Source organism: Amblyraja radiata, chromosome 6 (assembly GCF_010909765.2).
Source record: "Amblyraja radiata isolate CabotCenter1 chromosome 6, sAmbRad1.1.pri, whole genome shotgun sequence".
NCBI lineage: Eukaryota > Metazoa > Chordata > Chondrichthyes > Rajiformes > Rajidae > Amblyraja > Amblyraja radiata.
In genome coordinates, this window is record NC_045961.1 from 43,209,968 (window position 1) to 43,282,056 (window position 72,089).

General features: G+C 40.8%; 1 protein-coding gene across 3 annotated transcripts; it reads left to right on the top strand.

Annotated features, from left to right (window-relative positions):
* Positions 1 to 16,195: 16,195 nt before the first annotated feature.
* gcc2 (GRIP and coiled-coil domain containing 2) lies at positions 16,196 to 58,972 on the top strand. Of its 3 annotated transcripts, XM_033022630.1 has the most exons (23): positions 16,198 to 16,292; positions 19,318 to 19,374; positions 19,529 to 19,613; positions 22,234 to 22,301; positions 22,614 to 22,718; positions 23,325 to 25,793; positions 27,926 to 27,998; positions 29,686 to 29,786; positions 29,880 to 29,978; positions 31,266 to 31,385; positions 31,927 to 32,091; positions 32,539 to 32,643; positions 33,628 to 33,790; positions 34,498 to 34,598; positions 35,127 to 35,204; positions 39,872 to 40,009; positions 40,453 to 40,574; positions 41,692 to 41,868; positions 44,124 to 44,341; positions 48,893 to 49,087; positions 52,265 to 52,404; positions 53,916 to 54,117; positions 57,198 to 58,972. In XM_033022630.1, the coding sequence occupies exons 1-23, from the start codon at positions 16,287 to 16,289 to the stop codon at positions 57,263 to 57,265; spliced, it is 5,055 nt and encodes a 1,684-aa protein (XP_032878521.1). In that variant the 5' UTR covers positions 16,198 to 16,286; the 3' UTR covers positions 57,266 to 58,972. The 3 variants fall into 3 exon arrangements, with proteins under 3 accessions (XP_032878522.1, XP_032878523.1, XP_032878521.1); XM_033022631.1 differs by lacking the exons at positions 52,265 to 52,404; positions 53,916 to 54,117; positions 57,198 to 58,972 and adding an exon at positions 48,574 to 48,766 and having other exon boundaries at positions 16,196 to 16,292; positions 48,893 to 49,071; XM_033022632.1 differs by lacking the exons at positions 48,893 to 49,087; positions 52,265 to 52,404; positions 53,916 to 54,117; positions 57,198 to 58,972 and adding an exon at positions 48,611 to 48,760 and having other exon boundaries at positions 16,197 to 16,292.
* Positions 58,973 to 72,089: the final 13,117 nt, after the last annotated feature.

The window sequence follows — 72,089 nt, forward strand, 5'->3', positions numbered from 1 at the left end:
AAATTTGCATCATATTCTCTGTTCAGTTTCCTCTTAATAATTTTCATATGTTCTGAGAGTAGAATTAGGCCATTCGGCCCATCAAGTCTACTCCGACATTCAATCATGGCTTATCTATCTTTCCCTCTCAACCCCATTCTCCTGTCTTCTCCCCATTACCCCTGACACCCTTATAAATCAAAAATCTGTCAATCTCCGCCTTAAAAATATCCGTTGACCTGGCCTCCACAGACTTCTGTGATAATGAATTCCACGTCCAATTCCAATTTCCCATCTGGTTTTAAGCTATTTCTTTTCACTCTTTCCCTATAGTTACACTGCAGTTATTACTTCAACTTTCCACTAACATTCCCATTTCTACCACCATAGATCCCATCACTCTTGCCCTACTGTTCCTCATTGGAATTTCCTATCTTGCAACTCCAATTTGTAAAAGTTTCAAAAGTGTCTTTCACTATCCCTTCTTTCTGTGGGTCTTTCCAAACAACTGTAACTTGTAGTGAGATTATTTAAATTTCTTTTGGTTCTTTCAACATAAATCAAATGGAAACAGACAAACAAGAATATTTCCTCATGCTTTATCTAGGAGTAATGGGAATTTATATTTCATTACTCCTCTTCTGTAGCTTTACTCATGGCAGTTAACCTAGTAGATTTGGAACATACATTTGCTAGGCACATTATTAGTGCTGGAATCAAAATGGAGTCAACAAGCCTCAAAAAAATATCTTACAGGAACTAAGGTCTTATTTTGATTGGCAGAACCTCAGGTTTTGTTGATTTCAAGAAAACCTTATATCTGGAATTTTTTGCTTCCAGTAGTAACATTTTAGAAGATCCACGGGAGCAACAAAGGTGGATGTTTAACCTCTGCCTTTCAGTTGAGATATTTAACTTTTTGGATTGAGGAAATTCAAAACCTGAATGCTTTGATGCTGTTTGATTGATCTAAACATTACCTAAACAGATTTTCAAGTTGTCTGATCAGTTATTATGTGCATTTCATTGGCCAGACTGGGTAACATATTCTACAAACCAATTAATGTTTCTGCGGAATAGTTTCCAACTGAGTTTCTTTTTCATTTCTATTTTTCTAATTAGTGTCACTAGGAAACAGAACCCTTTCCAATATAAAATATTTACTTAACTTAGCTTTGGCAATCTTTTTCACATTCTTGAAAATGCTAACAAGTTCACTCACAATCTCTTTCCAGGAAAATAAACAGATTATCCAAATTATCGTTATAATTTAAAAACCACCAGTCTGGAATAATCTTTCATTATTTCCCTTGAACCCAGTCTATCTTTCCTGGAATTGGGTGACCAGAGGTGTACTCAGTATACAAAAGCATATCTGAGGTTGTGAATCTGTGGAATTCATTGCAACAGACAGCTGTGGAGGCCATGCCATTAGGTATTTTTAAAGTGGAGCAGGTATTTGATTAGTAAGATTATCAAAGGTCATAGGGAGAAGGCAGGAGAATTGGGTTGAGAGAGAAAGATTGAACAGAGTAGTAGACTCGATGGGCCGCATGGCCTAAGTCTGCTCCTATGCTTATGAGCATGATTATTAGCTAATGTATCAACAAAGACAATTTTATATACCTTTTCCTTTGATACGCTGAGGTAATCCACTGCTGAGTAATTTGTGTGTCTTTTTTTATGAATACAACCCAATGCTGGCATCCTCTCCCTGGCCAACATCCCCAGTGCTAAGCCCCTGATTACATTCAGTTAGTTGCACTTCACAGACATTCCACTCCCTTGTATGACACCCAGTTCTCAAAACACTCTACTCAAGCTTTATCGTGGGTAGAGGATACTAGGTTTCTTGACAAAATACAATGTCCCTTAGTGATTCCTGGGAAGCTTTGGCCCATGTCTACTTAAAGTGGAGAAATGCTCAAAGTCATACATCAAGTCATCCCCCTGTGGAACAACTGGATTTCCTCACAAACAACCCACCATCAGTCACTTTCTGTTCCATCAGACTAAGAGGCTAGTTCTCATACCAGCTTCATTAACCACCACATGATCAATAAAATTGGAACAGAAGTCATATTTGCTCTTAAGGAACTGCTAAGAAATAAGTAAGTCAACAATCAAGCAATTGGCTTGAGATTTTGAAGAAACATATCATTGATTTACATTCAATGTGCTGCACAGACAGCCCTTTCTACTCAGCTACTCAGCTGATCCGATCAGTGTTCATGGCCTTCCTCAGATCATCCCTGATCTAGCTCAATCTAAATAACACTCTTCTCCCTCACCTGCTTATCCAGTCACTACAAATAAATCGACATTAGTCACCTTAACGACTCCTTGTTGTAGCAGGTTCCATGTGTTAACGCTTATAAACTGTTCTTCTTAATTCCCTATCTGATTTGTTTAATATTATCTTATTATGATAGCCTCTGCTTATTGGAAGCTGAAACATTTTCTCTGTCCACTCCATCAATTATTTAATAATTTTGAATATCTCTAACAAATTCATCCTTCAGCCTCCTCCTTTCTGTGGAGAAATCTCTATCCTGATCAACGTTTTCTGATGGGTATAATCTTGCACTTCTAATGCCAACCACATAGATCCTTACTGTAGCTTCTCCAATGTCAGTAAATATTTTGAAAATATTTTTCAAATATTTTGTATTTTTCTGCTCTAGCCCTCAAAGAATAAATCCAAATTTTTGGTTTTATATTTTATAGGCATTTTAACTCACAGCACTAATTTCTGTGTATGTATTTCTTGATTCCTTAATTCCATTTTGATTCTATTATTCCATATCTGGCTTCCAAATGCTGCTTATTAAAGATCTTCCAGTTACCTCCATTGAAATTCAATAGGAAATGATATACCCATTCTGCAATTTCATTACTGGGCTAGATCATCTTGCCATGTTACTGGGAAGTTAATGTCTCAACATGTGTATCGATCTGGGTATCAACATGTGTATCCCATTTCAGCACTCCAGATTCCATCAAGATTTGGCATATTGTGATTTTTTGGAAGCAAGAAGCATCTGACTAACTGAGACCTTGGAAATAGGGGTGGAATTACTGATGCATTTTTAAAATCAGGTAACAAAAAAAGTTAACAAAAGGAATTGTTAAAAAGATGACCACTCTGCTATTTATGTGACACCAGGTTCAACAACATGCCTGACTCTTTTTTGCCTAGGAAACCATTCAGTTATCACCACTTTCAAAAGGGGTAGTTACGGAAGCCCAAATTCTGCAACATTAATAAGACAAAATGGTCCTAGTACTGACCCTTGTAGCACCTTACTCTACACTTTCTGTCATTCTTTCCATAAAGATCTCTATGCGTTTAGGCATCATGTAATGCTGCCACACTGAATCTACATTGTTCAGCCCTGATTATAGATGCACAGCAAGCTCTTGTTAGTTACTTGTTGTTTCAGAGGCAGTGAATGTTCATCAACTTGTCAGATCTTGTCAATTTTCAGTGTGATAAACAACTTTTCACTTTGTTTGATGCATGCAGCTACAACAATGCACAATAAGCTTAGTAAGATTTAGTGCAAAGCAATCTGCCCGAACAGCATCTCATTCACAAAATTAAGCATCCATCACTTTCACCATCAGTATTCCAAGGCACTAACTACAGAATGCATAGTAACAATTTATGAAGGCTAATTTATTACAACTGCCCAAATCTGCAACCTTCGTCACCAGGAAGGATCAAGCCATCCAGTGACCAGCAACCATCCACCATTACCCTCTGCTTCCTTCCATGGAGCCAATTTGCTATCCATTCAGCTATCTCTCCTTGGATCCCATGCAATCTAACCTTCCAGAGCAGCCTCCCATGCAGAAACTTGTCAGACGCCTTACTGAAGTCCATCTACACAACATCTGCAGCTCTGCCCTCATCAACCTTTTTGGTCATGTCTTCAAAAAAATCTATCAGATTTGTGAGACACGACCTCCCATGTACAAAACCATACTGACTATCCCTAATCTGCCCTTGCCCATCCAAATGCCTCAGAATACTCTCCAGTAACTTACCAACTACAGATGTTAAGCTCACCGGCCTATAGGTCCCAGCATTTTTCCTGCAGCCCTTCTTGAAAAGCGGTACATTTGCCACCCTCCAGTCTTCCGGCGCCTCTCCTGTATTTAAGGACGACTTGTAAATTTCAACTAGGGCTCCTGCAATTTCCTCTCTAGTTTCCCACAATGTCCTCGGATATATCAGATCAGGCCCTGGAGATTTGTCTACCTTCAAACACGATTGTACCTTCAGTACTTCTTCGACAGTAACCCTGACTGCTCTCAAGACGCTTCCAGTGACTGCTCCAATTTCCTCTGTCCTACTGTCTTTCTCCTCGGTAAGGAGAAATAATTATTTAGGACCTTGCCCATCTCCTGTGGCTCCACACAGAGGTGACCGCTTTGATGCCTGAGTGGTCCCACTCTCTCTCTAGTTACCCTTTTCCCCCTTATGTATATATAAAATCTTTTGGGTTTGTCCTTAATGCTACCCGCTAGAGCTATCTCCTGGCCCCTTTTGCCCTTCTGATTTCCTTTTTTAGTTTATTCTTTAGTTCCCGAAACTCCTCCAGGGATGCACTTGATCCCAGCTGCCTATGCCTGTCTCGTGTATCCTTCTTGTTTTTGACTAACGTCACAATTTCCCTTGTCAGCCAAGCTTCCTTACTTTTGCCTGCTTTGCCCTTCACTCTAACGGGGGCATACACATCCTGAGCTTTCTTCAGTACACTTTTAAAAACATCCCACTTGGCCGATGTTCCTTTCCCCTCTAATAACCTGCTCCAGTCAACTTGAGCGAGACCTTCTCTCATACCCTCAAAGTTGGCCTTACCCCAGTTGAGAATTTTAACATGTGGACCCTCTCCGTCCCTATCCATAACTATCTTAAACCTAATCAAACTGTGGTCACTGGTCCCAAAAGGCTCCTCCACACACACTTCATTAACTTGCCCTTCCCAATACTAGATCCAGCAATGCACTCTCACATGTGGGGGCTTCCACATCCTGCTTAAGATAACGCTCCTGATCACTTTTGAGGAATTGCACCCCATCTGAACCCTTCACGCTATGATCTTCTCAGTCTATATTGGGAAAGTTAAAATCCCCTACTACAATAACCTTATTTGACCTGCAGTTGTCGGCAATCTCCCGGCACATTTGTTCTTCTAATTCCCGTTGACTATTCGGGGGTCTGTTGTACACCCCCAACAAAGTGATCATCCCTTTCTTGATCCTCAGCTCCACCCATATAGCCTCACTAGACGAACCGTCCGTAATGTCACAGCCGTGACTTCCTCCTTAACCAACAATGCAAACCCCCCTACTCTTTTTCCCTCAGCCCTGTCTCTCCTGAAGCTCCTGTACCCCGGAACATTAAGCTGCCAGTCCTGTCCCTCCCTTAACCAAGTTTCAGTCATGGCTACAACGTCCCTGTCGCTCGTACCTATCCATACCCTCAGCTCATCTGCCTAACATGATAATGGTAATAATGTGAATAATATTTAGTGCAAAATAAAGTCCAGTAAAGTCCAGCCAAAGATAGTTCAAGGGTCTCCAATGCGGTAGATAGTAGCCCAGGACTGCTGTCCAGTTGTTGGTAGGATGGTTCAGTTACCTGATAACAGCTGGGATAAACTGTCCCTGAATCTGGAGGTGCATTTTCACTCTTCTGTACATCTTGCTCGATGGGAGAAGCTATGCAAAATCATCAAATATACTCAATATATTCTAGCAGCATTTCATTACTTGACTTCATAAAGGCTAATATACAACAACATAGACTGCAGTACAGCAGGAGTAAGGGGTGAGGCAGGTGTTGTTACTGGAATGAGATGGAGGGAGAATATCAGGAAATTAATAACCATTGACTTAGTCAAGAAATTCAGTTAGATCTTAATAGCCCACAACTCAGGCACAGCACAAGGTGCATGTAATTTGTCTATATTGCTTATATACCTGCTGCCGGCTTCTCAATAAACTGTTTTGGTTTTATTTATTGTGTCTATTCTTCAAACTAAACTTTTAAGACTCGTGCTGTGTCAGACTGAAGAAGAGTCCTGACCCGAAAAGGCACCTATCTGTTCCCTTCAAAGATGCTACCTGCTCTGCTGATTTACTCCAGCTCTTTGTGTTTTGCTCAAGATTCCAGCATCTGCAGTTTCTTATCTCGCCTTTGGAGCAGATACTTTTTCTGCTACAAACAAATCATTCACTTGGCACAGAAAATACATACAAGCAACCAAATATAGTTTAGGTGAGAGATACAGTGCAGAATCAGGCCCTTCAGCCCACCGAGTCCACACCAACCAGTGATCCCCTTACATAGCGTTATCCAACACAGTAGGGACAATTTACAATTTTTACCGAAGCCAATTAACCTCTAAACCTGTATGTGTTAGGATGTAGGAGGAAACTGGAGCACCCAGAGAAAATCCACGTGGTCATGGGGAGAATGCACAAACTCCGTATAGACAGCACCCGTATTCAGGATCGACCTAGATTTCTGTCACTGTTAGGCAGCAGCTCTACCACGGCGCCACCATGGCATCTGAGTGTTCAATACAAATCAATACAAAAACCAATAGAAAAATTGAAGAATCGCTCCAAAATGCTTTTATTTAAAATGCTTCATATAATCTTCGGTAGTAAATGGACACATACCTTAAGAAGGAAACATCAGCTAATGTGATAATTTACTTGGCCAAATAGGTGCACTATTTTTGCGCTGAATTCCAGTGCACACAGCAGCAAATTGTGGGACTAGTGGAGAAAGCACAAAATGAGTTGAAGCCATTCAAAATGGTGCGAGCATATGCATTGGAACTCACTACATACTAGGGGCAATTTACAGTGACCAATTAACCTGGAAATCTACATATCCTTGGAATGAGGAAGTAAAGTCCCTGTCCCACTTAGGCGATTTTTTTGGCGACTACAGGTGACTGGGCTGTCGCCACATGGTCGCGAGGTGACGCCCGTACGGTCGTGAGTAGTCTCCTCAAGTCGCCTAAAGAGTCGTAACGTTTTTCTGGTCGCCGCTGGATTTTGAACTTTTCAGCGACTGTGGGTTTGACGTAGCTTGTCTTCTCCTGTCGTAGGTGCTGTTGTAAGTTGTCACCAGGATGACGCAGGTTGTCGCCAGGTGGCGTTGGTTGTCGCCGGGTGCTGACTTCGGTGAATTCCCTTGACGACTACCTACGTCAAGCTATGCCAACCGGCGACAGGTACTGGCGACTTAATTGTCTTCAGTCGCCAGTACCTGTAGCTTGTCGCGGGTCGATGTAGGTTCACTTTGGTTGTCATAGGTTGTCGCCTGTGTGGTCGTAGGTTGTCGTAGGTGACGTCCTAATGGGTCATCAGTTGTCGGTAGCTTGCCTTAGCTTGACGTTGACTCTGTGGTAGATTGTCGTAGCTTGTCGTAGACATTGTCGTTGGGGGGGGGGGGGGTCCAGTCGTCGCTTTATCGGCGACCTGCTACGATCCCAGGCAAGGGACAGTCGTCGGCAGTTGCCGAGAAAAATCGCAGGCCCTTAAATGGGAGCATATGAAGGAAACCTACCTAATGACAGAAAGAATGTTCAAGCTCCACATGCAGAAAGCACTAGTCAGGACTGAACCTGGGTGGCTCTGAAACAGCAGTTCTGCTAGCTGGGCCACAGCACTACCAGTGTGTCCCTAAAATGCTCCCATCAAAAGGAACATAGAAACAGGTCCTTTGGGCACTATGTCTATGCCAAACGTGATGCTAAGTTAACTAACTTCCTGTTTGCACTTGATTCATGTCGCTCAATTACTTGAATATCTATGTGCCTATTCAAAAGCCTCCTAAATGCCATTATTGTGTCTGGCAGTGTATTCCAGGCACCCACCACCCACTGCGTACAAAAACTGCACCATACATCTCTTTTAAACTTTGCTTCTTTCACCTTAAAGCTATGCATTCTATTAATTTGCTTTTAAATGCATCATTAAATCTGGAATGAGGAGATAATCCAGTAAAACATCTGTTTGGACAAATGTTGTGCATTGCATTTGTGTAATTGTGCTCAATTGCCCTGCCGGCAGTCTGTTTGTTTTTTCATCTTTTTGTTATTTTTAGCGTTTGTTAAAAGTTTGTTTTAATGTACTTCGGTTTATATAGGTGGAGAGGGGAGGGGATCGGGGGAAACTTTTTTTCAAGTTCCTACCTTCCCGGAGATGTGATCAATTTTCAGATCACATTCTCCGGGCTCTGCGGCCTACCATCGCTGGAGCTGGAGGCCTCCTCGGACTGTCGTGAGCCCCACCGCGGGGCGTGGACTTAACATCGGAGCGGATCCCTTGCCTGGGATCCCTTGCCTGCAGACTTACCGTCAAGGGCTCGCAGTCTCGGGAGAGGCTAGTCAGGAGCTCCAACGCCGCAGAAGGTTCGACCAGCCCTGACGCGAGGTTCGATCGCCCGGCGCGGGGGAGCTGGCAACCCCCCGATGCAGGAGCTGAACGCCTCGACGCGGAGGGCCCGAACGCCGACGACTACAGGAGTCAAGACCGTCCCAGTCAATGGAGGGCTCGAAGCCCCCGACCGAGGAAGAACAAAAGGAAGGACTTTATTTCATCACAGTGAGGAAAGTGTAGGAGTCACTGTGGTGGATGTTCATGTTAAAATTTGTTTTTGAGTCTTGCTTTTAATTGTATGACTGACCTGGCCAGTGAAATTCCTCATATGTTGCAAAACATACTTGGCAAATAAAATCTGATTCTGATTCTGAATTGACCTATATTACTATTGGAATAATTTATCAATAATTCAAAGAATCAAGCAGAACTCAATAACGAGGTACTGTTAATCATCACTGTCCAGTCAATAAGTAATAGAATAGAGTGGCCACATTTTATAAAATGAAATTGGTTTTGGTCTCATTCAAATCAATTCAATGAAACTCAGGAATGTTCTGCAACAGATAGAAAATAACTAGAAGCCCATGATTTTATGTACCCATAGGTTTTCTGACAGTTTGCTATTTAAAAAGAGGTGAAATCTCATTATATCCTGTCACAACAATTTATTTCTTTGCTTTGCAAACACCATTTTATGATGGAAAAACTCATGTTTGCAACCAATCTAAAATTCTAATAAGTACATTATAACATTTCACAACCTCATCTGCAACATCACCATAACAGCAACAACACTGTGCACACAACCATGACCGTTTTAATATATACTGTATTTGTTGTACAAAAAGTTACATATTACTCCCAAGATTGAGTTGGTGTTGTGACAAATTCAGCTAAGTAGATTTCAGTCACTTCATCAGATTCAACATATTACCAGTCATGAGATGGTTGATAAATGTCATTTGTGCTACCATATAATTATTTAGCTACTTTGAGTTTTGCAAGCTGCCTCCAGCAACAATTAAAACCAGGTGTTTTTATCCAATATTTGGCACTTCGTAATCATATACATTATTTATTTTATAACAAATTAGTTGTATTAATATATGTATACATTAAAGATGTACATCTGAGTCCATTTACATTAAATTGACAAATTTTCAGTTTTTGTATTGTAATCCCAAAGTTAACGTATATTTTTGACACGTCATCAAGAAATCCCATTTTTAGCAGTTAAAATGACAATAATATGATTTATTTTATCCATGTTTTTGTTGCTTTCACCCGCTCGTTCAACAGGAAAGTGCCTCCAAAATCAGTTTAAACCCTGAAATGTCAACCTGCACCTTTTGCCTCCACATATATTGCTTGACTCAGAGTTCTTCCAGTTTTGCTTTGGTTCCAAATTACAGCATCAGCAGTCTCTTTTGTCTCTGTTGTCTGCCACCGAAATCTCATGCACAGGTTTTACCTTGCGGACAGTAGCTTTGTATTAAATTTATTTGGTTCACTGATGCCAACAGCTGGAACATTTGATAAAAATGGGATTTCTGATCTGTCAAAAAAAGGCCTTAAAGGCCAGTTGTCCTGGTAGCAGCACTGGGTTGCTGTTGCAGGGATCGGACTGGTATCGTATCCTGTTTCTCTATGCATTCATTACATCCCCGATTCATCTGTGGGCTCTCTGATTTGATCTCAAATAACATCTTATCGAATCTCCATCTCTCAGAAATTCCAGCAGGTCCTTCATCCCATTGACTAAACTACAATTGTTGGACTATTGTTATCATCCCTCCCCATGTCTCTTACTATCCCCGAGTTGTTTCCCGCTCGGTAAGATTCTTAGCTTTGTGTTAGTTTTAAATTCTGTTGAAGGACACGTTGTGCATTAACCGGTTTGTTGTCCAATCCTTACTGATCTTCTATTCCTATAGCCCTTTTCCAGTTTCCTATGTTTTTGTTGGATTTTTTGGGAAATAAAGTCAATTCCCTTTGCTCCCCTCACTAATAATTTTCTTTGCATGATAATTGCCAAATTTGTTCTATGCCTTTTACTAAATATTTGATGGTTCTAAATTACAAAAACAACTTGTTTTTCTTTTTATTCTTTTAAAATCTGTTGAAAGTGGTTTATTCTTGACCCACTCTGAGTAGCTTTGCTGCAGGCTTTTCTATGATTGCTATGAATCTTCAAATTGGTCAAAAAACAAATGGTATGACTAATCCGAGATGTACATTTTTGTTTCCACTGACAGATGGAATCTATGTGCACTGCTCTATCTAGTGGCCCAACTCAGCACAAACAACACTCGCTAATAAGATATTTGAGCAACCAGCATCTTAAGGTCACATCTCCCTGCATCTGAGCTGTTTCTCAAAAGGAAACAATTTTGCACATTCCAACTTAGAAAGAAAGTATTGGCCAGGGAGAAGTATAGCACAATTTTACGGAAACAATAAAATAGCTGAGGAGTTAAAATATGCAAGCTGTTTGAAAATATTTAGTTTGCATTCCCTTAATCTTAAAGGTAATTTAATCATAGTTTTTTAAATGATAAAATCATTTAATAGGTTAAGTACATACACCTCAGGCAGGATTGAATCACCTGTTAGTTATTTTAGTGCTGTGGCCTTCTAATCCTCACAAATCTTTTTCAAAATATTTCAAGAGTCAAGTCAAGAGAGTTGTATTGTCATGTGTCCCAGATAGGACAATGAAATTCTTACTTGCTGCAGCACAACAGAATATGTAAACATAATACAAAACGGAAGATAAAAGTTCAGTGTGTCTGCAGACTATAGACCATATATACACAATAAATAAACAGATATAGTGCAATACTAATAATAGACTGTTATTGTTCAGAGCTTATTTGATGCTGTGTTTAATAGCCTGATGGCTGTGGGGAAGGAGCTGTTCCTGAACCTGGACGTTACAGATTTCATGCTCCTGTACCTTCTTCCAGTTGGCAACGGTGAGATGAGTGTGTGACCAGGATGGTGTGGGTCTTTGATGATGTTGGCAGCCTTTTTGAGGCAGCGACTGCGATAGATCCCTTCGATGGTGGGGAGGTCAGAGCCGGTGATGGACTGGGCAGTGGTCACAACTTTCTGCAGTTTTTTCCGCTCCTGGACGTTCAAGTTGCAAAACCAAGCCACGATGCAGCCAGCCAGCATGCCCTCTACTGTGCACCTGTAGAAGTTCGAGAAAGTCCTCCTTGACATACTGACTCTCCATAATCTTCTCAGGAAGTAGAGGCACTGATGTGCCTTCTTTATAATTGCATCAGATTGCTAGGACCAGGAAAGATCTTTGAAAATATGCACGCCAGGAATTTGAAGTTTCTTACCCTTTTCCACCATTGATATAAACGGGATTGTGGGACCCTATCCTACCCCATTCCAAAGTCCACAATTAGTTCCTTGGTTTTGCTGGTGTTGAGAGCCAGGCTGTTGTGCTGGCACCATTTGGTCAATCGGTCGATTTCATTTCTATACTCCAACTCATCACCATCTGTGATTCGTCCCATTTAGCAACTTTAACGATTTACAGGATAGGATTTCCATTCCCTTTGTCCTGCTTTCACACATTACACTTCCTTATCTATGTACCTTTCTCTCCCCTGACATCAGTCTGAAGAAGGGTCTCGACCCGAAACGTCACCCATTCCTTCTCTCCAGAGATGCTGCCTGTCCCACTAGGTTACTCCAACATTTTGTGTCTATCTTCGGTTTAAAGCAGCATGATAATTCATAATTATTTTAATGAATTTTGTTTATGGGGTGCTGCATTCCATTTGGTGCCATGAATAACTTTGTAAAATTAAGCTGGGGTGTTGTTGGAGTGTGCAGCGGAATAATACACCGCTGAGGTCAAATCAGTATTGCACATCCATTTATATTATAATTTACCTGCTTTGCATAGTGCAAGACACCATGATTATAAATCTGTGATTGCAGAATCTTCGTAACGAGTCCGTAGGAGTCCGTTGATATATTGTAGCGGCTCGATATGCCAGCCGTAGGTACTTGGGGCTATTTTTTTACTCGTGGACATTTTTCATCATGTTGAAAAAACGTCCCGACTTACCTGATGCCCCGAGTACCTACAGCTGGCATAACGAGCCGCTACGATATATCCACGGCCTCCTACGGACTTGTTACGAACATTCTGCGAGTTTGAAAACTCGGGAGAATTTGTGAATAATTCAGGAGAATTCATGAATAACTCGGGAAAGTGGGACAGGCCCTTCACATTGAGACAAAGTAGAGCACATTTATCACTGTGCTGTCTGAGAAACAAATTCACAAAAGCCTATTCAGGCCTTAAACATTTTGGTCTGTTTGGGCCAGTTGACCTGAGTGGGAACCAAGTAATTAGTGGCGTGGTTCTTAGCAGTGAATGTCCAATCGTGTTCCAATATTTAATTTATTTGTGTTTAAGTTTGCCTCTGGCATCAGTGTGTCAGTGTATTTAATCTCCTTTGCGATCCAAATGCTTTGAACTGAGAGATTTATTTTCTTGACAGTTTACCTGTGGATAATTGGATTACTGAGTATAATTGGATATAATCTAGGATTGTGCACTTTTATGAATACCTGAAATGTTGCCTGGCCTTTCTTATTTCACTACTTGTATAAATTTGATGTCCCAAACTCTCATGTTAGGGCATGATATATCTTTAAACTAATAAAGACTAAATTGAGCTTCCACAGCCCACTTTAATACAGAAATCCAAATGTTCACTATTCTCTGGATTGCAAAGTTTATTCTCACATCTATTCTGAAAGACTATTTTTCAGACAACATGACCTGTCATCGTCCCTGCATTTACTGTGTAAGACGCCCCCGTCCCCCCGGTTCTTCTTACCAAGCTCTTTGTCCAGCGACAGTATAAAGAGGCTAGCAGTTGATCAAACATGGAGATATCAAGGGCATGGGGATGAGGTGGGAATTTGGGATTAAGATAGGAAATCAGCCACGATTGAGACATAACAGACTGGAAGGGCCAAATTGCCTCCTCTTTCTCTTACTTCTGTTATAAGCAACACCCAGAATGTAATGTTAAAGCGGAATATGAAGTAATTCATACAGCAACTGACCAGGCCATTCAGGCTCATGTCAAGAATAAGAAGGAGGCATGGGGCAGGTATAGGCAGTTAGATTCAAGTGTATCTCTGGAGGAGTTTTGGGAACTGAGGAGCACAATAAAGAAGGAAATCAGGAGGGCAAAAAGGGAGCAGGGGTTAGCTCTTGAAGATAATAGTAAGGATAACCCAAAGAGATTTTATAAGTACTTTAATGCCCCGTCCCACTTAGGAAACCTGAACGGAAACCTCTGGAGACTTTGCGCCCCACCCAAGGTTTCCGTGCTGTTCCCGGAGGTTTTTGTCAGTCTCCCTACCTGCTTCCACTACCTGCAACCTCCGGCAACCACCTGCAACCTCCGGGAACCGCACGGAAACCTTGGGTGGGGCGCAAAGTCTCCAGAGGTTTCCGTTCAGGTTTCCTAAGTGGGACAGGGGCTTTAAGGGAAAAAGGGTAACCAGTGAGAAAAGGCTGTCTCAGGAATCAAAGCGGAGTGAATGGCTGGGCTACTGGAGCCACAGGAGATGGGCAAAGGACTCAATGAGTATTTATTCTCTGTTTTTACTGTGGAGAAAGACGTGAGGACTGGGGAACTTGGGGCAATCAATGGAACTGTCTTGAGGACAGTCAGTATACGGTCTAGGAGGTGCTGAACGACCCAACGCATATGAAGGTAGATAAATCTCACAGGCCTGATCAGATATATCCGAGAACATTGTGGGACATTAGAAAATAATTTGCAGGTGTCCTTGCTGAGATTTGAGATCATTAAGTATGAGTAAGGTGCCAGTAGACTGGAGGGTGGCAAATGTTGTGCCTCTATTTAAGAAGGACTGCAAGAAAAATCATGAGAATTATAGGCCAGTGAGTCTAACATCTGTGGTCGGAAAGTTACTAGAGATTAGTCTGAGGGATAAGATATACATGCATTGAAATAGATAAGGGCTGATTTTGGATAGTCAGTACTGTTTTGTACGTGGGAGATTGTGTCTCAAGAATCTGATTTTAGTTTATTGAAGATGTAACCAAAAGGTTGATGAGGGCAGAGCTGTAGACATTATATATATATAGATTTCAGCAAGGCATTTGACAAGGTTCTGCATGGTAGGCTGCTCTGGAAAATTAGATTGCATGGGATCCAAGGAGAGCTAGCCAACTGGATAGAAAATATGCTTCATTGAAGCTAGCAGAGGGTGATGATGGAAGGCTTTTTTTCAGACTGGAGACCATGTGACGTAGTGTGCCACGGTTCGATGCTGGGCTCATAGCTCTTAGTTATTTATATCAATGATTTGGATGAGAACGTACATGGCATGCTTAGTAAGTTTTCAGATGACACAAAAGTGGGTGGTATTATGAATACCGAAGATGTCTATCAAAGATTACATCTGGATCGGTTGGGCAGGTGGGCTGAGGAATGGCTAATGGCCTTTAATGTAATAAGTGTTGTCTTTTTGAAAATCTAAACAGGACCTACATAATGAATGGCAGAGCTCTGGGGAGTGTTATGGGGCAAAGAGATCTAGGAATGCAGGTGCATAGTACCTTGGAAGCAGTGTCACAGGTAAATAGGGTGGTCAAGAAGACCTTCGGCATATTGGGCTTCATCTGTCGGAGTACTGAGTAGACGTTATAAGGATGTTACAGTTGTAGAAGACATTGGTGAAGCCATAGTTGGAGTATTGTGTTCAGTGTGGTCACCCCGTTATAGAAAAGATATTAAGATGGAAAGGGCGCCAAAAAGATTTACAATGGCCTGAGATATAGGGTGAGGTTGAGCAGACTTGGAACTAGGGGGACTAGTGTAGCTGGGACATGTTGGCCGGTGTGGGCAAGTTGGGTGGAAGGGCCTGTTTCCACACTGATTCACTCTATGACTAGGAGTTTATTCTTTGTAGCACAGGAGGATGAGGGATGATCTTATGGGGGTGTATATGATCATGAGAGGATTAGATCGGGTAAACACAGTCTTTTACCTTGAGTATGAAATCAAGAACCAGAGGATTAAGGTGAGGGGGGAAGATTTAATAGGCACCTGAAGGGCTACTTTTTTTACAAAGGGTTGTGGGTGTATGGAACGAGCTGCCGGAGATGGTAGTTGAGGCAGGTATTATCACATTAAAATAAACATTTGGACAAGGATAGTTGCAAGGCTACGGGCCAAATGCAGGCTGGTGGAACTAGCGTAGATGGGACATGTAGGTTGGCGTGGGCAAATTGGGCCGAAGGGCCGGTTTCCACGCTGTATGACTCTAGATATGTGATCACTGATCAGTGACTTTCCACCTGAACGTTACCTTCTGAATTTGTAGTCGGCAGGGCAGTACTCTGCATATCGCCAACTTGGATGTGTTGTGCACACTAACGTGCTGTTAGTGCCCCCCTAAAACTGTCCAGTGAAGGTGATTTGACTATATTGTTGTCTCGTTTATTCTATTACTATTACATTATTATTCCAGAACATAGACACAAAAACCTGGAGTGACAGAGGGACAGGCAGCATCTCTGGCGAGAAGGAATGGGTGACGTTTCAGGCGGAGACCATTCTTGAACCTATCCTTCGGATGTTCTTGCGTGGCACCTTTATTCGTGGCAGAAGGAGCGATGACCGGGCATCGTCCCACCTCCGCTCGGCGGCGCTTGTTTATCCGGTGATGTGGGGGAGGCCTCGCCCCTCCCCCGTTGCCGTGGTTACTTGCGCTTCCGGTTTCGCTCCGGTGTGGGGACGTCAGCAGGCACGCGGCCGGAAGAGCCTGAGGCTCAGAGCCGGAGCCGGAACGCGACCGCGGGGGGGCGGCGAGCGGCCATGGAGGTAAGTGGGCGACCCAGGGCTTTATCTAACTGCCCTGCCTTCGGCGTAAAGGGGCATTCGGTTGTTTATCACTTTCGTGCCAAAACTGATAAGATCATCAATACTGCGGCAAAACCTGCTGGACTGATCTGCTTACGCATCTGCATTGAATGTGACTTGTACAACCACATGCCACTGATATACTCAGGCTAAATTAGCAAAGGTTTACATTTTAACAGTATTGACTGCACCATTTACGTGCAGGATATTTATGCAGCAGATTTTGGAGGAACTAAACTGTCAGTCATTTGAGATGCAATGAGGCCCAAAATTAAATGTACTGATGCTCTTCGAAGTAGCTCTATCTCGGACAGCAATTTAAATGTGCCATGCAAAGGTTAAAGTTCATTTTCCATCTTATGAACAAAGCATTCATCCACGCCTATAACAAGCTGTTTTTGCTTGCTGACCTGTTTGCATTTACTGAACCATTAGACTGCCTTAAACAAATAAAAGTATAAGGTTGAACTTTTTGGTTGTTGCCTTGACACAAAGCTTGCTGTTTCTAACGTTATAATTAGCCTTTTAGTGGAATTAGGGAACTTGTAGTTACATAATGCCACCCCCAACACACTACTATAAATGTATTAGTAGTTATGACCTGTAGTCAATGCCAGTTTGTTATTGCTTAAGGAAAGAATGTTGTGATGCTGAAAGAACTTCCTGCTGTACTCCAGTAAAATTATGTCCACCTGCTTTTCCAGCTAACCAGTCAAAAAACATCTTACTTATTGTGGTCTATTAATATTGCACTTGTATCAGCTAATTTTATGTAATTGTGTCCTAAATTGGGAATAATAATAATATATTTTATTGTCTTTGCACATCAGTGCAATGAGATTTAGTATGCAGCTTCCAGCCGATGTAAAGAAAAGTAAAATAAATAAATAAGCTGTGTGACGTGACCATCCAAGGGAGACAGTCCAGGGGGGATGGGGGGCACAATATCACAATTGAATCCATGTGATATTTTGGTTCGGAGGTACACAAAATTGCTGGGGAAACTCAGCGGGTGCAGCAGCATCTATGGAGCGAAGGAAATAGGCGACGTTTCGGGCCGAAACCCTTCTTCAGACTGATGGGAGGTGGGGGGGGGGAAAGAAAGAAGGAAAAGGGGAGGAGGAGGGCGGATGGGAGGGTGGGAGGAGACAGCTAGAGGGTTAAGGAAGGGGAGGAGACAGCAAGGGCTAGCCAAATTGGGAGAATTCAATGTTAATGCCATAAGGACGCAAGGTCCCCAGACGGAATATGAGGTGCTGTTCCTCCAATTTCCGCTGTTGCTCACTCTGGCAATGGAGGAGACCCAGGACAGAGAGGTTGGATTGGGAATGGGAGGGGGAGTTGAAGTGCTGAGCCACCGGGAGGTCAGGTAGGTTACTGCGGCTTGCATTATTGGTTCTATTATAAATTAGCCAAGCCATCAATAATGGTAAATACATAATTGAAAACTATTCAGAGTCCCTTTGTTTTGAATCTGAGTAATATATTAAAATAAAATATCAAGTGTATATTAATGGAATCTGATCGAAACACAAGCAGCCAATTCCTTTCCTGTAACTATTAGTTCATTCCGTCTGGAATCAGGGAAAGAAGCAGAGCAAGGTTTATTGGTGTTGTCACATTTGTATTGCAGTCAACACTTTGGGATAGCATGACAAATGGAGGTTAATCTCAAAATGAAGTACTGTGGCTTGGCTTGGCTAATTAGCTTGACTAATTTATAAAAGAACCAATAATAGAACTCAATTGAACCAAAAGATCATGAATATAAATCCCATTTTAGGGCAGCACAATGGTGCAGCTGTTGAGTTGCTGCTTTACAGCGCTTGCAGCGCCAGAGACCCCGGTTCGATCCCGACTACGGGTGCTGTCTGTACAGAGTTTGTATGTTCTCCCCGTGACCGAGAGGGTTTTCGCAGAGATCTGCGATTTCCTCCCACACTCCAAAGACGTACATGTTTGTAGGTTAATTGGCTTGGGTTTGTATACTTGGTATAATAATAATAATAATAAATTTTATTTTTGGGTGCCTTTCAGAAATCTCAAGGACACCTTACAGAGATTAACAGGAATAATAAAACATATAATCAGAATAAAATAAATAATAAAGACATCACAGAAACACAAATTAAAAACAGAATTCAGTCCAAAAACAAAAAATCAAAAACACAATGTGAAGAGAGAGCAGCGGCAGCTGGTATATACTTATACTGGTATAAGTATAAATTGTCCCGAGTGTGTGTAGGCTTGTGTTAGTGTGCGGGGATCGCTGGTTGGTGTGGACTCGGTGGGCTGAAGGGCCTGTTTCTGCGCTGTATCTCTAAACTAAACTAAATCGATGAACAAGGAGCTGGAGTAACTCAGCAGGTCAGGCAGCATTTCTGGAGAACATGTATAGGTGACATTTTGGGGTGGGACCCTTCAGTCTGAAGCAAGATTTGAAAAGATGCAAACTCCACTGTTTCACCTGGAAGGTCTGCTGAGGTCCCTGGATGGAAGTGAAAGAGGAGTTGTAGGGATAGATATTACATCTCCTGTGTTTGTTGGTGAAAATACCTGAGGAGGGTGGTGGGTTGGGTGGGAAGGGATGCAGGATTTGCAGAGGGAGTGGTCTCTATGAAGAAGTGTGGACTCGGGTGGATGCAACTAGTTGTGGATCATGTTGAAGGTTGGAGAAATGCAGTGTTGCTAACTACCTTAGTGTGGAAATAAATGTAATTTGAAAAGAATATTCCTTAGGACAGAGTCCCTGATTACAGAACAGAAGATGAATCATTTTCAAATGGTACTTGTAAAGATAGTGAATGATAAGTACGTACAAGGAACTTGATTTCAAAGGTTCAATTTAAATTGCAGTTATAGTATTTTTCAATTATTCATTACAGGCGAAATAAAATCTGTTGGCAATACTGCGAGTGTTAGTATCATGTTAAAGCGTGCTATCAATGATGCATGTTGTAAAGCTTCTATTTCTTTTGCCCCACAGGAGAATGGCTCAGATAATGTGGCATCGCCAGCAAACTCTGCATCAGGAAAATCTAAGGTTTGATAAATGGAAACAACCTCTGGAATTTCTGAAACATTAACTATGCAATTTCTCAGAGCTTCTTCCTGTACTTCTAAATATTACTTGTATTTGTGAATTGACATTGAAATATGTCATGTTCATACTAATTCATATTCTGTTGTATTTGCAGCTGGACACTCTGTCAAAGGAAGACCTTATAAAATTTGCAAAGAAGCAAATGGTCCTTTTACAGAAGACAAAGTCAAAATGCACTGGTAATATGATTTTACTGCAGATCTTGGAAAAAATTTGTATAATCATGTATTTTTAAATGATCAAAGCATGTATCATTTTCTACCTTGAATAGTGAATACTATCCAATGCTGAGATTGATTGCAGGCAAAAGATATAAATTATTTTATTGTTCATTCAGCTCAAAATAAATTAATTTTGCTGGTCTTACTTGTGCTATTATAACGTTCATGTGATAATATAGATGCATTATGTGATTAGGCAACCTAAATGAAAAACAACGACACTTGCTTCGATCCTGAAAACCTGTCCCTTTTATGTAAATTAATTTTCAGAGAATGACATTTGCATGTTGAATCCTTGAATTTCCATTACTAAAACTGTACTGTCTATCCAACTCCAAACTAACCCTACTTTCCAAATAGCAAGGTAGTTTTTACAATTGAATCCTTTATTTGTCATTGAATCCTTATCAATGTATGCATAACAGAGTGAATGCATGGATATCACTCTTCTGCAAACTGAATTCATTTTATAGGGCAATTATAATATTGCCCCAAAGTACGTCCCAGTAACATAATTACATTTACAGTTAAGGGTGCCTTACCATTTGCCATTTCAATATTTCTGAATAAATACACTGGTCTGTCAGCTCTTCACAGGGCTTTTCATAAAAGTAGGTATAATTCAAATCATAGGTAGACACAAAAAGCTGGAGTAACTCAATGGGTCAGACAGCATCTCTGGAGAAAAGGAATAGGTCTCGATTCCTTTTTAGGGTCGAACGAAAATGTCACCGATTACTTTTCTCCAGAGATGCTGTCTGACCCGCTGCGTTACTTCAGCTTTTTGTGTCTATCTTCGATTTAAACCAGCATCTGCAGCTCCTTTCTACACATAATTCAAATTATTACTATCCTGTACCACCCTTTCCAATTCCCACTCCTCTGTCTCCTACTCCAGTGTTTCAGGTCAGCTCTCACGCCACATGTTTTAGGTTTCTGGATTGGCCATATTCCCCATCCTCCGATGTTTCTTCATCTGGGTATTTTTCGACTCGCACTACTTCCTGTGTTGTTCTGGAGATTTGTTAGTTACCTCGCCCCAACACTCCTCCTCAACTATGCTCTCCAATTGCAAATGATCCTTTAATCTGGAATTTGTTCCTAAACCCACTACCTTTTCTGTCTACCTATTCACCTTCAAGGCCTAGTAAGCTCACATCAATTTGATTATAAATTTGGTGATCCAATCTGTTATCTGCTTTATCTATATTCTTTAAACTATTGATGCTTTGAAGTGCCTTGGCACAATTTTGTACATTGAATGTAATATGTGTAAGTTATTGTTTCTTACTACGTTGTTCTCAGTGTTTCTTTTTAATTTATCAGACTGGATCATAGAACTTACAAATTATTGTACCATTGATAAAAATACATCTATTGATGCTCCTGAACACATCATCAGTGATGTACCTGGGGTCATTGGGTGTTTTTGGTCTTTCAACATCAGACACCCTCACCCAGGCGACCCAGCTGTGGTTCATCAGACCACGACTTGTGTTCAGGTGGCATTTGCTCCTTCCCATGGACCTCCTCTCCTGATCCAGAGCCATCTCGAGGCTCTCTCCGCTGCCTCTGTGGTGTTCTTGATGGCTGTTCTCCATTCCATTGATGCCCAATGCACTCAAGTCTTTGTAGAGCGATTGCTCTGCAAAACCTATGCAGCGAACCTCGATGGGCAGACACCTTGCCTTCCAGCCCTGCTTCTGGCAGTCTATGACCAGCTCTTCGTAGTTGGTCTTCTTCCTCTCGTGTGCCTCCTCCAGACGGCCCTCCCACGGCACTGTCAGTTCCAACAGGATGATGTTTTTGGTCGCCTTTGAGACCAGGAGGATGTCTGGCCTCAGGGTGGTCGTGGCAAAGTGCTGTGGGAACTTTAGCTGTTTCACCAGGTCTACAGAAAGCTGCCAGTCCTGCGCAGTCGCCAAGATTCCTGACGGATTCCTGGCTGCAGTGGTTCTTGGCAGGCTCCACTCCAGCCTTCACAAAGGTGACCATCTGGGTGGTGGGCCATGCTCGTCTGCAGCTGCTGATTGATTCTCATGCTGATGGCTTCTGCAATGGGTTTAAGAACCTGGTCATGATGTCACGTATACCGGCCCTGCCCAAGAGCCTTTGGGCTGCAGTTCAGGATGTGTTCCAACGTCCCCTTGCCTGAGCATTGCGGGCAATCCGGAGATTCCGCTTTGCCCCAGATGAAGAGGTTCGATGGGCTGGGCAGGACATCGTACACTGCCTGGACCAGGAACTTGATACGTTGTGGTTCAGCCTGCCAGAGCTTAGTCCATGTGACTTTTCGGTCCATGACCTGCTCCCACCTTGTCCAGGCCCCCTGCTGCCTCAAGCCAATCGATCTGGTAGACCTCTCCTCCTCCACCGCTGCCCTCACTTCTTCATAACCATCATGATGTTATTAATTCCTTACAATTTCCACTTTTTGTAAACAATTATGTTTTATCTCAAAACTGTATGTTTTGTGTTTATTCCACATGCTTATCTCATTAATATTTACTCGTGGGTTTTTTTTACAATATATTATCGAATCAAGGTCATTCTATTAATTCTTGTTATATCATTTCAGTACTGGAAAATGAAATTGAACAGCTGAAAACAAAATCAGCTATTGAAGACAATGATGCAGTCATCCAGGTAATGTCTAAGAAGCAGATTATTTGTAATGTTAATATTACTTTTTACAAGCTGCTCAAATGCACATCATTGTAACTTGTGTGCATAAACAGAGTTCAATTAAACTTTCTGGGTAATGTCATTTTATAATTTTGTAAACTTAAGGTTCTGTCATAATTTGTAAATTTCATTTTCATAGTGATTATTAATTGACTTCTGACTAAACTAAGTATTAAAAAAGTGATTTTTTTAAAAATCATAAATTTGATGTATTGCTTGTATTGTAATGTTTTGTAATGATGTAAAATTGTAATGCTTTGCTTCTTTGATCAGGAACTTACAACCAGGCTGGACACAGTACTCTTGGAAAAAGCAGAAGCTCAACAAAGTACACTGTCTCTGAGAAAAGAAAATGAAAATTGCAAAGAAGAATTGAAGGTAGTGATTAGCCATTTATTGTGTCCCTGAAAATAACATTTAATGCAAATTTTGTGTGCATTTAAAAATACTGCATTGTATATTCTGTTCATCAGCATTTTGAATAAGAGAGGATGGATTATTTGTTCATTTGTTTTGGCCTCCATATATTAAGCTCCAGTTTTGCTTTTCAACACTACACATTTAGTTTAATCATTAGGCTCTGGGTACTTCAATAGGTCAGTTAATTTAGCTCAATAATGCACTGATATTGGTATAGCTTACGCCGTTTCAACAACTATATATTGCTGAAATTTTCTATCTGCCTTGACATTGTTCAAACAAAAATTGTATAGATGGAGAAAAATATGTATTTGTTTAGTTTTAGAACTTTACACATCAGATTGATTATTTTGTGATCAGCAATGGATATTGTAAGGCTGGTATATGCTAAGATACTCTTGGGCATAATTTTTTTTGAAGAAGGTTTCTTTAACGATGCTATGGGTAATTTCTTCATTTTACCTAAAACGTTTAGTTTAATATTAGCTCTACATCAATACAAGATGAACAGAACATGTGTCCATGATATATGAACAGTGATGACATTATTTTTTATCTTTTCAGGATGCATTGTCAAAAGAAGCAGCTCTCCAGGACGATATTGAACTGTTAAAAAAACAGCATTTAGACAAAATTGAAGCCATATATTGTGATTTAGAAACTACTCGAGCAAAATACAAAGATGAACTGACCAGGTTAGAAATTGAACTTCAGGAGTCAAATCTCAAACACATTAACCACATTGGACAACTTGAGCAACAGCTTGCAGTCTACTCATTGCAGCAGAATGAAACAAAGAGGCTGGAAGAAGAATTAAATGAAGTTAGAAAATCTTCTGATTTTCAACTGAAACGGCAGCTGGAAACAATCACCAAGGAGCAAAAGGAAGAATTGAAGAGGATGCAAGAAGTTCATAAGAACTCTGCCTCTGAGCAGGAAAGTGAAACGAAGAACATTCAGAAAACCCATCAAGAAGAAGTGGCACTATTAACGCAACAGTTTGAATCTGCTGTCATAGCACATGAACAAGAACTTAAGATGTTGGAGCAAGATTTAAAAGAGAAGCATTCAAAGAAAGAGAAACGTTTTGAGAATGAACAGATTGCTAATATTAGCAACTATGAGCTTCAGTTGAATCAACTGAAAGATCAGTTAAGAAAAATGACAGGAGAGCAAGAAAAGGTTCAACGTTTGCAACAAAAGCTTCCAAAAGAATCAACCTCTGACTCCAGTGAGCAAATAAAATATCTTGAGAACTGTGCGAAAAAATTAGAATCGCAACATAGTTTGAGGCAGAGTGAAATTGCATACTTGAAAGATGAAAAAGAGAAAGTAGAAATGGAACTGCAGCACGTGAAAGAGGAGTTGTTTCATGAGAGAGAGGATTGGGAGTTCAAGATAAATGAACTCCAGCTGTCCAAGGAAGAATATATGAGCATGGTTACAAAATTGACAGATGAACTTCATTCTGCCAATCACCGTTGTGAAAAAGCAGTCATGCAGCATACTGCTGAAATACAGATTGTAACAGAACAACATAAAAAACATATTTCGGTCTTAGAGCAAACTTTTTCTTCTGCAGCTGAAAATGAAAAACTTGAATGTCTTCGTAAGGTAAATGACTTGACCAAGCATTGCCAAACATTATTGGAAGAGAAAGAGGAGGCAGAGTGTCACTATGAAAACTTGTGCAAAACCATGGAAATACTACAGACCGAATTAAGAGAATCTGCTTCAAAGATTAGCCATGAGTTTGAGATGATGAAACAGCAGCAATCTGATGAAATTCATGACCTGCAACAGAAGCTCAGAAAAGTTTTTAATGAGAAAGATTCTCTTTTGGAGTCGATCAACCAACTGCAGGCTGAAGTTGCAGAGGCTAAAGAACTAAAGCAAATTGCAAGTAATTTTCAGGAGAAGAATGAAGAGTTGGCATTGTCAATTCAGCTGAAGGAAGCAGTTGCCATTGATTCAAAAGAGCAAGTAGATAATTTAATGAGCGAGAAGGAGGAACTAACAGCAAGAATTGTTATCTCTGAAAAGTCAATAAGTGGATTGGAACAATCTCTCAAACAAGAACAAGGTAACTGTGCAGAACATCAACAACAAATACAAGAACTCAGTAAGGACAATTATGAATTGCAGCAGAGAATGGATGAAATGACACTTTGTTTAAAAGAGGCAGTTTCAGAAAAAGATAATTCCTGTCAAAAATTAAGTGAAGTGGAAACCCGACTGGAGACTATTAAAATTGAGAAGGAGCATTTGGACTCTCAGACAAAAAGCTTAGAGGAACTGTTTACAAAGTTAGAAAAAGAAAAGGAATCTTTGCAAAACGAAATAGCAAGGCTGAGTTTGCAAAATGAAAACATGGGATCAAATGAAGAAAAATGGCACGATCTCAATAATCAACTACAAGCTTTAATTGAAGAAAAGAAGAGCTTAGAAATAGCAGATAAACTTGGAAAACAGCAACTTTTTGATGTCAGATGTGCAATAGTTAATATTGTTGAACAGGAAGCTTATAGTTTTAGAAATGATGGTCATGAGGTGGGTGTAATTGAGGCAATGCAATTACTTGAAGAATATGTGACAAAAATGAAGGATGAAAAGCAATCTGTAGTGCAACTACATGATGAGCGCATACTACATTTGCAAGAAGAATTGCAATTACAGAGAGATGCAAATAGAGATCAACAGGCTGAACTTGATTGTTTAATCGATGACCTCAGGAAAGAGAAAACCCTTTTGCAAAAGCACCTAGATGAAGCATTGTTTGATAAGGAAGGACTGCAGAGAGATCTGTTAGAGATGCAGAACCTAAGTGAAAAAAATAACCATGAGAATGAAGATCTACTGGTTCAGATTCAGAATATTACACAGAAGCTTGAACACTTGGAAACACAAAAGCAAGAACAGAGTGAGAAAACTGAAAAAGAAATGGCACAAGAAGGAGACGATAAATTGAAGCTCCAGTTGAATGAAAAAGAATCTGAGCTATTAAAATGCAGAGAGGAGCTTGAAAAATTGAAGGTATTTAACATGAAAAAATTAAATATATTGAATAAGACTAAGAATAAATAACTGGTGGCGCAGAGTGCAATGTTGAAATTTTATGTTTAAAAAATCATTCTGTTGGCTATGTGGATCCAAGTCTAAGCCAAGCTTCCAGAAATATTATTAGTCACTTAGCTGAAAAAAGTATTAAAGTATTGGTCCTTTGATAACCCAACCTTTCCAAGGTATGGTGATTTAAATTTCAAAGGAAATATTGTTGTAAATAGAAAATCACTTCAGTTTATTATTTTCTTTTGAAGGCTGCTCTTGAAAAGGAGGCGCAGTCGTCTTTCTTACAGTTTGGCTTTCTTCCCAACCAATTGTTCAAGCGCTTTTGATTGCAACATGCGCCTTAATTTAGTTCAACAAAGAAACTGACAAGTTACTAAAGAACCTTTACTAAAGGTTCTTTAGTAACTTGTCAGTTTCTTTGTTGAACTAAATTAAGGCGCATGTTGCAATCAAAAGCGCTTGAACAATTGGTGCATTGAATTTACTTGATATTAGCCAAACTGATTTTGGAATATCTTTTATAAAATTCATTCTAAACTTATTTTTCAACTGTGGAGATTTTGTTGAAGATATTTTTTTACTTTGTTGAATGTCAAAGGAAGGCTTTTAGTTTCCCTTTTTTTTGATCAATCACTACCTAGCTTTTGTGTGACACAATTGCTTTTGCCATTTTTACAGTCCCTGTCAATTTTATCCAGGTCTTGCACCATGTAGATTTGGGCTGCTTCATTTATTGAAGAGTTACGAATGGTATTAAACATTGTGAAATTATCACCAACATTCAATTGTATGATATTATCGTGGATTGAAGATTTTTCATGAAGTCTCTGAAGATGGCACTTCCCGCATTTCCTGCATCTGCAATTATTTTTGTTTTTAACTGCAGATGCAGGAAATGTGAAATAAATGCAGAAAATGCAATTCTTCAGCAGGTCAGGTACTGTCAAAGGGTTTAAGAAGGAACTGCAGATGCTGGAAAATCAAAGGTACACAAAAAAGCTGGAGAAACTCGGCGGGTGCAGCAGCATCTATGGAGCGAAGGAAATAGGCAACGTTTCGGGCCGAAACCCTTCTTCAGACTGTCAAAGGGTTCTTCAGAAAAATACCTGAATACTTATTTTGTCCTTTGTGGAATAGATAATATTTCAGGTATGTACAACTGTGAAATGTTAACTCACTTTCCAGATACTGCCTGACCTGTTGTGTTTCCAGAATTGTCTGTGTTTGTTTGTGCAGTGATCTCTTTGGATTGGGGTGATTTAATATTGAATAACAGTCACATTCATCTTGCCTCTTTGTGTAACTCCACCAGTGCTGTATTTTCCCCCAATTTCCCATTGGCTTCAGTTTTAACAGACCTCCCTGACAATGTACCAATAGGCCAGAGGACATTAGTTCAAATCCCTCTATGCTTGTGGAACTTGGTCAAGTCATTGAAATACATCTAGAATGAGAAAGCTAGTATCGGCATGGTGATTGAGAAATTTGACATTCCAAAGAAGTAAGTCTTTCAGTCTGAAGAAGGGTCCCGACCCAAAAAACGTCACTCGTCCTTCTTTTCCAGAGATTCTATATGTGAGTCCAGATCAACATCGGCAGGGTTGATCAGCAGCTACCTGAATGATCTGGATAGCAATTCAATTCCAGTAAACTGCAATGTTAGCAAGGATCCTGGCTGTAGTACTGAAGAATGGTGCTAATGAAGTAACCATGGCTTTTAAGTTTATAACCGCTTTTGATGCTCAATGTTTGTTTTATGGGATCTTTTTGAATCTCGTAAATTGAGAAATTAGACTTGATTTTATCATTTGTGTCTGTGATATGGTTGTAGTTGTCTCTCTTTATATGGATGAAATCTTGAATATGTTCAAAGTCAAATATTGGTAGCTGATGAGCTACAGTATAAAACCATTTTTGATTTTTCATATCTTAAATTGAATATTGGGCTATGAATTCAATATTTACTTTTGTTTAGGACAACGGGTAGTGTCTAGCTGTTCGATTGAAGACTGTATTTTGTTTTCTGTTTCAGGAAATTTTAGAATGCAATACCCTTCAACTTAAGGTTAACCTTTTGTTTATTGTATTCGATACAGGATTTGATGCTGAAAATCTCCAGTGAAGAGAACACCTTAAAAAACACAATTGTAGAACTGAATGAGAAAGTGGGTATGTTTCCATTTCAGTACTTTTTGTTCTTGGTTAAGTATTGGTCAATGTACCTGAACTCCTCTAAAAGAAAACGTGATGAATGTTAATAATACTCAACACGGTTAGTTTTCATTTATTTAAAATTGGGTCACTCGGGTGATGAACACCGTAGACATCGCAATCTCTTTATAAATCTGTCCAACTCTATTGATAAAAATGAATCAAGTAGTACTTCTAGATGTATTAAATAGTATTGTATTGCATTTCTTTCTCTTTTAAAAGCAAAGTATCTAAAATGACAGATTTGTTGTAGATAGACACAAAGTGCTGGAGTAACTCAGCAGGTCAGGCAGTGTCTCTGGAGAAAATGGATGGGTAACGTTTCAGGTCGGAACCCTTCAGACTGATTTGTTGTAGTTCATTTACATGTAAGTAAGTAAGTTTATTGGCCAAGTATTCACATACAAGGAATTTGCCTTGGTGCTCCTCCCACAAGTAACAACATGACATACAGTGACAGTTACGGATGACTCCGAAAACACTAAACATTAATAATAATAAAACATTAATGATAAAACACCATTGATCAAGCATGTGAATGAACAAAATACCAGATCAAAGGGAGGCTACAGATTTTTGGCTGTTGAGTAGAGCAACTACTCGTGGATAAAAACGTTTTTTATGTCTGGCTGTGGCAGCTTTGACAATCTGGAGTCGCATTCCAGAGGGAAGTGATTCAAAGAGTTTGTGGCCAGGGTCAGAGATGATCTTGCCCGCCCGCTTCCTGGCCCTTGCAGTATGCAGTTCATCAATGAAGGGAAGGTTGCAGCCAATAACCTTCTCTGCTGATCGGACGATTCGCTGCAGCCTCCAGGTGTCGTGCTTGGTGGCTGAGTCAAACCAGACCATGATGGAGAAAGTGAGAACAGACACTACGATGGCTGTGTAGAATTGGACCATCGTTGCCTGTGGCAGATTGTGCTTCCTCAGCTGCCGTAGGAAGTACATCCTCTGTTGTGCCTTTTTGACTGTGGAGTTGATGGTAGCCCCCCATTTAAGGTCCTTGGAGATGATGGTTCCCAGGAACTTAAAAGACTCGACTAATGTGACTGTGGTGTTGTTGATGGTGAGTGGGGTGAGGGGAGGTCTCCTAAAGTCTACAAACAATTCCACTGTCTTTAGAGCATTGAGCTCTAGGTTGTTGCGATGACACCAGGACGCCAACTGTGACACTTCCTGTCTGTAGGCAGATTCCTCCCCATCCTGGATCAGTCCAATCGGTTGTGTCGTCCGCAAACTTGAGAAGCTTGACAGAGGTGCCTGTGGAGGTGCAGTCGTTGGTGTAGAGGAGAGGAGAGAGTACGCAGCCTTGCGATGCTCCTATGCTGAGGGTTTGCGGGTCCGAAATGTGCTTTCCCAGCCTCACATGCTGCTTCCTGTCTGTCAGGAAGCTGGTGATCCACCGACAGAGGGGTTCAGGCACAATGCGATGTGTAAAATAATGTGAATGAAACTTGCTTCTCAAATTTCACACGATTTCAAATTAACTTGAACCTAGATTGTTGATTTGTATAATATTCCACGTTTTTAATTTGAGCATCCTCAAGAAAGCAAGGTGGGGAGGGGGGGGAGGAGATGTGTGGTTGGCTGTGGAGAACTAAAAGATAGCGGTTAGCTTATTTAGAATGTTTTGAATTCAAAACAGTTGGACTTGAAAAAGTAAGCAACGACAAGGAAAATCGAATAAACAAGATTAAAGCTGTGGCGGTGAAAGCTAAAAAAGAACTTGATGCCAGCAAAAAGCAGGTAGGTACCCAGTGATTTTTTTTTCCTCTCCTCTTGAAATTAATGTTGTTTAGGAGTGATTTTTGTATAAAGAAATACTTCCTTTTCGGCTAGGTCCTACTCTTAACAGAAGAAATGGAGATTGTAAAATCTGAGCGAGATAAACTGTCGTTTTCCATCAAGGACGTTATGCAAGGATCTGACAACTACAAGGTATTCTTTCTAACATTGTGGAGGGGAATTGTAAAAGACAAACAATGTATGATGTATGTGCTTTCGCTTGAGAAAGTGGCATATCAAGTGGGTAGTGGACAACCTTGTGTTGTTTTCAGAATATCTTCAGATGAAATGCCATTATACAGGCTTAGGAAAGTATATTAAGAAAGGGGGGGGGGGGTTGACGTCACTCACAGCGTGAGGAAGAAGACAGCGCTCTATGATCTTTGGACAGCGGTGTTTTTTTCAAATGTTTTTGGGCAGCGACGGGCGGGAGCCGAGACGGACCCGAGACCTCTAACACAGGGCCAGACTTGCTTGTTCTTCACTCGCAGAGCGTGCCACAGTCTTCAGCGATGATCTTCGGTGTTCAGTCGACGGGGCGACTTTTGAACAACGGGGGGAAGAAGGAGGGGTGGGAGGTGACTTCAGTCGCAGCGCAAGCAGATGGCACGGCAGGCAGGCAGATCTATTGGCACGTCATCAGCGAAAAAAACAGGCGGTTTGAATTCAAATTTTGATGGGATTTGTGAACATTTTAATTAATTACTCAAGAAATAAAGCAGGAAATTTTCAGGTAAGCCGATTTTTGACTCCAGGGGGTAAATCTCTATCGGAATATGTAAAAGATTTTCCCGTTAGCACGTCGTTTCTTTGAGTAGATGTGATCAACACAAATAAATACACGCGCGCGCGCACACACACACACGCGCACCCACATGCGCACATCCCCACATCCAAGATCAGAGTTTTATAGTTATAAGGAAGGATGAGGATTAAGATTTATAACTGGTGATATAAATAATCACCTGCTCAGATGTTGAATTGAGTATCCGCTCCATGAAAATAATTGACACTCAGAATTTGCTGGGTTTTTCCTCCTAATTTATTTGGTGTCAGTTCTTCATTGGATTGTTCTATAGATGCTAGATAACCTCTTTTATGTGGTCATTAGTTGTGTATTATACATGGAAGCCTCTCTTCCGATTGATCAGGCAGATATTTTCCTCGCAGAACATCAGACATCCACTTTCAATGGAATAGTGGGCAAGGGTTAAAGGGAAAGCATTTAATTTGTTTCCCAATTGAGGGATCCCAAGACATTCCACCACACACATACTAAAAAAACGGCTACACAGATTGCTCTGTTTGTGTGGCTCAGTAACCCGTGGGGGAAAACATTGATTAAGCAGTTTGTCATTTAATCTAAATAAAAACAAAATGTCATAAATGGCCTTCCTATAACTCCTATAATTTATTTAAGATCATGTTTCTTCTGCTCAGAATATTTTGGTGGAATACGAGAAGCAAGCAGAAAAGCTGGATGTGGAAAAAGAACGAGCAAATAATCGTGAAAACCAGGTGGAGGAGCTTACCCAACACCTTCAAGCATGTCTTCAACAGGTAGGGTGCTATCTGTCATCATAGTTAACAGTCCTATTTTTCTGTCTACGATGCAGCAAATCTATAATTCAGTTTATGCTGCAATTAATTAATCTGCTAATTTAAAAATCCTTATCGGGCATTGTTGCACAATTGTTCCCTAAAGTAAAACCGGCCAAACAATAAGCAAACAAAACTACATATGAGAATATGTGAAAACAATAAATTTAATCTTGTTAATAACTAATCAAAAAGGTCCCATTTTATTAATTCCACGACCCCCAGTAAACGAAATCCTTGGCAGATAATTTAATTCCTGTTTGCTCTGTGGACTCGCTGTGTGTCTTGTCTGTCTGTGTACGTGTCTTTCATCGGGCTCTGTACAGTGCAAATTAACCATCGTCGTCCCCCCCCCCAATTATGCAAAATGCCACCTGAGTTAGATAATACATGGCATGTTAAAGCCTTGTGCAAAAAAAGGCAAGAATCGTAATCTTTGAAGGAATACACTGCTTTATTTATTAATGAATCTGTTTCTGACTTTCAACTATTTTCCATTTAGCACAAACAATTGACTTCAGAGAAAGAAAATATATTGGTTCATTTAGGAACTTTGCAGTCAAATGCCAAACAGCTAGAAATACAGATATTGGAATCCGAAAAGGCCAAGATAGCTGTTGAAAAGGAGCTAGAAGCCATAAAAGTTGTCAAGGAGCAGATATCCAAGGTATGGACACTAAGAAAATAACTGGTACAATACCACAAAATATATTTAAAACTCTCAGGCATTTAGCTATATTCAATTTAGGAGGTGACAGAGTGTGGCAGATAGTAGGGCTTGTGCCTCACAGCATCAGAGATCCAAGTTTGATCCTGACCTCTGGTGCTGTCTGTGTGGAGTTAGCACATTTTGCCTGTCTCCACAAGTTTCTTTTGAGTGCTCCAGTTTCCTCCACATCCCAAAGGTGTGCGTGTTTGTAGGTTAATCGGCCTCTGTAAATTACTGCAAATGTGTAGTGAATAAATGAGAAAATTGAATAACATCGAAATTAGTGTGAATGTGTGATCGATAGTCAATGTGGGCTGAAGGGCCTGTTTCCATACTGTATCTAAACTAACAATTTCTTTTCTGAAGCAGATAATTCATATATTAAAAATGTATTTTGCACTGCAGGATAATTGTGCATTGGTAAAAGAAATTGAAGAACTTAAAAAGCAACTTCAAAATGAGAAATACCAACTGCAACAAACAATCCATGAACTGCAACTTGTGAGAAAGGTAGGAATCTCCAACAGACACAACCCCATTGCATTCAAACGCAAAGCACTACAGTTGCCTTAAATCTGAAATAAAACAAGATGCTCCTAGTTGTCTATGACTTAGGCTCTTCACTCCTTCCCCACTCTATAATCTCCAGCCTCGTATCCTGATCCAGCGAATCTCAATGTGAGGTGGATCAGCAACTTTTCTTCTGACATTGCCCCAACTTTAACCCTGTGGACAGAAGCAGGAAGATTTATCTTTAAAAGAGTTGGGGGAAAAAAAATGTTCCCTCTTAAAATTTCCCGATTTTATATATTAGATCATAAGACATAAAACATTAACACTATTTTAAAGCATTTGCTATCTAACCTGCTGCAATGTATCTACAATTTTCTGCATCAGATTTATGGCTATTTTATTTTTAATCAATGGTGGATCAAAATAGTTTTAGGAAAAACAGTAATGATTGAAAGTGGGTCCTTCAGAAATTTACCAGTATAATATTTTGGCATAGATAAATGAATGGGATTGCTGGAATATCATAGTACTTTTTACTGATTTTAAACTATTATATATCCATGAAAATGACGTTCAAGTTAGATTTAGTGTATAATATTTTGAAAGAAAAAAAAACTTGAATTTGTGTAAAGCGCTTGACATTAGAAAATCAATTCACTCTTCATAGAAATGCACCGACTACTGTGTAGATAAACAGGGCACCTTGGACACAATAAGGTACACACAGTAAATTAGACTGATAACCAGTTACTGTCCATTTTGATGGTCTTGGTTAAAGATTGTACATCAATTAGGACAACAGGATAATTATTTATACCTAATTGGGCCTTGATTTGATAACATAAGTAATATACTATTTTATATAGTACTGAAATAGCCATGTAGGCTCTGCTCCCATCTATTAAAAGGACTCTATTTCACACAAATGAAATAAATCCAGTGAGTACAGTGTAAATTACTGTTTGTACCAACTGTTGCTAGGATGCTCAGAAAAGCACATTAATGGACATGGAGATTGCAGAATATCAGCGGTTGGAAAAAGAACTGAACCAGAAAATTACTGAACGAGACCACAGGATTGGTGAAGTGGTAGAAGAAACTGCATCCTTCAGACAGAAACTGGAAAACATGGAAGTTGAAATAAGTAAGTTAAACAGTTTCGTTCAATAGAATGTTTAAAATTATATGTCTTATTTGAAGTATATGGTTTTGAACTATTCCAAGCACGGTTTCCGTGAAATGAATCAAACCACTTTGGTGAAAGGATGCAACTAACTCAGCAGGTAATGAATAGGTGATTAGTGTTTTGACATTTCAGGTTTCATTTTCACCAGAGATGCTGCCTGACCTGCTGAGTTACTCCAGCACTTTGTGTATTAACCAGCAGCTGCAGCTTTTTATTTCTACACTTTGGTAAAAGCATTTCCTTCTTGACAGTGATTTCACTGAAATTGTAAAGACAAGGAACATCATATCAGGGGTGAGATTGGACAGTGCAACGTGGGTGAATTAAACAAATAAGACACAGGCATGGAATGTAAATGGGCATGTTCATAAAATAACTAATTTTGCCACCACTATTTTAATAGCAGTGAAATAAATTGTTATCTTTTTCATTTTTGGCATCAGGACTTTGAATAATATTTCCACTGGACTTTTCTTCGGCCCTAATCTATATGATATGAACTAAGATTTTTAGAAAATGTATTCATGTACTCACTATATTCCAATATGTGTTTACCTAAAAAGGCTCATAATTGCTGTGCCATTTTTTAATTAAATTCTATATCAGTTGTTCAAACAGATGGGATGATGTCTCCTGAAAAATAATGATAATTTTTTTGTTTGCAGAAAGTCTTCAGAAAACATTGGAGGAAAACATAGAAAAAAACACCAAGATTAAACAAATGCTAGTGAAAACCAAGAAAGAACTTAGTGATTCAAAAAGAGTTGTGAGTAACAAACAATATCTCTCATATGTCCCTAATCATTCGGAAAATATTTATATTCAATATATTTTTATCCTTGATTAAACACAGTCAAGTTTTAGGATATGACTTCTGTACCTTGAGTTTTGATTGAGACTGGATGGTTGCTGCGATTTTGAATGACATAATTCTGAAGGGAATATCTTGCATCTCTGGTAATTTTCTTGTTTATTTATGGGTACTTGAGAACGGGGACTATGAGGAAGCAGGAGAGCCTTGCACAGCAAATAAAAAGATTCCCAACGAAGGGTCTGAAAGATCTACAGATAAAACAGTAAAAAGATCCAGAAAAAGATCAAAGAAATGTAACAAATATTCTATAGTACTAATTTCGGCAGTTTACAAGGGGGCCTACATTCAATTATTTTACAGGTGTGAATGTAGAATTTAATTACACGGTTAATACTCAAAATTAACTGGAAATGATATCCTGAATTTGACTTGTTGATGTTAGAAGAAAAGTATATAATTGTCGTGGTATTATGTTTTTAGGAAGCTGAGCAATTAGTTCTTCAAGCATCTATTAAGGGAGAGCTGGAATTATACCAACAGCAGGTGGAAAATTACAAGGTACTTTTTAAATGTATTTTTCAATTGAGTTCATGCAAGTGGCTATCAAGTATAGTTACTAATTTGACAACAGCTAACAAAGAGAAAGAGTTAACGTTTTAAGTTATTCTGACAAAGGACTTGCAAGCTAAAATTCTAGAGATATAGTCTTAACTGCTGATTGTTTCCAGCATTTTATGCTTTGTGTCATATTTCCAGTATCTGCAGTTTTTTAGATTTCCATTTACCAACTGCTTCATAATAGGAAGGTCATCCAAACCTCTTGTGGCTGTTCTCCCTCGCATCAACTCCCATAACTACTGTGCTCACTAACCAACCATTATAGCTTGTTTAGCAATTTTAAAATGCCTTTCTAATTCCTCCCGTGACCTTACTGATCTCTATCTGGAACTTCCTCAAACTTGGCTGCACTCCAAGATACTAACACTCCTCCAGTTCTGGCCTCCTACATTGTCCTGATGTTAATCACTGCACTTCTGGCACCCATATCTTCAGTTGCTGAGATTCTACATCCTGGCATTCTTGCACAAACTCTTGAGTATTTCAGATACTACTTAAAATCTATACATTGTTGACAAAGTTTTTGGTCACCTTTAACATAGATTACTATGAAACTGTTTGTTCACGGTCCTGTGAGTTGCTGTGGGATATTTTACTTTGCTAAAAGTTATACATAAATATATTGTTTTTTGTTGACTTGATGTAGCTTTCAAATGTGTTTTAGTTCAGAATGAAATGTTCTACAAAGGGCAAGGTTGCTTGATTTATTTGTGCAGAACAGTGATGGAAGTCTGACTTGCCTTGTTTCAATGTTTTTCTATATATGTATATGTGTGTATATATATGTATATATGTGTATGTATATGTATAGGTATATGTGTGTGTGTGTATATATATGTGTGTGTGTATATGTATATGTATATATATATGTATGTATGTATATATATATATATGTGTGTGTGTGTATATATATATATATATATATATATATATATATAAACATATATATATATATATATATATATATATATATATACCCTGCAACATAGAATTTTCTAATTTTAACACACCCCCTCCCTGCCCCCTTCCTCCACCGTAGTAATTTTACCAGTTCCACATGGAAATTATTGTATCTCTTGAAATCACACCTTCTCTAGCCAACAATGGGCCGACCAGGCATCACCCTGCCTGAGGTTACAGTTCCCTCCATAATGTTTGGGCCAAAGACCCATCATTTATTTATTTATTTGCCTCTACTCCACAATTTGAGATTTGTTATAGAAAATATCACACGTGGTTGAAGAGCACATTGTCAGATTTTATTGAAGGGTATTTTTTTATACATTTTAGTTTCACCATGAAGAAATTACAGCTGTGTTTATACATAGTCCCCCCATTTCAGGGCACCATAATGTTTGGGACACATGGCTTCAGAGGCGTTTGTAATTGCTCAGGTGTGTTTAATTGCCACCTTCATGCAGGTATAAGAGAGCTCTCAGCACCTTGTCTTTCCTCCAGTCTTTCCATCACATTTGGAAACTTTTATTGCTGCTTATCAACATGAGGACCAAAGTTGTGCCAATGAAAGTCAAATAAGCCATTATGGGACTGAGAAACAAGAATAATACTGTTAGAGACATCAGCCAAACCTTAGGCTTACCAAAATCAACTGTTTGGGATATCATTAAGAAGAAAGAGAGTACTGGTGAGCTTATTAATCGCAAAGGGGCTGGCAGGCCAAGGAAGACCACCAAGCTGATGACAGAAGTATTCTCTCTATAATAAAGAAAAATCCCCAAACACCTGTCCGACAGATCAGAAAGACTCTTCAAGAGTCAGGTGTGGATTTGTCAATGACCACTGTCCATTGGTTAGCGGCAAAAATAGATGGCCAGGTTTCCGTTTGCGAAGAAGTACTTATAAGAGCAACCACAGTTCTGGAAAAAAAGTCTTGTGGAAGATTAACATATCAGAGTGATGGAAGAGCAAAGTATGGAGGAGAGAAGGAACTACCCAAGATCAAAAGCATACCACCTCATCCGTGAAACACGGTGGTGGGGTGTTATGGCATGGGCATGTATGGCTGCTGAAGGTACTGGCTCACTTATTTTCATTGATGATATAACTGCTAATGGTAGTAGCATAATGAATTCTGAAGTCAGGGATCTCACTTAACTTTTTTTCCCTGTTGCCAACCGGGGAACATAGGCAGCTGTTTAGGTTGCCAAATGACAGTTTAGATGGTCAATTTAAGACGGCTTGCATGACGTGTGCGATAATGTGCTCGAACGAAATGCGTAGTTACCAGTTGGAATTAATGCTCAATGAAGCATTCACATATTATTTCTGCTTCAAATAAAGTCACAAACTAAACATATTAACCAATCAAGACATGATATATACCACAATGACATGCAGCAAAATTATAATACAGTATCTCAACTCTTTTTACACATTGCAATTAAAGAAATGTCTATTATTTCTTTCCACTTCCCAACAAAAATGTGGTTGGATTATTCAGCGTATGATCAACCAGTGTCAATAAATCCTGGACCATGGTAACATATATGCTTAACCATGCACACTACAAATTGATGCAAGCATGTTCTCTGTGAAGGGCCGAAAATTATCATGACATGGCCATAGCATGGGTCGTTATTGCTATTGGTACAGAAACACTCTCGCTTCCCACAACAAATATACAGGTTGCAAGGAAATTTCTAAAGGCATTTTATGATAATAGCTGTTAAAACCGACTATACCAATCTGACAGGTTAAACATTACACTAACTAACAAGAGATGGCAAAAGGACATAACTGCAGCAAATGGTCTTTTGGTAATATGTTTAAAGGTGTCAAAACGCCACATTACCGGACATTCAGATTAAATGTATGTGTGGTGAACAGCAATGAAGATACCCAGTTTGTATGCAACAGTTTTTTTTTAAATTATTGATAAATGCTGTTCCCATCATTCCCACTTCAGAATTAACATTAAAATTTCAACTGAAATATCTCCTGACCAAATTTGTGATGTATATGACCGACTGTAGAAGTAAAACCTGGATAAATCCAATGTATAGTTGTGAATGTTGCTCATTAAATAACTGTACTGATACTCCATATTAAGAGCATTGTTTTGCCGTTAAAATGAATTCTGTAATAACGTGTCAACGGTAGCAGTGACAATCGAACACTGCGGTTTTAATGTTTCACGTGTTCACAATTTAATGAATCCATCTTTATGGATTAAAACAAATAATAACATTGGGATTTAAAACACATTTGATTGCATTCCGTTATCAAACATAGTCAATTTTCGCTCTGAAGACATTTCCAGCAGGAGAATCAATGCGAAGTGGATAGGGAGATCAGTGCAGGATGAATAGATGGGATGGGGGTGGGGAGGGGGGGGGAGCACAGAGGATGTCAGTGAAGACTGAATAGAGGCGGGAATGGGGATCAGTGGAGAGGAGGGGTCCCAGGATAGGGGGTGCGTATGAGAGAGAAAGGTGGGGAGGAAGGAAGGTCAGCGCTCATCGGACAGGGACGCTAAAGGGGGAAGCAGTTGGGATCTCCTCACCACCGCCTCCCTTCCTCAGCCAGCCAACAGAAGGTGCGGGACCGAGCAGTGCAGCTGCTTCAGACGGCGGAAGGGGGCCTCCCCCTTCCTCCCGGCAGTGTGGGAGGGCTTGTTTTGAAAGCGGTGTCGCCGTTAGCGGATTGGCAAGCAGCTGCCGCTATTGGGGCGGGCGGGGTGCTGGAGGAGGAGGAGGAGGAGTCAATGCCGTGCGGGGCCCGTCATTCGCTCCGACCCTTCGTCACCCCACACCCCGTATCTTTGCTCCGCACTATGTCGTCGTCTCCAGTTTTTTGTGTCTATCTTCGTAATAAACCAATATGTGCAGTGCCAAGCCGGGCAAAATGACTCGCATTTAGTTTGCCCGGCGGCACTTTGGGTGGTCATTGGCACCCGGGCAACCGCTAATTTCGAGTCCTGGAAGTGTATAGACACATCCTATCTGCTCAAGTTCAAACAAATGCCTCAAAATTCATTGACCGGCAGTTCATTCTAAAGCAAGGCAATAATCAATGACTACTTTAATTTGCATGACATTGCTGTGTCCCAAACATTATGGTGCCATGGGGGGGGGGGGGGGCTATGTATAAACACTGCTCTCATTTCTACATGGTGAAACCAAAATGTATAAAAATGGCTGTTATTAAAATCTGACAATGTGCACTTTAACCACCTGTGATTTTTTTTTTAATTACAAATCTCAAATTGTGGAGTACAGAGGCAAATAAATAAATGATGGGTCTTTGGCCCAAACATTATGGAGGGCACAGTATTTGTGGCTGGTCCTGATTGGTCCTGGTCTTTTCTCATCTCTAGCTCTTCACCTCTCCTACCTCCTGCTTTCAGTCTGTAGAAGAATCCCGACCCAAATCATCAACCATCCTTTTTCTCCAGAGATGATGTCTGACCTGCTGAGTTACTTTGTGTCTATCATTTGGCATAAACCAGCATCTGCAGTTGGAATCAGACAGCATGGAAACGGGTCCTTCGGCCCAACTTGCCCACTGAGTTCTTTGTTTCTACAGTATAGATTGTAGTATATTACAAAAGAGGTTTGCAGAAAATCAATAAACCTATTACGTTGCAGATTCAAGGAGCAGAGTTAACTGCTGAAAACCATAACATTCATGAACAGTTGCGACAGACAAATGAACAAAACCATCGTACTTTAAGTGCACTTACACAGAAGATGGCAGCTCTGCAGGAAGAGAGTAATAATGCTAAGGTACAGTCTTGAATGTGTCTGAAATATAATCTGGTATAAAATTGTAGAAAACGAAGAATCCGGTGAAAGGGTCCCTTTTGCAGTGAAATAATGTGGATAATGATTACACAAATCATTGCAACCCAATGACATGTCATTGCAACACAATGACATGTCATCATGACAACACAAATCATTGCTAGGACTTGTGTTCATATATTATACTAAGTATTACTAAATCAAAAACACAATTTCTAAGTTTGCAAAGGATACCAAATTAAGGTCATATTGTTAATATTTGGGAGAACTGCAGCATTCTACAAAAGAAATTTGCTGAATGAATAGATTATTAGCAAAAGTAGAAAATACATTTTTGAAGTGAGGATAGAGGGACGATTTGTTACATGATAGGTACAAGTCTAGGTATGGTACTTAGTGATTTTTTAAAAAATTTTACTTTGTAGGCTGAGCAAGCTGCAACTACTGTAGATTTTGAGAATTACAAAGTTCGAGTTCACAATGTCTTAAAGCAACAGAAGAACCGAACCGCTGCCCAGAATGAAAATGAATTAACTCAACAAGAAAAGTGAGTTATGGAAGGCAAAATAATTTTGTCCATTCATTATCCCCCTTTATAAATTAATTCTGTTATTTACTGATGATTTTTGCACTGCTTCTTTCATGTGTGTAAATACACATTTTGATTTTGGAACTAACCCATGGTGCAGCTGAGCTCTTTTATGCTACTTTCTGTACCATTTTGATTTTTTAGATTCAAAAGAAATTTATGAATTGTGAAGGATGTACACAAAATTTGAGTTTCAGGGAATGTGTAGCTTGGTTTCATGCAAAAAGTAGAAGATGGGTAGAGATAGTATCATGATAAAGGAAGGTTGAAAGGAATAAATCCAAAAGCTTTCTCCCAACTACCCCCCTCCCCCACATCCAGTTTTTTTCACTCCTGGGCTGAAGGGCCGGTTTCCACAGTATCACATCTCCCAAATCAGTCCCATTTTTTTCTCTTTCACTTTGTACCCATATCCCTCCATCCATCTTTACATTTCACTCCTGCTCTTTCCTTATCTGACACTCTCTCCTTTCACCGCTAGCCTTTGTCATTTACTTCACCCATCTGCTGATCACACCTAATCTATATCCACCTACCACTTGCCAAGCTTGTCCACCTTTGCCTCTCGTTGTAAACTTTCTTCTCCTACTCCATCAATCTAAAGAAGGTCCTGACCCAAAATGTCGTCTGTCTATTTCCCTCCACAGATGCAACCTGACATGCTGAGTACCTCCAGTGTTTTGTGTTTTGCTGAAGATTCCAGCATTTTCAGGCGCTTGTCTACATTTTGTCATTTTAGACTGGAGAAAGCTTTTTTTCTCACTCCCTGATCTGTCAGTATGTTCTCACTATAAACACTAAAGAGAAGGGTGGTACGATGGCACAGTGGTAGAGTTGCTGCCTTATAGCGCCAGAGACCCAAGTTCGATCCTGACTATTGGTGTTGTCTGTACAGTTTGTACGTTCCTCCAGTGACCGCATCTTTTTCCAAACGGCCTGTTTCTACGCCCTGTTTCTAAACTAAACTAAGAAAATGGGAACATAATTCCATCCCTTCAATGGGCCAGATCATGTTCCGTATAGCTTCAAGGACCATACAGAGATCGGACTGAATAAATGTTTTTTTTTGTTGCAGAGAACATCTCCAAAAGGTGATCGACCAGTTGAAGGCCAAATTACAGGAAACTCAGTGCAATCTACAAGTCAGTGTGGGTGAGCAGCAGACTCTGCAAGTTGAGCACGACAGACTACTGGAACGACATAACAAGATACTGCAGGAAACTGTGACCAGGGAAGCTGAGATTCGAGAAAAGTATAACAATCATTATTTATGATTCTTTTAAACTTGGAGTATTTGCTGGAACATTGGCATTTGCTGTAACATTAATGAATTGGCAGAGGCTAATAAGTTTCACATTGGAGAGAATTAACCAGGTTGGCCTAAACCACACACAACTGGGTGGGTCATATCTTTCCACCGCAGATAGTCTTTGTATTAGGATAATGAAGAATTGGGCATTGTTTAGAGGAAACTCCTGGTGTTCCTATACTATTTAATTATGCTTCAAAGCTTCCTTTACCTTCCCTCAGCTGTCTGATTTCCTGAGGCATTGCAACCCCGACTACCATAGTAAATGCTGTGAAGCTGGCTAAGGCTGAGACATCCACCTGCATTAATTAACATATTAAAAATGCCATCTTGCTTGTGTAATGTCATATCCAATTTTTAGCAACCTTAACATGCCCTTCATTCATTGTTACCCCCAGCTACGTCCAAATGTATAATTCTTGGATTTTTTTCGACCTTGTAATCAAAGGATTTTACATCCTGTGCTAGTATTTTAAGAAGATCACTTCTTTGACCAAATATTAATTGGTTTTCTGGAGCATCAAAAGGAAACTTTAAACATTAAATATTTGCTGTGTTCATAAATTGTATTCCTGCAACTGAAATAAACATTTCTCTGCTCATTTTTTTAAGCACTGAAGTGCAGTGGTACAAAATCATGTCATTTTTCTTTTTAAAGAGAAATAGCTGTGCTCATTAACAAGTTAAATTGAGACATGTGCAATTTTGATATAAACAAATTATAGATAACATATTGAAATTTATGTTTCGCAAAATGACTGCTAAATGCTCCTTGGCGTAAAATTAAGTTTTACTTTTCTCTTCGTTGTGCATAGCATAAGTAGATGAACAAGTTATGTTACATAAGAATCACCTTTTTATCTGTTTGCATTTTATTTGAAATTCGATAACTTAGTTGACAATTCGTCTTTCCAAAGGTGAAATGTAGCATAATTTTACATTCGCAATGTTCCATTATATTCAGTGACACCAAGCAATTTAAAATGCAAGTAATCAGATAATCAACAAATACACATGATGAGAATTATAATTAGACTGGAAGTTAAATGACTAACACGCTTAGCAGTTTAACATAGAACATAGAAAATAGGTGCAGGAGGAGGCCATTCGGCCCTTCGAGCCAGCACCGCCATTCATTGTGATCACGGCTGATCGTCCCCAATCAATAACCTGTGCCTGCCTTCTCCCCATATCCCTCGATTCCACTAGCCCCTAGAGCTCTATCTAACTCTCTCTTAAATCCATCCAGTAATTTGGCCTCCACTGCCCTCTGTGGCAGGGAATTCCACAAATTCACAACACTCTGGGTGAAAAAGTTTTTTCTCACCTCAGTCTTAAATGGCTTCCGCTTTATTCTAAAACTGTGGCCCCTGGTTCTGGACTCGCCCAACATTGGGAACATTTTTCCTGCATCTAGCTTGTCCAGTCCTTTTATAATTTTATATGTTTCTATAAGATCCCCCTCATCCTTCTAAACTCCAGTGAATACAAGCTTAGTCTTTTCAATCTTTCCTCATATGACAGTCCCGCCATCCAAGGGATCAATCTCGTGAACCTAAGCTGCACTGCCTCAATCACAAGGATGTCCTTCCTCAAATTAGGAGACCAAAACTGTACACAATACTCCAGATGTGGTCTAACCAGAGGTTGCCTACTCAAGCGCTTATGAATTGCATTAATTAATCCCATATAATCATGTACTCTTCTATATATCGGTGAAATATTATCATTTGGTCACAGTGAATTTTAGTGTAAAGTAGCAAAATTGTGTTGAAATATGTTTGAATACTGAAGTCTCTCAAAAGCATGGAAATGTACTAATTGGCAGCATTTTTATAATCTGATTGATAATATGTATGAATGGCCCATTAATGAAGCAAAAATCCTGCACATTTGTATATCTTCATGCCTCTTTATTAAGTTTTGGCATGATATTTGTTACCAATCTTCTGCCTTGCCATGATTCAATATTTACCATTCATTATTTTAACGGTGCACTAGATTTTATTTATAATGAAGGAGCTCAATAATATAATAAAATAACATGTATAACAATAAATTCAAAATTTGCATCACAGTCCATAAATTCTTCAATTGATATTTAAACAAGGATGTGTTTGAGGGAACATGCTATTCTTAAGTGTCCCAAACATCAGTTCAGTGAGTCTTGATCTATGCATTTGTATTATAATTTACAGACTTTGCTGTGCCCAGTCAGAAAGTACAATGTTGAAATCGGAGCATGCTCAGACTGTGAGTCAGTTGACTATCCAGAATGAAGCAGCACAAAAGAGCTATCGCGAGCAAGTCCAGCTTCTTCAAGAAAATCACAGAAAGACAGTTGAAATATTACAGGAACAATTGTCTACAATGGAGCAACAAATGTTCCAGCATCAAACTGAAAATACTTTACCACGTGAGTATCAATACATGTCTGTCTGCTTTCTGCTCATTTGTTATGGTAGATAAATTCAGAAAGTACACCGTGTTGACATAAAGGGAGAAAAAAGTCATAGCTTATATTTAGAAACATAGAAAATAGGTGCAGGAGGAGGCCATTTGGCCCTTCGAGCCAGCACCGCCATTCACTGTGATCATGGCTGATCGTCCCCTATCAATAACCCGTGCCTGCCTTCTCCCCATAATCCCTTGACTCCATTAGCCCTAGAGCTCTAACTAACTCTCTCTTAAATCCATCCAGTGACTTGGCCTCCACTGCCCTCTGTGGCAGAGAATTCCATAAATTCACAACTCTCTGGGTGAAAAAGTTTTTTCTCACCTCAGTCTTAAATGACCTCCCCTTTATTCTAAGACTGTGGCCCCTGGTTCTGGACTTGCCCCACATTGGGAACATTTTTCCTGCATCTAGCTTTTATAATTTTATATGTTTCTATAAGATCCCCCCCTCATCCTTCTAAACTCCAGTGAATACAAGCCTAGTCTTTTCAATCTTTCCTCATATGACAGTCATGCCATCCCAGGGATCAATCTCGTGAACCTGCACTGCCTCAATCACAAGGATGTCCTTCCTCAAATTAGGAGACCTAAACTGTACATGATACGCAAGATGTGGTCTCACCAGAGCCCTATACAACTGCAGAAGAGCCTCTTTACTCCTATACTGAAATCCTCTTGTTATGAAGGCCAACATTCCATTAGCTTTCTTCACTGCCTGCTGTACCTGTAAGCCAACTTTCAGTGACTGGTGTACAAGGAAGCCCAGGTCTCGCTGCACCTCTCCCTTACCTAAGCTAACCCCATTGAGATAATAATCTGCCCCCTTGTTTTTGCCGTCAAAGTGGATAACCTCACATTTATCTATATTATACTGCATCTGCCACGCATCTGCCCACTCACTCAACCTGTCCAGGTCACCCTGCAACCTCCTAACATCCTCTTCACAGTTCACACTGCCACCCAGCTTTGTGTCATCTGCAAACCTGCAAGCATGATTTCCCTTTCATAAATCCATGTTGACTTGGACTAAGCCTTTTACTGCTATCCAAATGCCCCATTATTACCTCTTTAATAATTGATTCCAGCATCTTTCCCACCACCGAAGTCAGGCTAACTGGTCTGTAATTCCCTGTCTTCTCTCTCGCTCCTTTCTTGAAAAGTGGGATAACATTAGCTATCCTCCAATCCACAGGAACTGATCCTGAATCTATTGAACATTGGAAAATGATCACCAATGCGTCCACTATTTCTAGAGCCACCCCCCTGAGGACCCTGGGATGCAGACCATCAGGTCCAGAGGATTTATCATCCTTCAGTCCCATTAGCCTGCCCAATACTATTTCTCGCCAAATGAAAATTTCTTTCAGTTCCTTTACCCCCTTAGATCCTCTGTCCTCCAGTACATCTGGGAGATTGTTTGTGTCTTCCTTAATGAAGACAGATCTGAAGTACCTATTCAACTCTTCTGCCATTTCCTTGTTGCCCATAATAATTTCACCCGTGTCTGCCTTCAAGGAACCCACATTTGACTTTGCTACTCTTTTTCCCTTAACATATCAAAAAAAGCTTTTATATTCCTGGCCAGCTTCCCTTCGTACTTCATCTTTTCAGCCCGTATTGCCCGTTTTGTTTCCTTCTGTTGTCCTATGAAAGTTTCCCAATCCTCTTGCTTCCGGCTACTCTTTGCTGTGTTATACATCTTTTCTTTTAGTTTTATTCTATCCCTAACTTCTCTTGTCAGCCACGGTTGCCTCCTACTCCCCTTAGAATCTTTCTTCCTTTTTGGAATGAAATGATCCTGCGTCTTCCGGATTATGCCCAGAAATTCCTGCCATTGCTGTTCCACCGTCATTCCTGCTAGGATCCCTTTCCAGTCTACCTTGGCCAGCTCCCCTCTCATGCCTTCATAGTCCCCTTTGTTCAACTGCATCACTGACACTTCCGATTTAACCTTCTCCTTCTCAAATTGTAGATTAAAACTAATCATAGTATGAACACTACCTCCAAGAGGTTCCTTTACCTCTTATCATATCTGGTTCATTTATTGTTCATTTTGATTTTTATTGGCTAATTTGTTGATTTTTATTTTTAATACAGAAAATTGTTTAAATTGGGTTGTTGTGATTTATTTTTCTTTAAAATAGTTAATTTATAAATGGGGCTCTAAATATTTTAATTATTAGAATTGATTTATTGACAGGTGTTCTGAGATATGTAAAACTTAGCATGCCATCCAGGCATGAAGAAGGGTCTCAACCCGAAACGTCGCCTATTCCTTCTCTCCATAGATGCTGCTTCACCGGCTGAGTTTCTCCAGCATTTTTGTCTACATGCCATCCAGGCAAATGTATATCATACAAAAGCACATCAGAATAATGCAAAAGAGAAAGAAAAACAACTCAGAATGTGTGGATTTAGAACTACAGAGAAAGGGAAGATACGAAAAAGTGCAAGGAGGTGGATTGGGACACAGGAATGTATCTGTGGCACATGAGAGGTCCATTCAAAAGTCTGATAACAGCTGGAAAGAAGTTATTCTCGAAACTGGTGAAATGTGCTTTCAGTAACCCATGCCCAACAGGAGAGGGGAGAAGAGAGAATAACTGGCATGCGAGTGGTTATGTTGGCTGCTTTCCCGAGGCAGTGGGAAATGTAGGTAGAGTCAGAGAGAGGCTGGTTTGGATAATGGACTGGTGTGCTTTTTTTAAGACGTAGCATCAATGTGGTTGGACCAGATGAAATTGTCAGTCATTTATACCTCGGAAGTTGATGCTCTTGATCATCTGCTCCTTGGCACCATTGATACAGATAGGGGTGTGTACTCTTCCTCCACTCTTGAAGTTGACGCCTAGCTCCTTCATTTTGCTGATGTTGCAGGAGTGTTTGTTGGCTTGACACCATGCTGCGCAGCTTTGTATCTCCTTCCTGAACAATCTCGTGATTGAAATTCAGCCCACCACGGTGATATCATCTGCAAATTTGTAACTGAAGTTGGTGCAAAATTTGCCTCCACAGTCATGACTAGGAAATATAATAATGAGCTGAATATGTGGCCCTATGGGATACCAATGTTTAGAATTTTCGTGGAGGAGGGGTTGTTGCTTACCTTTGTTGGTTGCCGTCGATGAGTAAGGAGGTAAAGGATCCAGTTGCAGAGGAGGGTGCCTAGTCGTAGGTCAAGGCATTTGGAAATGTTTTTGGTTAGAAATCTGGTGTTGAATGCAGAATTATAGTCAATAAATGGGAATCTGATATTGGAATCCTTGTTAAACAGATGTTGCAGGGATAAGCGTAGGGATAGAAAGATGGCATACGTTTTGGACCTGTTATGTCAGTAGGTAAACTGCAGTAGATCAAGACTATCAGGGAGGTTGTGCTGTTGTAGGTGACGACCAGACCCTTGAAGCGCTTCATGTTGGTGGATGTCAGAGCCACTGGGTGGTAGTAATTGACGCACATTACCTTGTTTTTCTTTGCCACTGGCATGACAGTGATCTTCTTGAAGCTGTTGGGGATCTAGATAGGAGCAAGGAGAGGTTAAAGATGGCCACAGGTTTGACTTTGAATAATTAATTATTATTCATCTAAATGCTTTTCTGAATTACATTTAGTAATAAGGTCATTAAATGTGCTATCTACCAAAATTCCCTAGTTTTACCTGCTTATAATTGGTAATTTGGCTCCAGACTTCATTGCAACTTGGTTTAAGCATAGACACACAGGAGCTATATTCCAGAGGTGAGATTAAAATGATTGTGCTTAACAACAAAGCGGTATTTGACGATGTGTGGTATCAAGGAGTTGTAATGAAATTGAAATCTTTGAGCATCAAAGGAAAAACTCTGCAGTGGTAGGCAACATTACCAGCAGAAAATAATGTTGAATAAAGAAAGAACGACAGATGGTGGTTAATACACAAAAGGACACAAAGTGTTGGAGTAAATCAACTGTTCAGGCACATCCTGGAAAACATGGATAGGTGACGTTTCTGGTTGAGATCCTTCTTCATACAGATTCTGTGGTTGTTGGAGGCTGATCATTTTGGCTCCAGGACATTGCTGGAGGAGATCCTCCTGGCTGTACCTGAGTGAGGTAAAGGGGAAAGGAGATGGGGAAAGAGATTGAGGGGAGACACCACATCAATCTCTTCTCACTTCATTAAAACTAAATCCTTTGTCCTTTTTGTCTCAGCTACATGGATGTTTAAAGACAAATGTTTAATCTTTAGAAAACATTCTTATGAACCAAATATATTGAAACATTGGAAGACATTCCTCTCAAAAATAAGCAAATTTTTACCAACAATGTCAGAGCAAAAATTATACTGCAGCACCAGACTGACTCGCAAGCGTCTGCAATTAAGTAATACAGGCACAGCAGGAGGGCAAGTAGAGAAGTTTAATATCCAACTTATTGTAAATGAGACCATCTGATGGATTGGTGTTGTGTTTTCTTACCTGTTAAAAAATTGTAACATAATTTGACTTTTGTTCCTATAATTATGTTTAAGGTTCTCCACCAGTTCTGCCCACTGGAAAAAGTTGGCGTGACCGAAAAAACATGGATATTTCTTTATTGGATATAAATTCCATTGATCGTGAGGAAGGAGAAGGAATGGAGATGACTGAAACAGAGTCGGTGCTGTCTACTAATTCCCAAGTTGCATCTCTTGAGCAATTACTCAGTTTCCCTGAGACTAAGTCAGGTTGGTTATTAGGAGTCTGGAACAATATTAATATGGTACTTGTTTAACTTATCATGCTAATAAGACTTGTGCAAGTAAGAATTTCATTGTTCTGTTTCATATGACAATAAAACACTCTTGACTCTCTTCTGGACTCTTGACCTTAAATGTACAATTTGCCTTTTCTACGTAATTGCTATTTTGCTGAAAATCTTCTGTTTAGCTTATTGTATTTAATTACCGTTTATATAGAGGATAACTATTTTCAAAATCATAATAAATACAAATACTTTAAGTGTTATTTTTTGTAATTGTAAAAGCTATCAAATCTAATTGTGCGACATTAAATTTTCCGTGCGCTTGTGTATCACAACTGCTGCGACAGCCAATTATCTGGAAATTACTTCATGCCTCCAATGCTTCTCATAAATCTTTTCTGCCCCATTTCTAGTTTGACAACATCTTTCCTATAACATGGTGCCCAAAACTGAACACAATACTCTAAATATGGCCTCACCAATCACAACTTCACAAGTTCAAGGAGTAAAATAAGGCCATTCGGCCCACCATTCAATCATGGCTGATCTCTGCCTCTTAATCCAATTTTCCTGACTTCTTCCCATAACCCTTGACACCCGTTCTAATCAAGAATATGTCTATCTCTGCCGTAAAAATATCCACTGACTTGGTCTCCACAGCCTGCTGTGGCAATGAGTTCCATAGATTAACTACCCTCTAACTAAACGTCATATATAACTGCAGCATGACCCTCCCAATACTTTGCTAAAGTCCATGAAATCAACATCAACTGGCCGGGGGGGGTGACCGATTGACCAAATGATGCCAGCAGAACAACCTGGCTCTCAACATCAGTAAGACCAAGGAACTGATTGTGGACTTTAGTAGGGGAAGGATGAGGACCCACAATCCTGTTTATATCAACGGGACGATGGTGGAGAGGGTCAATAACTTCAAATTCCTGGGCGTGTATATATCAGAAGATCTTCTTGGACCCAACACACTGATGCAATTGTAAAGAAGGCACATCAGCGACTGTACTTCCTGAGAAGATTACGGAGATTCAGCATGTCGTAGAGGATTCTCCTAAACTTCTATAGGTGCACGGTAGAGAGCATTCTGACTGGTTGCATCGTGGCCTGGTTCAGCAACTTGAACATCCAGGAGCGAAAAGAATACAAAATGTTGTGACCACTGCCCAGTCCATCACCGGCTTTGACCTCCCCACCGTCGAAGGGATCTATCGTAGTCGTTGGCTCAAAAAGGCCACCAAAATCATCCTGGCCACACACTTATCTCACCACTGCCATCAGGAAGAAGGTACAGGAGCCTGAAGACTGTAACATCCAAGTTCAGGAACAGCCTCTTCCCCACAGCCAGGCTATTAAGCACAACGAATAAGCTATAAGGTCTGAATTGCAAAAGACTATTATTATTTGTTATTTGCACTATATTTGTTATTTATCGAACTTTTTCTTTTTTTTTTCCCCCGTTATATACAATGTTTACGTTTTCACATATTCTGTTGTGCTGCAGCAAGTAAGAATTTCATTGGCCCGTCTGGGACATATGACAATAAAACACTCTTGACTTAAAACAAAGTGGGATTTTCCTGAATTCTTTTGTCGAAGGACATTTCATGACCTCTTTTAGCCCTCCTAATTTCTTTCCTGCGTGCTTTATATGTCTCAAGGGCCTTGCCTAATTTGAGTTTACTAAGCGTTTTAAATATGAAGCCTTCTTTTCCTTTTTAGCTAAACTTCCATGATCTCTTGTCCTCCAAAATTTCCAAATCGGACTGTCTTCTGTCCTCTAAAGAATGCGCTGGTTTTTAAAACACTCATATGTTAAATAAAAATTTCCCCACAAACAGCCTCTTTGAATCTACCTCTCCTCGGTCCAGCCTAATATTCTTAATACTGCTGTAATTAGCCTTCCCAACTTAGTAGTTACATCTGAGGATCAATCCTATCCTCAGCCATAACTATCTTAAACCTTATGGAATTACGATCACTGTTCTCACATTGATCCCCCAACGAAACATGAATCACCCGGCCAAGATCAATTCCCAGCACATGGTCTCATACGGCCCCCCCTCCCTAGTTGAACTATCAACATATTGTTTCTAGAAACTCTTCTGGATGCACCTAACTTAAATTATAATTCCATATTCAGGATGACCTAGTCAAAATTGGGACAGTTATAATCACCTACAGCAACAAATCTTTACACTCTTGTAGCATCCACTGACTATTGAAAGACCTATAATAAAGACTCAACATAGTGATCGTATTTTATTTATTGCCTCGCTGGAACAGCCCCCAAAGATGTATTTTCAAACTGTAGTTGTGACATTCTCCCTAATCAGTAATTCAACTCTCCCGCCTCTGACAACTAGGTAGAGAGTGGGAGGGGCAAGCAGAAAATGATCAATGGTGGTGTTAGGGTGTGGGAGGGGGAGGGAGGGAAAGAGAGGAAGTAGGGAGATGGAGCGAGGGAAGCTACCAAAATGGCTTCTACATCATCATCTGGTGCTAAAGCGGGAAGCAGCCGTTCAAACAGCAGTATACAAAGAGATGGCAATGAATGCACTGTTAAGTAAGGTGCGTAGAAGACGTGTCATTTGATAGCAAAGTTTTGCATTCTTGTACTCTTACATGGGTATGACCGCACATAAAAAATAACACCTTTTTCAGCAATATGGCACCGCGTAAAAATACTGATTTCCTCAGCAAAATACTGATTTTCAGGTACTAGAATACTGAAATGCTCTGACAAAACAGCTCTGACTGTACCTCGGTACATATGACAATTCAAAGTCAAACCCCAAGTTCTTGGCTATATTCTAAACAAACATTGCAGAAATGATTATGTAAATATGTACATGTTTGACATGAAGTACAAATGCAGTTTGTGACAGAAAATGTCTGGTGGTGTTTCAACTTGGAAAGCTAAGCTTCGAGAAACATAGATTTCACTTGAACTGTGCTAAAACATCAGCACTATAACCAAATCTCTAGCTAAGAAATGCAAACATTCATTTTCTCCTGAATTGCAGGAAGCATCTATTTGTTGTTTTAATTCTAAAAGGGGGGGAAAAAAGCAATGGATTGTCAAAATATTTTGATATTTATATATTTTTGTTAACCCAACATATTCTTGTTATTTATTCCATTGCAGATGTTCCTGAATGGCATCCTGAGCCAACAAAGGAAGAAATAGTGCAAAAGTTAAATACAGCTACAAAGAGTATTGACCATTTAAATGGGCTGCTAAGAGAGACAGAAGCGACCAATGCCATCCTTATGGAACAAATTACGGTAGGCATGTGCGCACAGTGGGCTGAAGCTCAAAGGGGACTGGAATGATTTATAACTCATTTCAGTTTTGCTGTAGATGTAAAGGAATGAAATCTGCTTCAATACATTGATGTCAATTTCATTTTATTACCTGATCCCAAAGAAGCTGATCAGTTTTTAAATTGTCTTTGTCTTTTCGTTATAAACCAGCATCTGCAGTTCCTTGTGTCTCCATTGTCTGCTTCCCTTTCCATAAATGTAGCCTGACCTGCTGAGTGTTTCCACTAAGTTCTGATATTTCCTACAGGGCTTTATCTATGTTTTGAATTGATTCTTTAGCCATTACAGGATTTTTACCATCACTATCCAATCTGAAATCCATTTACAAATTGATTCTCTTCTCTAAAACATAAGGACTTAAGAAACTGTCACTATAGGGGCCTGCATTATCTGTTGAATGTCTACATAGATTCCTTCCATGTCTACTATCTCACCAGATATCCACATGCTCTTTGCCTGAGTGTTTAAAAAATCAAAAGCTAATTAGTTGATTTGAACAAATGTCTTTTGATCTTAAATTTTGACTAGACTTACGGCCATTGATTGAGAATCCATGGTTCTCTGACTGGAGAGATCTATAGTCCTGTATATAAAATAAAAATTCTCTGCTCACTATTTAATGACCTCTTGGTTGTCTCACATAGTGCCCCGTGGCTCTAGATTCTCCAGCGTGAGGTAACTCCTTCATGGCCACTGTTTTGTCAGTACTTCTGAAAAATCTCAGGCTTCACCCATCCATGTCTAGCAGAGACGCTGCCTGGTCTGCTGAGCTACTCCAACACGTTGTATTTTTGTTGTAAACCAGTATCTGCAGTTCTTTGTGTCTATATTAAGTCTGCTTCTCTTTCCACAGCTGTTACCTGACTTGCGGGGTGTTTCCACTAAGTTCTGCTTTTATTTCATATTTGTAGCATTTGCATTTAGTCATATAGCACAGAAACAGGCCCTTCGGCCCATATCTATTTTGGCCAAGATGCCCCATCTACGCGAGTCCCACATGAACCTTTTTATGCCATATGTCTAAATCTTTCCTATTCATGTACCTGTGTAAGTGTATTTTAAATGTTATGGTACCTGCCTCGACTACCTCCTCTGGCAGCTCATTCCACCCTCTGTGTAACAAAGTTGCCTTCCAATTCCTATTAAATCCTTTCTCTCTCACCTTAAACCTATGTTCTCTGGTCCTTGGTTCTTCTACTCTAGCTTTCTTTCTTCCAATGGGAAAAGCTTTTAATTCTTCAAATGGGGAAAAAGTGTGTACATGAGAAGCCCCAGAGCCAACATGGAATCTATGGACCAAATTGCCTTCTAGGTTGGGAGAAATTTGAAAAAAAATTATTGATCAGCTTCCTAAAAGACTGTTGTGAAATCTGTGTTGGATCTTTGTGAGCCCACAGAATACTTCTGTTAATTGCAGGTTTCTTTCTGATTTCACATTTTAATTGTTTACTGTGTGTTCTTTCACCAAATAGCTGCTGAAGGGTGAAGTAAGGAGGCTAGAAAGGAACCAGGAACGTGAAAAGTCTATTGCAAACCTGGAATACTTGAAGAACGTCATGCTGAAGTTTATATTCCTAAATGCAGGAAGTGAGAAGCAGAGTCTTCTCCCTGTGATTGACACAATGTTACAACTGAGCCCAGAGGAAAAGAGTAAGCTTGCTGCTGTTGCTCAAGGTAAAACATGAAATCTGATAAATGCACACTTTCTCAGAGTCTTTAAATGGGCTTTTGTACTGCAATTTGAGGTGACTGAAGAGCCAAAAACCATGGCATTCCTTTATGAAAATGTGGATGCTGTTGTCCTTGTAAGCTTGGAAAACTTTGGCCCACATTTTCTCATTCGTAAAAATTACATCCGTCTCCGATGTGCCATTTGTTTTGTAAGCTCATTGGGTCATGCAGCACAGAAACGGGCCCTTGAGCCCAACATCATCCATGCTAATCAAATGTCCCATTTAAACCAATCCCATTTGCTCGTGTTTAGTCCATATTCATCTAAACCGTTCCTATCCACCACCTGGCGTCTCTTTTTATTGCTAGTTTATAGAGTAATTATCTTGACAGTGTTCTGAAAAAAACGATGCTTGGAAAAAATTCCCCTCATTTCTCTCTAGCATTCTTAACAAGTTTGTTTTTTAAACCACTAACTTTTGCTGATAAACCCACTTCTCCTGCGGTTGAGCCTCATCTGATCAGATCTCACTGTCAGGTGAACTAAAGGCATACAGTTTCCAAATCCCCGGGCTTATTTCCATATCCCTCGACGGCCTCTGTCCTCCCTATCTTTGTAACCTTCCATAATCACAATTCTGACCTGTGATACCATAGACATGTCTTAACTGTAAAGACACTCTGGATTTCCTTTGCTGAACCTCCTGTTTCTTTCTTTTGAGTCTTTAACCTACAGCTTTGACCAAGGTAAGGTGACTAATATAAGGCCCTAATATAGCCTTCTCTGGCCTGCTGTCAATTTCTGTTGGGTAAAACACCTAGGGGCATTTTGCTGTGTTAAATAGAAGTATTGCCATGGATATCTCATTGTTACTTTTGATGCTGGACTCATTATCCATACTCAAGGGACTTAACTGTTGGAAAACTGTCAAATGACCAAAGGGTGCTGTTAAAATCAGTGGAGAAATAACATGAATTTATCAAAAATACTGAAATTGGATTATCTGGAATCATTTAATTGGGCTCCCTATTACATCTAAAGAAGATAGTTTAGTACCAAAGTACACCGTTGCTTTGCATCCAGAAAATAAGGAAGATCTCTCATTGGAACAGAGCATAGAGCATAACACATAACAGCACAGGAACAGGCCCTTCAAAAAGCCTATTTAAACTGATCTCACCTCCTATGCATGATCCCTATTCCTTTATTCCCTGCACTTCCATGTGCCTATCTAAAAACTTCATAAATGCTACTATCGTATCTGCCTCCACCACCACCCCAGGCAATACATTTCAGGCCCCCACTACTCTGTGTTTTTTTTTTTTTAAACTTGCCCCACACATCTCCATTAAACTTTCCCCCTCTCACCTGATAGCTATGCCCTCCAGTGTTGGACATTATCACCCCGGGGCAAAAAAGGTTCTGACTGTCATTCTGAAGATACCCGTGTTACTTGCTATATTTCATCCACAGTTCAGTCTAGTGGATGACTTTGGCGATAATGTAAATGCCCTACTTCCGTGGTTTCTGACCCCCCCCCCCCCCCCTGACTTCAGAAAGTGCGTTAAGACTACAAACCTGACCCAATGTGTCCAAATAAATATTTTGTGGTGTTGACTGTTACACTACTAACAGAGTAATAATAATGTGTAGGAAGGTACTGCAGATGCTGGTTTAAACTGAAGATTGACACAAAAAGCTGGAGTGACTCAGCGGGACAGGCAGCATCTCTGGAGAAGGAATGAGTGACATTTCGGGCCAAGACACTCCTTCAGACTATTCAGTAATAATAATAATGTTTACACATGTTCCCCACAAAATGAATTCTCAGGCTTAAGTAGAGAGTAGTATGTATGAGTCTCTCTCCAAAGGGAACATTTGAAGTCAGAGGCACATTATGGGATGCCCGGGGTTTTTCAGGATGACCTGCACCTTGTGCCTCATACGCCTCTCAAGCACCTCCATCCCAGAGTCTACTCTCCCCTCCAGCACTGAGCTAGCTCGTTTAACCAGTTTGACCAGCTTCCTATTGTTTTTTGCACTAATGCTGTTGCCCCAGCAGACAACAGCGTAGAAAATAACGCTTGCGACCACTGTGTTGTAAAACATGTGCAGCATATCCTTACACACATTGAAGGATTTGAGCCTTCTGAGGAAAAAGAGTCTGCTCTGGCCTTTTTTGTAGAGGGAGTCAGAGTTGACAGACCAGTCCAGTTTGTTGTCAAGGTGCACTCCAAGGTATTTATATGTCTGCACCACCTCAATGTCAGCCCCTGCAGCATTGACCGTCTGAAGGGGGAGCTTGGACCTGCCAAAGTTAACCACCATCTCTTTAGTCTTTGTTGTGTTCAGGGTGAGACAGTTCTCTTCACTCCAGGCACAAAAGGCACTGGTCAAGTTCCTGTATTCCTCCTCCTGCCCGTTCCTTACACATGCCACAATCGCTGTATCATCTGAGTATTTCTGTACGTGGCATGTGTCAGACTTATAGTTAAAGTCTGCTGTGTACAGGGTGAAGAGGAACGGGGCCAGAACCGTTCCCTGTGGGGCTCCAACATTGCACACCACTGTGCCAGACACACTGTCCCCCAGCTTGACAAACTGTGGTCGACCCGTCAGGTAGTCGTATATCCAGGAGATAAATGTGGAATCCACCCCCATCTTCTTAAGCTTGCAACTTTGCTTAAAATTACAACTTTAAAAATGTATATGTCACTAATTTGCTTGGTTGTTGACTTCCTAAAGTTAGCTAACCTGCCAAAAGTGGTGAGGCATCAAGCAAAAAGCAAATGGTTTCCAAAAAGTGGAACAAAAAATTGAACTACTGTTCGATTTATTTGAGCTCCTCCAAGCTGACTGTTGCAGGACGGCACTGGCAGCCTTCCAAGCAGTCTGCTCGCCTAATAGACCAGAGATTTTCCATGATGTAGAGAAAATGCATGAAGGCAATTTTTTTCTGCTGTTGAACCAGATAAAATGGCAAGAACTTTATGCCCCTTGATCTTTATTTCTCTTGTCAATGTGAATTATTTTTATGTTCTGTTGTATGTAAATATTCAGTTTTGCTTTGTTTTATGTTTAGGGGAAGAAGAAAGCACTTCACGGTCATCAGGGTGGACTTCATATCTTCACAGTTGGTCTGGAATTTGATAAAGTTCGACAGGGCGAGATATTTAAGTTAACATTCCATGAAGAACAGAGACTTGGTTGTTATGGAGAGAAGACCTGCCTTAGACTTTTTTTCTTTAAATTGATTTGTCTATTGTGTTTGTCATGATCTGTAAATATTTTGTCGCTATGAGTTCATTGTTGTCCTTTTTTATATTTCTAACTTTATATCCCATGGGGAAGAACCTATAACTGTAAGAGAGATTTTAAAGAGACTTGCACAGGAAGAGTGATTAATCTTTAATGTAAATTTATGATGAGCCTATTTTTTTTTTTCTTCCAAAATTATAAAAGCATAGTTAGCATGTACCTGATGATACCTGGCATGACAAACACAATTACTTCACATTTACGTCAAAAAGGGCTACTGATGTAAAGTGGCCCTATAGAAATAGTATAAAACTGAAGATCTCCAAGTCCGGCATGATCTTTGAATTTAAAATTGTAATATTTCAACTTGCCTTTTCATCAGAACTGTTAAATATATTACAGATTTTAAACAAATACAGGGTAGTAAAATGAGGAAGGTGAACAAGAAATCTGAGAGTGGAACGTGGAAGCTATTATATATCTACATCTATTTTAAAACTTATTACCATCCCAGATACTTTGCATTCAATTCTCCGTTTTAGTTATCATTTTCTGTTTATTTCTGATTTTTGAACAGTTGGTGTTAACTTATGGAAGCGATAGTTTATGTGTAGCATGAGTTGGTCATTTACTCTAAAACAAAATATTTTGTCATGACTAAAACAAAAATTGAATGGTTTTAAAAATATATATCAACATACAACAAATTATTTTCAAGTTTAAGCCTGGGCATTATATAGGTACATAAATGTACAGAATTCCAATGTTAAGGCGTTATACATGTTATCGTACTGGGATAAAGTTTTTGGGAAAATTAGACATATTTTCATTGGGATCAGTTGCAAATTTGAATTGATTCCACTCTTTAGTATGTGCAGTAATTTAACTGGAATAAATATATACCAAAGGAAAGATGTAGAAAATGAAAGGGACTAAAAGATTTGCAGACCCTTATGGTTTTAAGACAAAACTGCATTTCTGAATCTCAAAGCCTGTTAAATACTTCACTTTGTAAGACATTTTAGTTGTTTTCAGTTGTATATAATTACACCATGAGCTTTTCAGTGGAGGGATCAAATGAATTGATGTACTTATTTTCTGAAACCATACCTTCAAATTGCACATACTGGCATTTAAAGGTTCTTCTGTACATGTTTGTCAACTATTTGCTTTTATTTTTAGATGCAAGATTCTCCTGATTTCATTTTGAGAATTCCAGTAACTACTTGCTACTGGAGGCTAAATGGTCAGTTGCTCGATTTACTGCCTGAAGTAAAAAGTGTTTGCGAGCAGGGAGGTGATGAGCCTACTAAATATGTTTCCCACCTTCCCGTTAACATATAAAACAAATCCCTTATTAAATCAAATATCCACCCCTCAATTTATTGTCATTTGTACATGCAAATTGTAACAAATATGATGCATTGTAATACAGGATGCGTCAGCATTCATCTTTCAAAACTGGGGCAGGAAAGGGCAATTCCGTTTATACTAAGCAAAGTAAGAAATGTTATGGTATATCTTGGGTCATTTGCTGGTTGTGATGGCCTTTGCATGGATTTTCAGCTGTTGTGCACATTTGTAAATTTGTAATTACCAGTAAGAAGGCTCAGATGCAGATATAATTGTGTGTTCTTGGATGAATCACATGTTGTTTGAATGTGCGCAGTATTTTGATCATAGAAATATATTGTAAAATGTAATGGGTGGCGCAGTGGTAGAGTTGCTGCCTTATAGCGCTTGCAGCGGCAGAGACCCGGGTACGATCCCGACCTACAGGTGCTGTCTGTATGGAGTTTGTACGTTCTCCCAGTGACCTGCGTGGGTTTTCTCCAAGATCGTCGGTTTCCTCCCACATTCCAAAGACGTACAGGTTTGTAGGTTAATTGGCTTGGTTTAAGTGTAAATTGTCCCTAGTGTGTGTTAATGTGCAGGGATCATTGGTCGGTGTGGACTCGGTGGGCCGATGGGGCAGTATCTCTAAACTAAACTTACATTTTATCGATGGACCACACAGCTGACGTTTGCCTGTTTGTTTTGTAGAAGACTCAATCCCTTTCCGCAATAAGCGATTGTTTAATACCCACTCCATCCGGATCGTAATTGAGCATTGTGCCTGCTCTTTAATTTTGGTGGGGGGGGGGGGGGGGTAGGGGGAATGTCAGTGAAAGCCCCTATCATTTGAAGAATTCCCATTCTGCCGCCACAGATTCTGTACATTTGTGATTTACCCTGCAAGTAAACCAAATTTAATAATGTAATGCGAAAGAAAGTACTGGAATTTCTTTTGACTATGTTTATTTAAATTCAGCCAACGGTATATTAATGAGAACATTCTTCATGGTTTGAGAGATGAAAGATGACTACTAAGAGAGGCTGCAAAAAAAAACATCTTGTAAAATATATAGCCTTTTATTCTTATTTGTGCATTTATAAGAGTATCTTTGGTTTCAATCTGAACTAAATTTGTGATTGAAAATGTAATCCATTTTTCCTAGAGGATTAATAATCAGATTATAATGACTTCCTTCTCAGCTATTACTTTGGACACTAAGGTTATGTAATAACAATGAACTGCATAAATTGTATATTTGTAGCTGTTCACAATTATAAATTAAGTGCATTCTTGACATGAAATACATTTTGCACAACTCAGCATTTTCATTTATCATTAATATTTAAGCGTGTTGTATGTAAATTTCAAAATGTGTAAACCAATATTCCTAATATATATAATAGTAATCATTACATTTAGTAAAGATAAGTCTGCTCGTATTTCAATTATGGTATTCAACAGTTCAGACATTTTAGCCTATCTTCTGAAAGTAGGCTTCTGTTTTGTATTTCTAGTAAGGTGAAGGTGTTTTCCTGATATAAATGGTGCTAATATCTCATTAGTTCCAAGTATGAGATCAATTTTCATAAACTACTAGCCTTGGTCTATCCATTGTCCAGAATGTAGAAGAAGGTTCTGAAGGAAAAATCTGAAGAAGGGTCTCAACCTGAAACATCACCTATCCATGTTCTCCAGAGATGTTGGCTGACCCACTGAGTAACTCCAACACTTTGTGTCCTTTATTCCATCCATTGTCTGTTTATTTGACAATCATTGTTAAATGAGCCTCGTGTTGCTGAAACTGAGCATGAAGCCTGAGGTCGACATCCTTGCATGTTTACCACCAACAACATCTTGTCCACTTAAAGTTGAATCAGAATCTGGAACTTTGACTTTTTTTTCTGTATCAAAGATGATTCCATCTCTACAGCATTACCTATCTCACTAACTTACCTCCGTATAGAATTTTTAGAAGGTATAGTAAGGGCCTGAGAGTGCAGCCTTGCGAGGCATTGAAGTTTGTGGATTATCGTGGTTTGCTTTGTTGTCTATCCTTGCTAATTACGGTCTATGGGTCATAAAGCTGAGGATCCAGTTAGCAGGGGGTTGATGAGACCTAGGTTCAGGAGATGGTGGAGGTGGAGCTATAGTGTGGCGTCGAAGGACGAGAAGCCGAAGTGAAGAAGTGGAAGCCAAAAAACCAAACGGAAACAACGCCGAAAAGCCAAACAACCGAAAGGGCGCAACGCCGAAAAGCCAACTAACCAAATGGACGCGACGCCAAAAAGCCAAATAACCGAACGGACGTAACGCCGAAAAGCCAAATAACTGAAAGGGCGGGACACCTAAAAGTCAACTAACAGAACGGCCGAAACGCCAAATAACAGACATGAAGTCGCCGGGGGCGGGACTTGTCAGCGATTGGTCACGATCCCTGCGTCCATCACATCACTGGCTGGGGGAGACGGGAGGGTGGGGGTCATTTTCCCCACAAGACCGCCTGGGGCTGGAGGGTGACTGGCACTCTGAACCCAAGCACCAAGGTGTAAGCGGCCGAAGGAGCGCATCCCTCGGGACAGCCCTCACTCTTCCACCCCCCCGGGGTCAGCGCTGTCTGGCCAGGACCACGCTCCACCTCGTCTCCCTCGTGCGGCCGCACTGTGACGGGCTGTGGGTTGGCAGCGCACACAGACAGACACACACACGAGGCCGGGTTGTGGACACATTGGGACGAAAACCCGGCAACGTCCCCATCAGCTGCAGCAGAGTTGGGGACGGTCTGGTCCCTCTGACCCCGATGCACCGCCACCGGACCCCGACCCACACACAGGGTGATTCACCCCCCGACACCCATACCGGTGATTCACCCCCCACCCGGCCATGGGGACAGTCGGCCTGGGGCACAGGCAGCCATAGTAAAGCGCTTTTAAAACATGGTGAGGGGACACAAATTCCCTGGCGGGTCGATGACAAGTGTGCATGACAACAAACAATTTTATCTCCCCCCGCCCCCTCCACTCCCCTTGACAACAAGAAGCACATTTTATTGTTTAAACATAGTAATACCGTCTGGTTGCCTGCGTAATGCACACAACAAGCTCACACGCACAAAACACCAGATAATCTGTATTTTTTCAGTTTATTTGTTTTTTCGAACTTTGCGCATTTAACTGCTATTTTAGCAGCAGTGTCGAGTAAGTCGTACTTTTTTTTCCCCCCGCAGATGATACATTACTCTCAAATCACATACCTTACCTCTATTACCCCTCTACATAAAAACAAAGTGTCAATGCCTCTTCAAGGTCTACTAATCCACCCATAGCTTCAGTTGCAGGTACAGCTGAAGGAATTTGGCACTCGGAACAATGACCGCATTAGAAGATCATCTGAGCATCTTGAACTCAATATCTTGAGCACGAGGGTGGCCATGGCCGGACAGCACTGACCCCGGGGGGAGAGTGGGGGCTGTACCGAGGGATGCGCTCCTTCAGCCGCTTACACCTTGGTGCTCGGGTTCAGAGCGCCCAATCACCCTCCAGCCCGGGCCGTCTTGTGTGGGAAAATGACCCCCACCCTCCCGTCTCTCCCGGCCAATGATGTGATGGACGCAGGGGTCTGGACCAATCGCTGACAAGTCCCGCCCCCCCGGCGACGTCATGTCCGTTATTTAGCTTTTCAGCGTGCAGTCCGTTCGGCGAGTTGGCTTTTAGGCGTGCCGCCCTTTCGGTTATTTGGCTTTAAGGCGTCCCGCCCTTTCGGTTATTTGGCTTTTCGGCGTTGCGTCCATTCGGTTATTTTGCTTTCCGGCGTCGTTTCCATTCGGCTATTTGGCTTCCACATCTTCGCTTCGGCATCTCGTCCTTCGACACCAATTCCGCACATGCTGTACGCTAATCATTGTGTGACAAGTTTTGCTCTAACTCCTTTTACAAGCTTGCAGATTACACCACTGTATAGCCAGATCTTTAGCAATGACAAGACAGAATACAGAAGCAGGTAGACACAAAGCTGGAGAGAAGGAGATGGATGGGTTCGTAGCATGGTGTCAGCACTCCAACTCTGCCTCAATGTCGGCAAAACAAAGGATCTGGTTATTGACTTCAAATACTCTGCCCAAGACCACTAGAAATTGCCAAGTGTTGTGAATACAGACCAGGACACCACACAAACAAGTCTCCACACTCCTATGGCAGCTTCATTTATATTATGTGCTGTCTCAGCTGCACTTGCACTCCGATCATTCTCTCTTCCGCCTCCCTTTGGGCTGAAGATACAAATGCTTGAAAGCACATACCACCAGATTCAAGAACAGCTACTTCCTTGCAGTTATCAGACACTTGAACTGGTCTACTTCTTGCATTTTTAAATTTGAACTTTCTCTAGCTGTAATGCTATTTTCTGTGCTCTTTTACACTAAATGGTATGATTTGCCTGGATAAATCCAAAGTAAACAGTTTTCACTATCTTGGTACACATGACAATAATCGACCAATACCAATTTCTCCCATCTCAGTTTATTTTTTAATGAACTTTGTTATTTACTTAAGACTTGATTGCTCCAATAATCTCCAGATGATTAACATCCTTTTCAATTATGCTGCTGTATGCCATCTGGCATTGAGTTTTTCTCACCTCTATCAGTAAACTAATTTTAAATTCTTATCCTCCTGTTTAAATCAGTCTGTGGGTTTTACACCACTCCCCCAGTGCCAAAACATTGAAAGCTTTACCAGTACAACTCCCCTAAAGAACATCTAATTAAAATTGTTCAGATGGTCAAACAAATATGTTTTCAAGTGCCTTAATCCAACTCTCTCTTTTGTATTTCCATTCACTTTTTAAGACGCACTCTTTCACATGCTTTCTCCTCTATCTAGTTCACTGACCCTACACCACCCAAAAAACATGTACCATGATAGGGAATAGATAGGGTTGATGCAGATTCTCATACCCAGAGTAGAGGAATCAAGAACCAGAAGACATAGTTTAAGGTGTGAGGGGAAAGATTAAATATGAACCTGAGGGGCAACTTTATCATACAGAAGGTGGTGGGTATATGGAATGAGCTGCCAGTGGAGATAGTTGAGGCAGGTATTACACAACATTTAAAGGTGAGTATGCTAACCAGCGATCACATGTTCTACCCTACACGAGGCAATTTAACGAAGCCACTTAACCTGTAACCCTGCATGTCTGCATGTCCCCAACTCAGCTGCAGCAGAGTTGGGGACAGTCTGGTCCCTCTGACCCCGATGCACCGCCGCCGGACCCCGACCCACACGGGTGATTCACCCCCCGCCCGGCCGTGGGGACTGACGGCCCGGGGCACAGGCAGCCATAGTAAAGCGCTTTTAAAACATGGGGAGGGGACACAAATTCCCGGGCGGGTCGATGACAAGTGTGCATGACAACAAACAATTTTATCTCCCGTCTCCCCCGGCCAATGATGTGATGGACGCAGGGGTCTGGACCAATCGCTGACAAGTCCAGCCCCCCGGCGACATCATGTCCATTATTTGGCTTTTCAGCGTTGAGTCCGTTGAGTTGGCTTTTAGGTGTCCCGCCCTTTCGGTTATTTGGCTTTTCGGCATTGCGTCCATTCGGTTATTTTGCTTTCCGGCGTCGTTTCCATTCGGTTATTTGGCTTCCACATCTTCGCTTCGGCATCTCGTCCTTCGACACCACGTCCGCACATGCTGTACGCTAATCATTGTGTGACAAGTTTTGCTCTAACTCCATTTACAAGCTTGCAGATGACACCACTGTAGTTAGCCAGATCTTTAGCAATGACGAGACAGAATACAGAAGCAGGTAGACACAAAGCTGGAGTAACTCAGCCGGAGAGAAGGAGATGGATGGGTTCGTAGCATGGTGCCAGCACTCCAACTCTGCCTCAATGTCGGCAAAATAAAGGATCTGGTTATTGACTTCAAATACTCTGCCCAAGACCACTAGAAATTGGCAAGTGTTGTGAATACAGACCAGGACACCACACAAACGAGTCTCCACATTCCTATGGCAGCTTCATTTATACTATGTGCTGCCTCAGCTGCACTTGCACTCCGAACATTCTCTCTTCCGCCTCCCTTTGGGCTGAAGATACAAATGCTTGAAAGCACATACCACCAGGTTCAAGAACAGCTACTTCCTTGCAGTTATCAGACACTTGAACTGGCCCCGTATACTAGCGATTAATTTCCTGATCTTTCAATCTACTTCTTGCATTTTTAAATTTGAACTTTCTCTAGCTGTAATGCTATTTTCTGTGCTCTTTTTCTCTTTTACACTAAATGGTATGATTTGCCTGGATAAATCCAAAGTAAACAGTTTTCACTATCTTGGTACACATGACAATAATCGACCAATACCAATTTCTCCCATCTCAGTTTATTTTTTAATGAACTTTGTTATTTCCTTATGACTTGATTGCTCCAATAATCTCCAGATGATTAACATCCTTTTCAATGATGCTGCTGTATGCCATCTGGCATTGAGTTTTTCTCACCTCTATCAGTAAACTAATTTTAAATTCTTATCCTCCTGTTTAAATCAGTCTGTGGGTTTTACACCACTCCCCCAGTGCCAAAACATTGAAAGCTTTACCAGTACAACTCCCCAAAAGAGCATCAAATTAAAATTGTTCAGATGTTCAAACAAATATGTTTTCAAGTGTCTTAATCCAACTCTCCCTTTTGTATTTCCATTCACTTTTTAAGACACACTCCCTTTCTCCTCTATCTAGTTCACTGACCCTACACCACCCAAAAAACATGTACCATGATAGGGACTAGATAGGGTTGATGCAGATTCTCATACCCAGAGTAGAGGAATCAAGAACCAGAAGACATAGTTTAAGGTGTGAGGGGAAAGATTAAATATGAACCTGAGGGGCAACTTTATCATACAGAAGGTGGTGGATACATGGAATGAGCTGCCAGTGGAGATAGTTGAGGCAGGTATTACACAACATTTAAAGGTGAGTCTGCTAACCAGCGATCACATGTACATTAGTTCTACCCTACACGGGGCAATTTAACGAAGCCACTTAACCTGTAACCCTGCATGTCTGTGGCATGTGGGAGGAAACCAGGACACCCAGAGAAAACCCATGCGGTCACAGGGAGAACATATAAACTGTACAGACTCATAGTAGGATCGAACCCATGTCTCTGGTATGATAAAGCTGCACTTAATCAGGAATTAATGATATGGTCTGATCTGTATTTATGTTTCAGATCAATTAGGTCGAAGGTTTAATTCATGATTATTTAAAACAACCAACGTATGGTAAGATGAAATGTGTAAGAATGTGCAAGATGCTGGTTTAAACTGAAGATAGACACAAAAAGCTGGTGTAACTCAACAGGACAGACAGCATCTCTGGAGAGGAATGGGTCATGTTTTGGGTCGAGACCCTTCAAACTGGTTAGGGATAAGGGAAACGAGAGATATAGATGGTGAAGTGGAGAGATAAAGAACAATAAATGAAAGATATGCAAAAAAGGAAACAGGCCATTGTAAGCTGTTTGTAGGGTGAAAATAAGCTAGTGCAACTTGGGTGGCGGAGGGATAGAGAGAGAGAGAGAGAGAAGGAATGCCGGGGCTACCTGAAGTGAGAGAAATCAATATTCATACCACTGGGCTGTAAGCTGCCCAAGCGAAATATGAGATGCTGTTCCTCCAATTTGCGTTTAGCCTCACTCTGACAATGGAGGAGACCGAGGACAGAAAGGTCTGTGTGGGAATGGGAAGGAGAATTAAATTGTCCAGCAACTGGGAGATCAGGTTAGTCCAGGCGGGCTGAGCGAAGGTGTTCTGCGAAACGATCGTCCAGTCTACGTTTGGTCTTGCCGATGTATGTGTCCACATCGTGAACAACGGATACAGTAGATGAGGTTGGAGGAGGTGCAAATGAACCTCTACCTAACCTGAAAGGACTGTCGGGGTCTCTGGACAGAGGGAGGAGGTATAGCGACAGGTGTTGCATCTTCTGCGGTTGAAGGGGAAGGTACCTGAGGAGGGGGTGGTTTGGGTGGGAAGGGATGAGTTAACCAGGGAGTTGCGGAGGTAACGGTCTCAGTGTGGTCGCCGCAAATTTTTCACGATATTTCACGGTGAATCGTGAATGAACGAGAAAGAAATAGAATCGAACCTGTAAAAGCCAAATTTAAATATGAAGTCAGCGAACATTTCTTCACATGAAGAGTGATTAACAATGGAATGATTTTTCAAGTGGACAATAGATGTAAATTAATTGGAATGATTCAGCAAATTATTAGTTGCTATGAAGAGGAATCATAGGCTCTTGATGGAAGGATTTGTATGAACCAAGTGATCACTGTTACCTATATGTGGAAAGTGACACTGAAGAAAGAAATATAGAAAACATAGAAAAAAATAGGTGCAGGAGTAGGTCCTTCGAGCCAGCACCGCCATTCAATATGATCTTGGCTGATCATCTAAAATCAGTTCACCGTTCTTGCTTTTTCCTAAATCTAACTCTCTTGAAAACATCCAGTGAAATGGCCTCCACTGCTTTCTGTGGCAGAGAATTCCACAGATTCTCTCTGGGTAAATAATGTTTTTTCTCATCTCAGTTCTAAATGGACTTAAACTGTGACCCCTGGTTCTGGACTCCCCCAACATTTTTCCTGCATCTAGCCTGTCCAATCCTTTAAGAATTTTACATGTTTCTATAAGGTCCCTTCTGATCCTTCTAAATTCCAGTGAATACAAGCCCAGTTGACCCATTTTTTCATCATATGTCAGTCCCGCCATCCTGGGAATTAACCTGGTGAACCTAGGCTGCACTCCCTCAATAGATGTCAGTCATGATCACAGCCAACCTGAGGGGAGGAAAGGCCTGCTTTCACTTTTCCTGCCTATGCTTTAAAGTTAACCTTAATACAATACAATAGATCTCGTGGATTATACAGCTTAATTCACATGGAAGCTGATGCACAGTGGCATGGCAAGAAGAATAGCTATCTTACATTACCAGAGTCATACAGTCTTGAACTTGGATGCTATCTATGCAGAGATTTTCTCAGTGGGTTTCTGCAGAGTGCTTCAATTCCCTTTCGCTTCCCAAAAACGTGTAAGTTGGTAGACTAATGAAAACTGTATCAGCGTGTGATAGAATCTGGGAGAAAGTTGGAGAAAATGTGGGGAGAAAAAAACAAATATTAGGGTGGTGGGTGGGGGGGAGTGGTGCGGGGATTGTGTGTGTGTGCGCGGGGGGGTGGTGGGCGGTGGGGCTGTGTGTGTGGGCGGGGGGGCTGGGTGTGTGGGTGGGCGGGGGTGTGGGCAGGGGGGCCTGTGGGGGGGAGTGGGCAGGGGGGCTTGTGGGGGGGAGGGGGGAGTGGGCGAGGGGAGTTGTGGGGGGAGGGTAGAGTGGGCAGGGGGAATTGTGGGGGGAGAGGGGTGTGTGGGCAGGGGAATTGTGGGGGGAGTTGTGGGGGGAGAGGGGTGTGTGCGCGGGGGGGGGAATGTTAGCTCGGAGAAAAGACCGGGGAAGAGCCGTAGGGGAGAGGGGGACCAGAGGGGCTAGTGGCTGGAATTGGCGGTGCGATGAGGACTCACAGTGGGCGCTGATCATTACACACCGGGATCAGAGTCTCCGCTTTCCGTTTGCTGACATCTCCGACTCCGGGCTGAGCTGGGTCTCCCACGCTGAGCTGGGCTGTGGTGGGTCTCGGACGCTGGGCTGCTGCTTGGGGCTGGGCTGCTTCGGGTCCCTCCGAAAGTCCGGTTGAAAACCTCCGCCAGCCATTCTCAGCTCCAGTAAAGACGCGATGGAGTAGGAAGGGACGGACCGTCCCGGAGGGCGACATGGGAAGAGAGCAATCTCCGTGGCGCCAACTGGCAGGAGAAGAGATCGATCGGCGCACGCGCGGTTTTTAAGATTTTTAAACCTCGCTAACGTTTACAACATTTAATCGATCGGTGCAATCGCCGCGCAGGAGAATGGTGAGTAAACTGGCAAAAAATTGTAGCGCTATCGCGAACCGTTTTTGTGCAAATAGACAGATAGCCAAACCGGAAGAATACAAGATCAGTTTTAGTTATGTTTTGAAGATAGATAGACAGACCGACCGAACGTCTAAGATTTAAACATTAGGAGCAAGGAACACACAGTGGCCAGTGAGCATAGGCAATGAGAGCAAGCAAGACACTATAAGTAAGGTGGAAAGTTCCTGAGGGATGTGGCCATTGTTGGACTAACCTGACCTGGAGGTGGTAGAATCAAGAATCAGGTTTCAGCAGCTGAAAGACTAAGCTGGAGATGGAAAATGTTGCATTGCCAGTCTTAATGATGGACAAAATGTGGGGTTCAGAGCTCAGCTCAGCATCATACAAGTCTGGTTCTACCTAAGCAAGAGGTTGAAGAGGAGAATGCTTTGTCATTTTTTGGAGAGAGTTATCGTTGCACCTTGGCCACTCTATCTTATCCCATCGGGCAAAAGGTATAGAAGTGTGAAAACGCACACCTCCAGATTCAGGGACCGTTTCATGCCAACTATTCTCAGGCTATGGAACCATCTTACCATATCTAGAGAGGAGAACTGAACTACAGTATCATCTACATTATTGGAGACCCTCGGACAATCTTTGATTGGACTTTACGTTGCACTAAATGTACTTCACATTATTCCCTTTACTGTCTACACGGAGACTCATGGCATCAGCCCCAGTAACATATCTCGCCTCATTCAATCTATTACCCAGAAATCTACAAGACAATCCTCAGACTACGAGACTTTATTTATACTAGAACTAGAGCAGACAAAAATACCTATCTACAGTCTCAATATCCATGGACTATCATGTATCTCCACACTGTGAATGGCATGTGTTGTCTTTCCACTGACTGGTTAGCAATCAACAAAAGCTTTTCACTGTTCTTCGGTACATTGATGATATGATATTGTCATTATTGACGATACCAAGGCATTCATAGAGTGAAGGTGGTCACAGATTGAAAGAGGTAATGTTGCAGCAGAGCTGATATTTGTGTGAAACTGGTGGGTTGACTTGCAGGACAGCTTGCAGATGGCAAAGAGGAGACTACAGACAAAACTTTGGAGGACTCCTGAGACATCATTAAATCAGATGGACTTTAGAAGCAAGGACAGACCACAGAACTCTGACCACAGAGTTGGTCAAAAGTGACAAGCTGCTAAAAAATTGCCATGACTCACCATATCAACTGGTGTGCAGAGGACAAATGGGTATAATAGACAATGGTGATGTCATAAATTGTATCAATTGTGAACTTGACTGGAGTTGTCTTGATACGGTGACTAGAACAGATTGAAGCAATTCAAATCGGGACAGTTCAGTGAGAGGCCAAAGAGCACAGTGGTCATAAATTCTTTGAAGATATTCATACAAAGTGCCAACTTTTATTCAGTTGATGGAGCAGTGAAGTTATGGCACTATGTTAAAAAGAAAGGTGGATGAAGTCCAAGGAAATATTGTTTGGAAAGAAGGTGTATGGAAGGTTGCATCAGTAATTGGGGGAACATTTTTTAATTCATTCAGTTTACTTTAGTTTAGTTTATTATTGTCACGTGTACCGAGGTACAGTGAAAAGCTTTCATTTGTGTGCGATCCAGTCAAAGAAAAAAAACTGTACATAACTACAAGCAAGCCATCCACAGTGTACAGAATAAAGGGTACAGCATTTAATGCAAGATCAAATCCAATAAACTTCGATTAAAGATAGTCCAAAGTCTTCAATGAAGTAGATGGGAGGTCAGGACTGTATCCTAGTTGATGAGAGATTCCGTTGCCTAATAACAGCTGGGAAGAAACTGAATCTGGAGGTATGCATTTTCAGACTTCTGTACTGCTTGCCTGATGGGAGAAGAGGGAGTTACTGGCATGAGACATGTCCTTGATTATGTTGGTGGCTACGTCCACAACTCTGCAATCTCTTAGAATAGAATAGAATAGAATAGAATAGAATAGAATACGTTTATTGTCATTGCACAATACTGTGCAACGAAATTCCATTGCATCTCCTTCGGTTTAAAAAGAACAAACACAACAGCCATTGACTCACATATACACATATCAGTAAAAAAAATAATAAATAGGTATTAAAAATATTTTAAAAGAATATTGCACATTATCTTGCACCCCGAATTATATTGTGCTTCCCCAGTGTTCTCTGTTAGAATTAAGTTCTTTTATCGCACATGGGTAGAAACTATTTTTTAGTCTACCGGTGCGAGCCTTCAGAGACCCGAATCGCCTCCCAGAGGGTAGCAGAGTGAAAAGGTGATTGGCAGGGTGGGATGTGTCCTGCTTGATGTTTGTGGCCCGGCGCAAGCATCGGGCCCTTGTATATGTCATCCAGGGAGGGCAGTTGAGCGTTTGTGATGCTCTGTGCAGTTTTTATAACTCTCTGCACCGCCCTTCTCTCAGCCACAGTGCAGTTAGCAAATGACACCAGGATGCCATAGGAGAGGATACTTTCCACGGCGCACCGGTAGAAGGACAGCAGCAGCGGCTGTGAAACATTTGCTCTCCGCAGAGACCTCAGGAAATACAGCCGCTGCTGTGACTTCTTCACGAGAGTGACGGTGTTCATTGTCCATTTGAGGTCCTGGGAGATGTATATTCCCAGGAACTTAAAGTCAGTGACTCTCTCCGCCATGTCTCCTTTGATGTAGAGAGGAGCAGGTTCCTCTCTCCTGCTCCTGAAGTCAATAACCAGTTCTTTTGTTTTTGTTGGGTTGAGTACCAGGTTATTTTTAGTACACCAGACAGTCAGTTTTTGGACTTCATCTCTGTAGGCAGACTCGTCGTTGTTATTTATCAGCCCCACCACAGTCGTGTCATCCGCAAACTTGATGATCCGGTTTGTGCTGTGTGTTGGTGTGCAGTCATAGGTGTATATTGTATATAAGATGGGACTCAGCACACAACCTTGTGGCGCTCCTGTGCTGAGCGTCAGGACTGGGGAGTGATTGGACCCCATCCTGACAGTCTGTGGGCGGTCTGTTAAAAAGTCCTTGATCCATCTGCATGTGTTGGCATTAACACCCAGATCAGACAGTTTGTCCAGCATTCTGCTGGGGATGATGGTATTAAATGCAGAACTAAAATCTACAAACAACATCCTCACATATGAGCCAGGGCGCTCCAGCTGTGACAGTGCAGGATGTAGAGCTATGTTGATGGCATCCTCTGTTGACCTATTAGCTCTATATGCAAACTGATGCTGATCCAGGGTGGGTGGGAGTGAGGATTTAATGTGGGCCAGGACCAGCCTCTCAAAGCACTTCATCACAGTTGAAGTGAGAGCAACAGGTCTGTAATCGTTCAAGCTGGTGATAGATGTTTTTTTGGGAACAGGCACGATGGTAGCAG

Excerpts from the sequence above, each read along its gene's own strand:
- gcc2 (XM_033022630.1), top strand. Across the intron at positions 29,979-31,265 it reads AAGGATCTGACAACTACAAG|AATATTTTGGTGGAATACGA; the intron begins GTATTCTTTCTA and ends TCTTCTGCTCAG. Across the intron at positions 35,205-39,871 it reads AGCAGGTGGAAAATTACAAG|ATTCAAGGAGCAGAGTTAAC; the intron begins GTACTTTTTAAA and ends ATTACGTTGCAG.